The sequence below is a fragment of the Gopherus flavomarginatus genome, chromosome 8 (assembly GCF_025201925.1).
Source record: "Gopherus flavomarginatus isolate rGopFla2 chromosome 8, rGopFla2.mat.asm, whole genome shotgun sequence".
In the NCBI taxonomy this organism is placed as follows: domain Eukaryota; kingdom Metazoa; phylum Chordata; order Testudines; family Testudinidae; genus Gopherus; species Gopherus flavomarginatus.
This window is the reverse complement of record NC_066624.1, coordinates 106,670,782-106,738,311: the sequence shown is the minus strand read 5'-3', so window position 1 is coordinate 106,738,311 and position 67,530 is coordinate 106,670,782. Positions and strand designations below refer to the sequence as shown.

The 67,530-nt window shown below is 60.4% G+C and overlaps 3 protein-coding genes across 4 annotated transcripts; 2 read left to right on the top strand and 1 right to left on the bottom strand.

The window, feature by feature from the left end:
• Nucleotides 1-25,307: 25,307 nt before the first annotated feature.
• THPO (thrombopoietin) lies at nucleotides 25,308-33,768 on the top strand. 2 transcript variants are annotated; one of them, XM_050964311.1, is made up of 5 exons: nucleotides 25,308-25,476; nucleotides 30,882-31,009; nucleotides 31,896-31,982; nucleotides 32,377-32,541; nucleotides 32,757-33,768. In XM_050964311.1, the coding sequence occupies exons 1-5, from the start codon at nucleotides 25,398-25,400 to the stop codon at nucleotides 32,976-32,978; spliced, it is 681 nt and encodes a 226-aa protein (XP_050820268.1). In that variant the 5' UTR covers nucleotides 25,308-25,397; the 3' UTR covers nucleotides 32,979-33,768. The 2 variants fall into 2 exon arrangements, with proteins under 2 accessions (XP_050820268.1, XP_050820269.1); XM_050964312.1 differs by lacking the exon at nucleotides 25,308-25,476 and adding an exon at nucleotides 29,447-29,588.
• A 732-nt stretch (nucleotides 33,769-34,500) lies between these two features.
• Nucleotides 34,501-38,923, bottom strand: POLR2H (RNA polymerase II, I and III subunit H). The gene is made up of 5 exons (XM_050964313.1): nucleotides 38,743-38,923; nucleotides 37,356-37,439; nucleotides 36,648-36,741; nucleotides 35,770-35,853; nucleotides 34,501-35,391 (listed from the first exon to the last, which is right to left on the bottom strand). The coding sequence occupies exons 1-5, from the start codon at nucleotides 38,813-38,815 to the stop codon at nucleotides 35,274-35,276; spliced, it is 453 nt and encodes a 150-aa protein (XP_050820270.1). The 5' UTR covers nucleotides 38,816-38,923; the 3' UTR covers nucleotides 34,501-35,273.
• A 914-nt stretch (nucleotides 38,924-39,837) lies between these two features.
• LOC127056444 (major facilitator superfamily domain-containing protein 8-like) lies at nucleotides 39,838-59,395 on the top strand. Its single transcript, XM_050964288.1, has 12 exons — nucleotides 39,838-40,197; nucleotides 46,775-46,960; nucleotides 47,802-47,864; nucleotides 48,649-48,768; nucleotides 49,345-49,424; nucleotides 49,547-49,862; nucleotides 52,111-52,184; nucleotides 52,749-52,832; nucleotides 54,029-54,158; nucleotides 54,763-54,885; nucleotides 58,532-58,662; nucleotides 58,764-59,395. Exons 1-12 carry the CDS (start codon nucleotides 40,122-40,124, stop codon nucleotides 58,848-58,850), a joined length of 1,470 nt encoding a protein of 489 aa, XP_050820245.1. The 5' UTR covers nucleotides 39,838-40,121; the 3' UTR covers nucleotides 58,851-59,395.
• Nucleotides 59,396-67,530: the final 8,135 nt, after the last annotated feature.

Sequence of the window (67,530 nt, the reverse complement as noted above, 5' to 3'; positions counted from 1 at the left end):
ACCCCCTGCACTCCCACCCCACTGCACAGCCTGTACCCCCTGCAACCTCTACCCTGCCCATACCCCCTGACCTGCCTGGACCCCCACAGCCCCACCTCAAAGCATGTATCCCAATACACCCTGCCTGTATCCCCCTGCAACCCCTACCCCACCCGGACCCCCTGCCCCTCCTCATAGCCTCTGCACTCCCCGCCGCACCTCATGGCCCATACCCCCTGTACCCCCTGCCCTGACCCCCATCACCCCACCTCATAGCCTGTATCCCAATACACCCTGCCCGTATTCCCCTGCACCCTCTACCTCACCTGGATCCCCTGCCCCACCTCATAGCCCATACCCCCTGTATCCCCCACCCTGCCCAGACCCTCACTGCCCTACCTCATAGCTTGTATCCCAATACACCCCACTGTACCCCCTGCACTCCCTGCCCCACTGTACCCCCTGCACTCCCACCCCACTGCACAGCCTGTACCCCCTGCAACCTCTACCCTGCCCATACCCCCTGACCTGCCTGGACCCCCACAGCCCCACCTCAAAGCATGTATCCCAATACACCCTGCCTGTATCCCCCTGCAACCCCTACCTCACCCGGACCCCCTGCCCCTCCTCATAGCCTCTGCACCCCCCCGCCCCACCTCACGGCCCATATCCCTTGTACCCCCTGCCCTGACCCCCATCACCCCACCTCATAGCCTGTATCCCAATACACCCTGCCCGTATTCCCCTGCACCCTCTACCTCACCTGGATCCCCTGCCCCGCCTCATAGCCCATACCCCCTGTATCCCCCACCCTGCCCAGACCCTCACTGCCCTACCTCATAGCTTGTATCCCAATACACCCCACTGTACCCCCTGCACTCCCTGCCCCACTGTACCCCCTGCACTCCCACCCCACTGCACAGCCTGTACCCCCTGCAACCTCTACCCTGCCCATACCCCCTGACCTGCCTGGACCCCCACAGCCCCACCTCAAAGCATGTATCCCAATACACCCTGCCTGTATCCCCCTGCAACCCCTACCTCACCCGGACCCCCTGCCCCTCCTCATAGCCTCTGCACCCCCCCGCCCCACCTCACGGCCCATATCCCTTGTACCCCCTGCCCTGACCCCCATCACCCCACCTCATAGCCTGTATCCCAATACACCCTGCCCGTATTCCCCTGCACCCTCTACCTCACCTGGATCCCCTGCCCCACCTCATAGCCCATACCCCCTGTATCCCCCACCCTGCCCAGACCCTCACTGCCCTACCTCATAGCTTGTATCCCAATACACCCCACTGTACCCCCTGCACTCCCTGCCCCACTGTACCCCCTGCACTCCCACCCCACTGCACAGCCTGTACCCCCTGCAACCTCTACCCTGCCCATACCCCCTGACCTGCCTGGACCCCCACAGCCCCACCTCAAAGCATGTATCCCAATACACCCTGCCTGTATCCCCCTGCAACCCCTACCTCACCTGGACCCCCTGCCCCTCCTCATAGCCTCTGCACCCCCCCGCCCCACCTCACGGCCCATACTCCCTGTACCCCCTGCCCTGACCCCCATCACCCCACCTCATAGCCTGTATCCCAATACACTCCACCCATACCCCCTGCCCCTCCTCATAGCCTCTGCACCCCCCGCCCCACCTCATGGCCCATATCCCTTGTACCCCCTGCCCTGCCCTGACCCCCATCACCCCACCTCATAGCCTGTATCCCAATACATTCCACCCATACCCCCTGCCCCGCCTGTAACCCCTGCACCCCCACCACACTGCACAGCCTGTACCCCCTGCACCTCCCCGGCCCACCTGTACCCCCTGCATTTCCACTCCACTGCACAGCCTGTACCCCCTGCACCCCTGCACCCCCTTCCCCACCTGTACCCCCTGCACCCTCCACCCCCAGCACTACCCTTACCTCGCACACTGCCTCAGCCCACTGCACAGCCCATAACCCCTGCACCTCCCACCCCACCACCTGCACCCCCAATCCACTGCCTGTGCCTCTCATACCCCCTAACCTACTGCCTGTACTCCCTGCATCCCCCTTCCCTCCGCACCGCCCGTACCCCCTGCCCCTGCACACACCCCAGCTCCCTGCTTCCTAGCACTCTCCTTCCTGAAACCCTCCACCTTTAGCTCCTGTAACCCTGCACCCCTGTAGCCCTGAACCTGCTCCCACTGTGCCCCCCAACACTGCCCCCTCCCCCTTGTATCCCCCACCTGGAACTCCTCCCTCCCTCTCTCCCTCCTCCATAGTTCCTGCCTGCTCTAGCATCTCCCCCCTGCTGTCCCTCCCAGGCTTTAAGGTTTAAGGCCCACGGGGAGTGCGCAGTCCCTGGGCAGCACTAGGGGCCAGGGCCTTGGCGTGAGACTCCCTGGCCCAGAGACAGGTGCTGCTACTCACCCCTTGGCTCTGCACAGGGGCAGCCCTAGATTTTTTGCCTCCCCAAGCACAGCAGTCAGGCTGCCTTCGGCGGCGCACCTGCGGGAGGTCCGCAGTCCTGCAGATTCGGCTGCTTGCCTGTGGGAGGTCGGCTGGTCCTGCAGCTTTGGCGTCCCTGCCGCTGAATTGCTGCCGAGGCCGTGGGACTGGCAGACCTCCTGCAGGCGTGCTGCCAAAGGCTGCCTGACTGCCACTCTCATGGCAACCGGCAGGGTGCCCCCGCGGCTTGCCACCCCAGGCATACGCTTGCTGCGCTGGTACCTGGAGCCACTGCTGGCTCTGCAGCAGGGTCAGCTGCCACAGAGAGCCTCCCCGAGCCAGGGGCGGGTGGCTGGGTTGCGGCCTGGGGGCTGGCGGGACCCCTGCACAGCACTGCCCCACAGGGCTGGTGGCAGAAGCAAGGGTGGCAAAGAGCCCAGCAAGAAGAGCTAAGTGCCTGGAGCGCTCCAGGGGTGGGGGTGCAGAGAAGGGGTGGGCTGGGGCAGAGGCCCAGGCCCTCAAGGGTATTTAGGTGCCTCACTGTCATGGAAATCCATGGGAGTTAGGTGCCTAAATCCCTCGGAGGATCTGGGCCAGAGGAGAAGGGCAGATCCGGGGGGAGGGAGAGAAGGTCTTTGGGTTCTAGTCCTGGCCTGGCCTGGGTTCTTCTCAGCTGCCCTGGGTTCTAGTCCTGGCTCTGCCGCCAGCTCTGGGGGACCTTGCTAGCCAGGGAAGCCACAGGAGGGGCAAGGACTGCACCAGCCAGGTGTGGGGACCAGGAACTACCCCAGCCTGAATTACCCCTGCCCTGAGGGCTCAGATGCTAACCCCAGGCAGGAGCCCCTCCCAAGACAGCTCCTTCCTCAGCTAGGATGGGGCCTTGTCTACATTAGGGAAATTTGCACCCGTGAGGCGGCCTTGCTGTTGAAAGACTGGTGCACCCCCCTAATGCAAACCCAGCGCTCAGTCTGGAATAAGCAGCCAGACCTGCAGCAAGGCACAAGCAGCGGGACCGTGCAAGGATCCCATGACACAACCAGCTGAGCATTTCCCCAGGTGTGGAACACACAGGTGCTGGGAGGAGGGGTGCTGGGAGTGCTGCCGCACCCCCAGGCTGGAAGTGGTTTCCATTATATACAGGGTTGACTGTTTGGTTCAATGGCTCCCAGCACCCCCACTACACAAATTGTTCCAGCGCCCCCGGAGAATGCATCAAGGGCCGACCAGCTGCGTCCCGTGAGGCTGGGAATTATGCTGAGCAGGGGCTGTATGTGGGCACCTGAGGCTAACAACCATCACTGCTGGCTCTCTTGCTGCGGCAGTAGGGATGAATTTCGTTTCAGAGCCGTGGTTTTAGAAATGCGGAGTTAAAGTAAGGAAGTTTCTGGGAGTGAACAGAGAGCGCTGATGCAGTGTTAAACGTTAGCTATCCTAATGCCTAGCCCCTATCTAGCACAGTTCATCAGTCAGTCTCAAAGTGCTCTGCAGAGGAGGTCAGCACCATTATCTTGGTTTTATAGATGGGGAAACTGAGGCACGAGGAAGGGACGTTACTTGCTCAAGTAGTAGCAGACCACTGGCAGAGCAGGGAACAGCAACCAGCCCGGTGCTCTATCCACTAGGCAGCACTGCCCCTCTGAGCAGCCGTTGCTCCTAAATACCAGCGCTGTCTCTGTTGGCAGTGGCTTTATCCTTAGGAAGCAGGCGTGCCCAGCTTCTCAGCAAGACGTCAGCCGGAGTTAAGGTGAGGGGCTTTTGGAGGGGTGATTTATTGCTGGTAGAATACAGTACACTTTACACAGAGATAACATGCCAAAAGAAACGCTCAGACACACAAACATGCCGGCCAGCTGCATCGAGTAGCTAGGGAAACGGAGCGCAGCTGAAGGAAAAAGGGCTCTCGATAGCACAGGGCTTTGAAATGCATGTTCTGTGGGTGCCAGATTTCTCTCCCCAGGCTCACCGAGGGGTGGAATGTGGTGGGAATGCACAGAAGGTTACTGGAGAGCATGGAGCGGTCCCGGAGCAGTGCCGGCCCTGTGCCCTGGTGTTACCAGAGAGCACGGAGCAGTCCTGTGGCAGTGCCGGCCCCTTGCCCTGGTGTTACCGGCGAGCATGGAGCGGTCCCGTAGCAGTGCCAGCCCCGTGCCCTGGTGTTACCGGTAAGCATGGAGTGGTCCCGTGGCAGTGCCGGCCCCGTGCCTTGGTCTTACCAGTAAGCACAGAGTGGTCCTGTGGCAGTGCCGGCCCTGTGCCCCGGTGTTACTGGCGAACACAGAGTGGTCCTGTAGCAGTGCTGGCCCTGTGCCCTGGTGGTACCGGAGAGCACGGCGTGGCCCCATGCCCTGGGATTACCGGAGAGCATGGAGTGGTCCCATGCCCTGGGGTTACCAGAGAGCACAGAGCGGTCCCGTGGCAGTGCCAGCCTTGTGCTTGGGGTTACCGGAGAACATGGAGTGGTCCCGTAGCAGCGCCAGTCCCATGACCTGGTGTTACTGGTGAGCACGGAGTGGTCCCATAGCACCATAGCAGTGCCAGCCCCGTGCCCTGGTGTTACCAGAGAGCACGAAGTGGTCCTGGAGCAGTGCTGCTCCTGTGTGATTGGGATTTGCAGTAGCCCCTGGTTCCTCCATTGTGTGTGAAATAATCCCACCGAAGGGCTTTATCTTCCTTCTGCTCATAATGCCTCTTGCTTTGTGCGTCCTCCTCCAGGCCAGGTCCCTCCTCTTCATGGTCCAACCCGGGTCTTTCCTGATGGTCCTGATCCAGGCCCTCAGGCCCATCAAGCCTTTGAGCCCTCCCGATGCTGTGCACCTGCTCTGGGTGCCTCCTGTTGTGCTGGTCACTGCACGGAGCTGTGGCACGAATACAAGACGTGCTGCTGGCTTCATGCTCCCCTGGCCCAGCGGGACCCCAGTGCAGCGGCCAGGCCAGGCCAGGCCAGCTCCAAACGCCGGTGTCAGTTCAGGAGCCATGGTCAGGGCACGAAGCAGCCCTGTTCTCGCCAAGAGCCTGCTCCAAACGCAGTGGAAGGAAGGTGGACTCTTTCCCCTGGCTTGGCTGGGCTTTAGACCCGGCCATCCCAGGATTATGCTGTGGGGCTGGCGGGGAGGCAGGTGGGGTTTGCTGCCACTCTTATTAGATTGATACAAACAACGGAAAGGGCCCGAGTCCAGGCTCCCGAGGCCCTGCAGAAAATGACAGAAACCAAATGAGATCGGTGGGAGAACGCCCCTCCCTCTCCCCACATGGCTCGTCTAGGCCAGGCTTCGTTGGCTAGTTGCGCAGCATCTCAGCGCCTTCCAGTCCTCCGTGAAGCAACCCAGCTAACGCCTGTCACGTGTCGTCCTCTCCCTGGGAGGAGAGCTGTGTGTGCTGTGGAGTATCGAGGGCGGGGGGGGGGGGAGTGGATTTGGTTTTTAATAGCCACAGCTAGGCACGTTGTTCTGGGTGTATGTTAGAGGAGGCAGGTCATAGAAATGCACCTTGCTCTTGGAGGTGTGGGATGGTCCTTAGCTCTGGGAGTGTTCATAGCGCCATCTCAGCAGCCCCGAGAAGGCTCTGGCTCCCGTACAGATGAGCTTCACCCCAGTGGCAGAGAGTTCCACTGGGCCGGAGGGGGGCAGCGGTTGGCCTCGGTCTCTCAGCTCTTGTAGGTATCCCATGGAGTGCTGTGAAGATAAGGACCATGGCCTGGAACTTGACTCTGTTCTGTGGGAAGTTGGCGCGGAGGACAGGTGGGATGGGCTCGCGGGTGATGTGCTGCCGGGTTCTGTATAATTGGTGTTCCTTCATGCAGATGGCTTCCCGCCTGGGTATACAGCAGTGCTGGGAGCTAGCCAAGAAGTGACAATGGTGTGGACAACTGAGGTCAGGTCATCAGCTGGCAGGATGGGACGGAGTCTCCTAGCCAGCTGGAACGCAGGAAGTGTGACTTACAAACCAGCTTGTCTCTCACACCCAGAGACACCTGTAAAGCGATGTGTCTTGCAGGATGTTCTGAAGGTCAATAGACCTGGGTTATTTACTCCTCACCAGGAAAGCTCTGCTACTCCCCCATCTCTTTGGGGTGAGGGGGAAGCCAGCTCATATGCCCCCGAAGATCACAACTGCAGAAGTGTGGCGTGGGGAAAGCGACAGGCTCTCAAGCGGCAAGAACCCAACTCACAGAGCACTTCAGAGCTCAAACCAACACCTTCCATTCAATCTGAGAACCAGGGCCGTCCCTGGCTATTCTGGGGCCCTAGGCAACCCCCCGCGGTGTGTGTGTGTGGAGTTCCAGGCCTCTGCGGGGGGGGAGGGAAGTGGGGGAGCTGTCCCCAGGCCTCCATGGGGGAGAGTGGGGTGGCTGTCTCCAGGCCTCTGTGGAGGGGGGGAGCGGTGCTGGCTTGGGGGGCAGGGAGCAGGGCCGCCCATGGGCTTCAGGAGGCCTGGGGTCTTCGGTGGAAGGACCTCCCACTGCGGGTCTTCGAGGCACTTCGGTGGCGGGTCCGGAGCAGAAGAACCCCCTGTCTCCGAACTGCCGCCAAAGACCCAGAGCAGAAGAAGCTCCGGGGGCTCGGGGCCCTGAGAGAGTTTACCAGGGCCCCAAAGCAAGTGAAGGACCCCACTCCAGGGGCCCCCAAAAATCGCATGGGGGCCCCTGTGGGGCCCAGGGCCTGGGGAGGCCCTGGCAGGGGAGAACCACCCCCCAGCACTCACTGCCGGTGCGGGGTCTGCAATCTGGCCATGCTGCAGGGCTCAGGGGAGTGGGGGCAGGGCGGGGGCGGAGCAGGGCGTGTGCCCTGGGGAAGAGGTGGAGAGGGGGCTGGAGCCACACACAGCTGCACTGTGAAATGTGGTGCCCCAAATGTCCTGGTGCCCTGCAGCTGCGTACTTTGCATATGGGTAAGGACGGCCCTGCTGGGAACAGCCAGGCAGCCGGCGCGGGGCCCGGAGCCCTGGTGCCAGGCTGCCAGTGAGAAGCATTGGTCAATAGACAGGTGGCTGCTTTCTGCCCCGGCTGATGTTTCTGGGTGACCTAAGGCACGAGAGCAGTGGAGGGCACCTTGCAATAGTCCAGGCTGAGAGGACCACAGCTGGGTGTGCAGCATGGCCGGGACACTCCTGGGCCCTCAGAAAAGCCAACCCTGGCCAGGGGAACACAGACCGGAGCCCAGACAAGCTAACCCAGCAGCGAGCGGTGCACTGGGGCTGGGAGGGGGGTGGTCTGCACCCCAGGGTGATTGGGCCTGTGAGTAGAGTGGAGTTAAGGGATGTCTCTCTGCTGTCTACCCACTGCCCTTGTGTCCTCAGCCTGCCGCTGAGCCCACGCCGCTAAGCTGCTCATGGCTGAGCCTGGGTCCATCCTTCTTGCCCATTGCTGCAGGGGGTGGGAAGCACGCCATGCTAGATGGGATCCAGTGGCCCCGCCCATTTCCCAGATGGCCACGCCCCCTGCTGCCCAGCACAGGAGATGGGGGCATTCTACTGTGCCCATTATTGCCAGTCATTTGGGATGGCTGGCGTCTGGGTTACAGGCAGCTAACCGGCACCGCGCCCGGGCAGCGTGACTGGGCCCAGGACTGCACGTTGCTGCCCCAGGCCACAGGAGTCCCTGCCTCGGAGAGCACTCCTCAGCCAATACAAGCCGGCTAGTAACGCTGCCACCACAGAGCCATGGCGGCCTCTGGACTCGGTGACAAAAGCTCCCCAGCTCAAAGCTGCATTGCTGGAGACTTCCATGGCCCTGAGGTCAGGGCATCCCGGAGCCAACTCCAGGGGCTCCAGTCCCTAGATTGTGTTTCCTGGGACCAAGGCTCCGTGTTTCCGGCCGCGTGCATTTCTCTGCTCTCCCTCCGTGGAGCTCTCCGCTCGGCTCTGCGCCGATCCCCAGCATCTGGGCTCCCTAGCTTCTGTCTGCGCCACGCTCTGAACCTGCAAAGGGCTCTGGGTGGCAGGAAGGAGCCACGCTGTGCAAAGGGAACAGCGCCCGGCCCGGCCGGTGCTCCCATTTCCTTGCTTTGCCCTAGGCTGCTTCCCCTCCGCCTCGTGGCCAGTCGGGGGCGATTTCCCGGCCGACGAAGAGGTGCCCAAAGCTGGGAGGACTTCGGAACTTCCAGCGTGGACTCCAGTGACTCACAGGGTGGGGGGAAGAAAGAGCCAAGCCTTCCCCAAAGTCTTGTGACGATCCGAGCACTTTCCCATGACTAATCCCCCAGCTCGGCATCTCCTCCAGCGAAGCTGCACTGGGCTGGCTGCTGGCACTTTGCTCTGGCTAAGGCCTGTAGGCCTGGGGAATTACTTTTCGTAATCTGTGGAAACATCTCATCATTCATGTTAGACACGGGGATTACGAATATTCCAGCAATATTTGCACAACTGGCTCTCGGCACTCGCCCAGCCAAGACTGAGAGGACGGGGGGACTCTCAGGTATGGGCTGGGGGAGGCGAGGGGGGAGCAGCTGTCTTTCATCTGCAACACATGGACTTTATTAGTTTTGCATGTTCGCTCTGGAGCTGCGCTCGCTTCTTGGCTGCTCTGCGTGGCACCGTTCTCCGGGGGAAGTCAGGCTGGGATGCCTGCATGGCTCCCTGGGCTGGGAAACAAGAGGCAGAGCCGGGCCAGAGGCGTGCCCGGGCACCGAGAACCGTGCTGCAGGCTTGCGTCAGGCCTGAGCAACAGGATGCGAGAGAGGCCAAGCATTACTGTGCCAGAAATCCGCTGCCTGTCAGTCTGTCTGTCCTGTGCTGGTGGTAACCATGGCACACAGGGCACACGCCGGCTGTCAGTCTGCCTGTCCTGTTCCAGTGCTAACCATGGCACACAGGGTACATGCTGGCTGTCAGTCTGCCTGTCCTGTGGCAGCACTAGCCCTGGGCACACGCTGGCTGTCAGTCTGCCTGTCCTGTGCTGGTGCTAACCATGGCACACAGGGCACACACTGGCTGTCAGTCAGTCTGTCCTGTGCTGGTGCTAACCATGGCACACAGGGCACACACTGGTTGTCAGTCTGCCTGTCCTGTTCCAGCGCTAACCATGGCACACAGGGTACATGCTGGCTGTCAGTCTGCCTGTCCTGTGCTGGTGCTAACCATGGCACACAGGGCACACGCTGGCTGTCAGTCTGTCTGTCCTGTGGCAGCACTAGCTCTGGGCACACGTTGGCTGTCAGTCAGATGCACATTATGGAGACAGACTCTGGCCAAAGGGCGAGTGGGGTCTGCACCCCAGAGGTGGGACTCAGGAGGCCCCATAAGCTGAGCAGAGTCTGTGGGCCAGAGGAGATTCTGGGCTGCAGAAGCTCGTCTCCTCCTACATCCCAAACAGGAGGAAGGGATTTCCCCAGGCTGCCAGGAACCAGAGCCGATGGCTCATCCACATGCAGAAAGGAAAAACTGGGCCGGGCCTGGGGGATGGGGAGAGACAGCAGCGAGGAGCCCACTCTATGCAGCGACCTGTCACTGGGTCAGGAAAGGAACCACAAACGGACCCTGGGGCTTGGGCCCCAAACACACCCTATGACCCTGTCCTGGGTGGGTTGTGCCTACCCACCCCGATAGACACTAGAGGGGCCTGTCTTTTCCCTTGGCAATGTTTTGTCAGCCTTGTGCCTGCAGTCTCTGAGTCATCTGGCCTGCTCCTACCAGACTCTTGGGCAGCTGGGGTGGAGGATGGTTCCTTGGTGCTCTCGATAGTGGGCATCGAGCTACAAATCTGGGGGACTAAATCCCAAGCAATGAGGCTTCCTGCTTGGGTGTGGGGCGCAGTGGGGCTGGAGCAGTGCCTGTGTGTGCTCCCGTGGGAGCCTGGCAGGGAGAGGGCATTGCACTGGTGGTGGGGTGGTGGGAGGACCACGTGGGAGGGGCAAGTTCTGAGGACTCCAGTTCCTGCTAACCTCGCTTGGAGGTTTCCCGGCGGGAAGCAGCAGCCACACGACGCGTGGGAGCACGGCCCCTTTGTCCCCGTTTGGGATGAAAAAGACTCAGAACTTGAAGGTGAGAGCTGCCAGGCTGGGCCAGCCCAGCGGCTCTGCTAGCCCACTCCCCGGGCTCCGACAGTGGCTGGGGCCAGCATACGTCCACCTAGAACCGCATTAATTAGTGAAAAGGCTGCAGAGCACTCCAGGCCTCTGAGGGTGGCCAGGCCTGTGATGTCCAGGCCGACAAGCCTGAAACACCTTTCGTCAGAAATTTCATTTCACGGGGTGTTTTGAAATGTCAGCTCTTCGTTCTGAGTTGGCGCGAAGGGACCTCTCAGTGACCGGCAGCTCTGCATCTCTCCTCACTCTCCTCCAAACGCACGGAGCTGGGATTTGCTCTGTCCTGTAACCCTCCAGCTGCCCCAAGCACAGGCCCCCAGGAGCCCTGGAACAACAGGAATCTACAGCATCAGCAGAGGGCTTCTCCTTCCCCTGCATAAATTGGTCCAGAACAGAGCCCCTGGGGGTGGGTCCAATAACACCTGAGCGTTAGGGAACATCTTTCATCCAAAGAGTCCCCAGGCGGTTAGCTACATCCGGGAACTGCTGCATCTGGCACTGAGGCTCAGCCACCTCTGGGGTAGGACGTGGCAGCTGTTTAACAGCTCACGGCAATGCTGGGACGTATTCTCCCCACCACGCTGTCTTCACTCAAATCCCTGCTTGGAAAGTCTGGCCCTGCGAATCCCCCAAAGGAAGGAGATTGCTGCAGAACGTACACAGCAGTAGAGCTTCGCGCCTAGCCCACTGTCCCAGGCCCTGCCATCGGAGCGGTTCTGGCTCCCTTGGGCAAGGGCTGCACCCCCTACCCCGGACTTGGCGCAGGGTGGAGCAGGTTCATGGCACTCAGAGAAAGAGAAGTGTTTGGAGAGGCAGCAGGCAACGGCAGAGCCGTGTCCAGTTGGGACACCAGGGTTACGGCTTGTGTTTTTGTGAAGAGTGTTGTGGGATCTTCACATCACATCATCTCCTAACACCACCCTGAGATCAGTCCTGGCAGGATGGAGAGCACCCTCCGCTGATCTTTCCCACCGCTCCCTGCAGCCCAGCACCCCTGTAGCACCTGCCTGGGGTCAATCCGGCTGGCTGGAGAGCACCCTCTGCTGATCTTTCCCACGGCTCCCTGCACCCCAGCACCCCTATAGCACCTGCCTGGGGTCAGTCCTGGCTGGGTGCAGAGCACTCCCAAGGGAGCGGCTCACACCGCTCCTTGAATTTTCCTCAGTGGTCTCCCACCCGCCTGCTGCCCTGGTGGCTCTCTGCTGAGCTAGCCAGGCTGGAGGGGATCAAAGCCTGCGGAGTCCGTTTCCTTTCCTGTGCCCAGCAAGGGGCATTCTCGCTGGAGGGGAGGGGCTCTTGTTTGGAGTCAGGATTAGCAGCATTAGAAAGGGAAGACTTAATGACACCAGTTGTGCCTGGGAATTGTGTTTGCCAGGGGATGGGCGGCGGTGGGTTCCCAGCCTCCCCCCCCAGGAGCCCTGCCACACAAGCAGAGCCAGGACGCACAGGCAAATATTTGTGCCCAGACTTCACAGGACAGTGAGAAGGAATTTCATTCCTGCCCCCACCTGCTCCTCCCACAGGACGGCATTAACCCTTCAAGGCCAGCTCACCCAGGGGCAGGCTCAGCTTAAGGCCCATGAGCTCAAGAAGGAGCTCCGGCCTTGCTCAGACTCACCGGAAGCCAGACCATGGCAGGGCAGAGACCTGGGGTGGGGTGGGGTGGGGCGGCTTGGGGTCCGACAGACCGTGGCAGGACAGAGAGCTGGGGGGGGGCGGCTCAAGGTCTGACAGACCGTGGCAGGACACAGAGTCCTGACATGGCTCATGGTCTGACATAACCGTGGCAGGACAGAGAGCCCCAGGGCAGCTTCTGACAGACCATGGAGAGACAGAGAGTCCCAGGGCGGCTCTTGGTCTGCCAGAACCGTGGCAGGATGGAGAGCCCTGGGGCGGCTCGGAGTCTGACAGAACCGTGGTGGGACGGAGAGCCCTGGGGCGGCTCGGGGTCCGACAGACCGTGGCAGGACAGAGAGCCCTGGGGTGGCACAGGGTCTGACAGACCGTGGCAGGACAGAGAGTCCCGGGGCGGCTCGTGGTCTGACAGAACCGTGGTGGGACGGAGAGCCCTGGGGCGGCTCGGGGTCCGACAGACCGTGGCAGGACAGAGAGCCCTGGGGTGGCACTGGGTCTGACAGACCGTGGCAGGACAGAGAGTCCCGGGGCGGCTCGTGGTCTGACAGAACCGTGGTGGGACGGAGAGCCCTGGGGTGGCTCGGGGTCTGACAGAACCGTGGCAGGACAGAGAGCCCTGGGGCGGCTCGGGGTCTGACAGAACCGTGGCAGGACAGAGAGTCCCAAGGTGGCTTATGGTCTAAAAGACCGTGGTGGGACGGAGAGCCCTGGGGCGGCTCGGGGTCTGACAGAACCATGGCAGGACAGAGAGTCCCGGGGCGGCTCGTGGTCTGACAGAACCATGGTGGGACGGAGAGCCCTGGGGCGGCTCAGGGTCTGACAGACTGTGGCAGGACAGAGAGTCCCGGGGCGGCTCGTGGTCTGACAGAACCGTGGCGGGACAGAGAGCCCTGGGGCGGCTCGGGGTCCAACAGACCGTGGCAGGACAGAGAGCCCTGGGGCAGCTCGGGGTCTGACAGACCGTGGCAGGACAGAGAGCCCTGGGGCGGCTCGTGGTCTGACAGAACCGTGGTGGGACGGAGAGCCCTGGGGCAGCTTGGGGTCTGACAGAACTGTGGCAGGATGGAGAGCCCTGGGGCGGCTCGGGGTCTGACAGACCGTGGTAGGACAGACAGTGTCCCAATCCCCCCCAAAAAACCCCTAGCCCAGGCCTCGGGCTGGGAACCTACTGAGATGGGTTGGGGGCTGCAGCCCCCCCAGCAGCATCAAATGAAGGATGCCCTTCCCCACATAGCAGTGAGCAGGCACTTGCTCTCCAGCTCTCCAGCTCTCTCGAATAGGCCGGGGAGTCCAGCTGCTCCAGTTTGGTTTCATCTGGAGCCCAGCTGGCTCAATGCTGGGCTAGGGGAGGGTACTACTGCCTAACCCCACTCCCTGGGCAGGGGCTAGGGTGCCAGCCCCACACTGGGGCCAGGAGTGCCCCATGTGCTTATTCCTCTCTATTCTTTACCCCTGTGCCATGCCGTTCCCCAGCCCTGGCAAACGATGGCACGTGGACCAGCAGTGGCCACTTCCCTGGGCTCCCAATGATCCATGTCAGACCTGGGGACAGACCTGGGTGCTGCTGGGGGCAGTCCAAAGTACTATGGGCCCTGTGGTGCCTGCCCAGCGCTTCCCCCACTTGCTAGCGGCCTGGGGCTACACCTGCAGCAGCATTCACATGGCCAAGGGGCCCCCTAGCATCTCAACCCCTCATGTTGCATGGGCCTGGCCTGCCCTGCACAGAGCGGGCAGCCCAGTGGTCAAACCCCTGAGCACCAGGCCTGGCTCCGGGGAAGCTGCATCACCCTGGGGCAGCAGGTTCTCTCTCTGTGGGGACGTTGCTTTCAAAGTGCCCCCCACATCCCCGGTCCTGAAAGAAAGGGGGCAGAGTGTGTGGGGGGTGCTGGGGGAGGTTGGGAAGGGATTGGAGCTGGATCCTCAGGGAGCCTGAGAGGCGTAGGGCTGTGAATGAGGTGCCTGCGGCTGTGTTTGTCCTTCAAAGGAATGTTTATTATCAATTTGCAAATGTAAAATCGGCGTGAGGAGGGGGTGGCAGCTCGTCAGGGCGAGAGCTCGCAGGGCCAATGAGGTGCTGATGGGCTCCATGGCTGTGACCCGAGAGAGGGGCCCAGCTGAGCTCCCTGCCCACCCGGGTTCCCCTGGGATGATCGACCCTCCAGCAGCCCCGGCTGCATGGTGCAAAGACTCCAGGGCAGAACAGTGTGATGTGGAAGCCGGTCAGCCTGCGAGTGGAGGGCGTGCATAGATTGGCTCTGTCTGCACCCCCCCACATGCTGAACACCCCCCCAACACACACACACACACACACACACACACACACAGAGGCCCTGTTTGCCCCAGGGGCAGAATCCTGAGAGCTGCACCCCCATTTGAACGGCCCCATTGGCAGGTCCCATGGGGCCAGAAAGGAGAAAGCCAGAGGGGTGCACCCTGCCTCCAGCCTGTTGCCTGCGCTGGGCTCCAGATTCGTGCAATGGCATTCTGCACTCCCTGCCCATCTCTTGGTGCTGATCTCCCCCACAGCAGGGAGCCCCAACCCCTCTGTGAGCCCCCTTTGCCCAGCTCCCCGCCCTGCCCTGAGCGCAGCTGGCCCATGAGCAAACAGAGCTGTTTGCTTTGCTGCCAGATTAGCAGCCCCCAGTCAATCCCCTTTGTCCCCTCGACTTTCTCTTTTATGATGGGATCTTTATGGCAGCAGGGGCTTCAAAGGGCCTGGGGGCTTCCCCTCAGCTCCCCACACCCCAGGCACCTGGAAGTGGCCTGTAGCTTCCCAGCTCTCCCTGCAGCTAGTGCTAACATCCTGGCCTGAATGCCAGTGTGGGAACGCACCAGGGCAGCAGCTGTGGGTGGCCTTCCAGCTGCCTCTGCGAGGGGGAAGGCAGGCGTCTCTGTGGGGCGTAGGACAGGGAAGGGCTCAGTGGACATGGCACCTGACTGCACCGGAAAAGACATGAGTGAAGTTGCAGAAGGAATCCCCCAGAGCCAGCTCCCCCTTCCTGGCCCCTGGCACGGCCTTCACACCCGTGCAAACTGCGTGCAAATGGCTCCCACCGTGGGGGAAGAGGAGAATCCTGGCCTGGGAGCAACTGTCACCCACTCTGCCCAGGTGTAAATGACGATGCCAGGTGCCAGAGGGTGGCGCCCACTCCTCTGTCACCAGTGCAGCAGCCATGCAATGGGCCCCTGCCGCCCACCTGCACCAAGACCCCCTCTGCCCCTCGCCCAGGCCTTGGTTTGAGCGCTTCTCTAACCTGGAGCAATTGGTCCTCATATTCCAGCAGCTGTGACCGGGCAAGCGCTGGCAGGGCAGGGCCTTGGAACAAGGCGACACCCCTGAGCCCAGTCTCCACAGCCGCTGGAAGATGGGCACTCATGTTCTGAACACAGAGGCACTCGACCAGCCCGGGGGCACTCGGTCCCTGGGGCCCATTCGCTCCTTGGGCTCTGCTAAAGCTTCCGGTACCAAGCAGGGACATATGCCACTCGTCAGCCCAGCAACTGGACAGAGCCACACCTAGCTTATTCACACAGGGACACCAAAGGGAAAAGCCCTGCTGGGATTCATGCCAGAGATCTATAGGTGAAGGCCCTATATCCAGGGCCGCCCAGAGGATTCAGGGGGCCTGGGGCAAAGCAATTTAGGGGGCCCCTTCCATAAAAAATAGCTGCAATTCTATAGAATACTATATTCTTGTGGAGGCCCCTGCAGGACCCGGGGCCTGGGGCAAATTGCCCCACATGCACCCCCCCCGGGCAGCCCTGCCCATATCCCATTCCCTGACCCCCACCCAGCCCCCAGCCATTCCCCCAAACCAGAACAGATTGCAGCACTGGCACCACATGGGTTACACCTAGCAAGGAACAAAAGCCAACAAGAAGAGTTCTTTAAATACATTAGGAGCAAGAGAAAGAGAAAGGAAAGTGCAGGTCCTCTACTTAGCGGGGGAGGAAAACTAACAACTGCTGACGTTAAGAAGGCTGAGGGGTTTAATGGCTATTTTGCTTCAGTCTTCATTCAAAAGGTCAATGGTGACCAGATACTCAACAATGAATGATACCAACGAGGGGGAAGAAACGCCAGGGATGGAACAGGTTCGAGAATATGTAGCGAAGTTAGATGCATTCAAGTCGGCAGGGCGGCCTGATGAAATTCATCCTAGGGCAAGGAAGGAACTAGCGGGAGCAATCTCAGCTCCGTTAGCAATGATCTTGGAGAACTCCTGGAGGACGGGTGGGGAGCCAGAGGCCTGGAGACGGGCAAACGTAGGACTTGTCATTAAAAAGGAGGACAAAGAGGACTGAGGGAATTCCAGATAGCCCAGCCTACCTTCAAGACCTGGACAGATACTGGACCCAGTGATGACACACTCAATTTGTAAGCCCCTAGAGGGTGTCAGGGTGGTAAGCAATAGCAAACAGGGACGTGTCAAGAACAAGCCATGGCAAACCAACCTCATTTCCTTCTGCTGGCCCAGCGCTGGTGAGAGATCTTGATTTGAGTAAGGCTTTTCACACCGTCCCACATGGGACATTCTCATAAGCAAACGAGGCAGCCTGGGAGGCAAGCAGGGCAGAGAGGAAGGTCTGGGAGCCCCAGGTGTAGAGACGGCAGCAGATGAGGTCACCCACTTAAAAATCTAGAGCAGCAGGGGACCAAGACCAGCACCCTGAGGGGCAGCAGCTGAGCAGGGGAGAGATGATGCTGAAGGGGGGGCCTAGCAAGAGCATGGGTCTTGAGAGCTCCAGGAGGGAGGGGCGGGGGAGTACGGAGCAAAGGGCCTGAGACATAGCCAGGAGGAGGAAGTCACTCAAAGCAGGGTGACAAACATTGGTCCCCAGTACATACCCCTCTGTTGGGCCCATGTGATCTGCCCACCCATGGTGGCTCAGATCTCTATAGCCGATGCCCCCAAAAGTACCCAGAGCAGCCAAGACACTTTGCAAACCATCCTTCTAGACCAGCACTTCACCCACCACGGACCTGCAGCCCCTTCTGAGGGACACCCCAGCAGCGGTTTAATAGCAACCCCGGGCATTGCTTTGGGATAGAAAGGGAGGAACATTCCCTCTGAAAGGCCGGGGCGATTCCTGGGATCAGCACGATCTCCCAGAGCTGGAGTTTAGCCAGGACAGGGCAGGTTAAGCCCCCTGATTCTCAGAAAAGGGTCCCAGAATCATATGAGGAGCTGCATGAAGCACCATCTGGGAGTATGGGACAGCTGTAACTCAGCCTGTCCTGCAAACAGCCCTTGCCCCTAGTGGCAAGATTAATGCAGCTCTGGGTGTGGTCTTTTATGTAAATTCCATACACTAATTTGCGTACCTTGATTGACTTCCGCTTATGGTCAATACACCCTGCCCCAAGCAGTGGCAGGGGCAGGACATGGAGCTGCAAACATGGAGCTGGCAGCTGTAGCTGGGGAGGAGAGCATCTAGAATGAGTGGGGGCTGGGGAGCCAGGCTCCATGGGGGGTCTGAAGGGTGGGGGGTGCTCTCAGGGAGAAGTGGGCGCTTGCTGGGATCTATCCCCACCACTACAGGATCAGGGGGGAGCAGCAAGAGGGGAGAGCCAGAACAGCTGATCCCAGCAGCCAGGTGGAGCAATTCTAGCTCTGCTGGAGGTGTGCCCATCCAGCTGATACACAGGTGGAGCTGGTCAGCCTGCCTCCACCAGGCCTGCAGCCTACACCACAGCTGGGGTTGGGGTAGAAATAGCAGGCTTTATAGGGGCATCTTATTTCCCATCAGGCCTAGCTTCCTTAAAGAAACAGGCACACTCAGTGAGAACCCCTGCTCTGAGTCCTCAGCTCATGGTCTCTGAAAGCCCCTGCTTTTAGGAGTCCGTCCACGCAAGCGCAAACTCTTCTGGTCACCCCTGCATATGAGAGAGTAATGGCACCTGGCACCTCCATAAACCTGGGAGACTAGGAAGAAAGAGAAGGCAGGAGACAAGGCCTGCAAGGAAGGGGAGAGACAGCACAAGCCTTCATTCATACCAGGTAGCCCCCCTTCTCCTAATACCAAGGCCACCCAAAGCCCTATGGTATCATAGCGTCCCAGCCCCCTCTCCTGTAGCAGCTCTGTTCACCCCGTGCAGGAAGAATCAGCTTCCAGCTAACTGTGGCCTAGATTAAATTACTGTAAGGTGGGTGCATAACTGGTTGAAACACCATCCTCAGACAGTAGTTATCAGTGGTTTGCTGTTAAACTGGGAGGATGTATCTAGTGAGTGCCCAAAAGGGTCTGTCCATTCAATGTTGTCATTAATAACTTGGATCATGGAGTGGAGAGTTTGCTTATAAAATTTGCTGATGACACCAAGCTGGGAGGGGTTGTGAGCACTTTGGAGGACAAATTTAGAATTCAGAATGACCTCAACAAAATCGATCTGAAGTCAAGAAGATGAAATTCAATGAAGACAAGTGCAAAGCACTTTACTTAGGAAGGAATAATCAAACGCACAGCTACAGAGTGGGGAATAACTGGTTAGGCGGTCGTACGGCTGGAAAGGATCAGGGGTTAAGCAGATCACAAACTGAATATGAGTCATCAGCGTGACACATTTGCAAACAAGGCTAAGATCCTTCTGGGGCATATGTAAGACAGGAGTGTCATATGTAAGACACTGAGGAGTGCTCTGCTCGGCACTGGGGACACCTCGGCTGGAGTACTCCGTTCCGGCCACTGCTTTAGGAAAGAGGTGGATAAATTGGAGAGAGTCCAGAAGACAGAAACAAAAATGATAAAAGGTTTAGATAAACTGGGCCTGTCTGGGGACCTGACAACAATCTTCAAATATGTTAGGGGCTGTTATAATGAGGACTGTGGGATCAACTGTTCTCCTTGTCTGCTGGAGGTGCGACAAGCAAGAATGGGCTTAATCTGCAGCAAGGGAGATTTAAGTTAGACTTTAGGAAAAACTTTCTACCTCCAGGTAGTTAAGCTCTGGAACTTCCAAGGGAAATTGTAGAATCCTTGACACTGGAGGGTATAAAAACAGGTTGGATAAATACCTCTCCGGGGTGGTCTTCAGGGTTTACTTGGTCCTGCCTCAGTGCAGGGGACTGGACTTGATGACCTCTTGAGGGCCGGTCCAGCCCTGCATTGCTCTGATTCTGTGACGGTTCAGGACACGGGTTTCACATCTCATTCAAAAGGCAACACCTGCAGCCTCACAGCGCCCCCACGTGCTGTGCTGGGGCATTGGGGTCAGCGCCAACTGCTAGGAGAGAACCCCTGCCTGCTGGCTCCCCCACCTGGCTCCCTGCAGCACAGTGTGCTCCCACGTGCCACACTGGGGCATTGGACTGGAGAGGGGAACACCCCCTACCCAACTCCCTGCAGCTGGATCCTTTCTCCAGCCCCAAGGAGGCAGTGCCTGGAACGTGTGTTCTCCACTCTCACAGGGCCCAGCACCCAGTCGCTCTACCCCGGCTCAGAGATGGGGCAGGCTGGGGCTGGTAGATCCGGTGAGGAGATTTTCCCTGTAAGAGCCCAGCGTGAGCTGTCCCCATCCAGCTGAGGCTGCAGCAGGACACCATGACCTCTGGCCGCCAGTCCCTGTGTCAGGGATACGGGGAGCCAGAGGGACACGCGTCGCTGGACTCTGATCGGGCTGGCAGACAGGCCAAGGGGATGCCTAGGACCAGGACTGCAAGGCAAAGGTGACCCCCCAACTCCCATGATTTCAGATGAAGCTACCTGCTGCCGCCTAGTGGCAAGCTAGTGACACTGTTGGCATCGTTTGCCCCTTCTCGGCATGGGACGGATTGGGATTTCATCCACTTCCCCCCGACGCTGTCCCCAAGGATGATCCCCTTTGGGATCTGGGCTGCTTTTATTCTGAATGCCCCTGTGTCACCCAACACCTCCCCCCTGCTAGCCACGGCCTCATGCACAGTCCTGCGGAGGGGTCTCTGTTGGGCACATGCTGATCCAGCCCCACAATGCTGCATGCAAGGGTTTGGCCCAGACACCCTCCACTGCACACTACGTGGATCTGATATCCCGAGAGCCGGCAATGCTCAGTCTAGGCCCTGGGGAAAGGCCTGCAATCGGAGCCGGAGGGTGGCGTCAGCCTTAGAGTTGAGACACTCCGCGGAGTGCAGTTCGCCCCCAATTAAGCTGCTTATGGTGGGTGGGCGACACCAAGTGCTCCTGACAATGCAGCTTTTTGCACTATACAGACGTCCCATTCTGCAGGGATGGCCCTGGAAGCCAGAGAGCTTAGGGACCGTTACTACTGAAGAGCTGCGAAACACCGGGCTTCCCAAAGCAGATCAACGTGCCAATTGCCCAGGCAGGATCCAGCAACAAACCTCTCTCAGCCCACGCACTCCCCGGCACTAACCCCACCTGCAGCAGCCTGGAGTTCTTGCTTCTGGGCCTGGATGCGAGAAGGGTCGCAGATTGGAGACTCCGCATGGTACGTCCCCGTTAGCCTCGCTGCTGAGGCTGTTAAATCAGTCTGGATCTGGTTAGGAGCCCTGTCGCTTGGATCTGGCTCTTGCTGTTGGGATCATGGCCTTTGGGATCCTGCCTCGAGGGGTGTTCCCAGTGTCAGCCAGAACTGTACAGCAACCCCGTGCTCCCGGCACTTCACTTTGTCCTTTCAAAGCTCAGTTTCTTCTGAGATACCTCAGCCACGAGTCCCACTGGGAACCTGAGACGGGCACCCCCAAAGACAGCTACTGTTCAGAAATAACTCCCCTGCTCCACCAGGCCGTCCGTAAATCGCCCAGTGACCCTGTCTCCCCTCTGGCAGTCACTGGGTGGCCACCTGTCTGCTCTTTAACTGACCGTATGGGCAGGTAGATCTTGGAGAAATGCTTCCTGTCAGCGGGGGAGCAGTTCATTTTCGACTCACCACTAATGCCTGGTTGTTACAAGGGCCCAGCCACACAGATCCCATTGCAAGACTGGGGCCTCCCCCATTCCAAGGTATTGAAATGTCCTCGCCCCAAGCTGCTTCTGTCACGGTCTGGAAGGAGGTTGTGAGCTCTTTGCTTCTGGGGCCGGATGCGAGAAGGGTCGCAGGCTGGAGACTCTGCATGGTGCGTCCCCATTAGTCTCACTGCTGAGCCCAAGGCTTGGGCTGTTAAGTCAGTCTGGGTCTGGGTAGGAACCCTGGTGCTCGGATCTGTATAGGGGGCCGCTTGGCACACCTTGGGGTGCTGTGTTAGTTATTACTGTTGTTGCTGCTGTTCTGGGGCTGGTTCTAACCATATCCAAATTAATGTAGTTTCCCTAATTACAAAGGAAAATGTCGCCCCATTTAAAGCATCCGCACTCTGCCCCCTCGGCTGCTCAGTGGATTTGGTCCCAGCAGCAGATTGGCAGCTGCCTCTTCGGTCCATGCTCTTTGCTGTGAGGTTATTCCCTGCTGGCAGCCCACGGTCAGAGCAGAGGAATCCCCCATGGGCACGGGCACCGGCGGCAGTGCCGTACAGGTCCATGACGGGGTGTGGGAGGGCAGAGGGCAGATTTATGACCCGCTGCTAAATTCCATTTTTAAAGGGACTCCCCTTTTGGGTTCAAGCAAGAGGACGAGGAAGCCAGTTCAGTGTGGAGGCCATGGCCTCCTCGTGGCAGCTGGGTGCCCTTGGAGGCGGGGTCCAAGGCTCCGTGCCCACTCGCTGTTGGCACTATGGAGATACAGAACACAGCCTGTTGCGGACTGGGGTGGTACTGCTGTGCCCTGCACAGACCTGGAGCTACTGCCCCTGGCTCAGACTCCCTGATGCCAGGGTGCCTGCAGCCCGTCACGTCCGCAGCAGGCAAGGAGGCCGGGTAAAGACGCCCACCGCAGCTCGGCTAATGTTTGCATTGGGCAAGGCCAGGTGTGTGGGAAGCCAGGAGTGTTTGACCCCAGTGTGCTTCACTTGCCTGCCGGCCCACTGCTGCGTCTGCTCAGAACCAGGCCGGAGCTCCTGCTGGCGCATTCTCTGCCCTCCAGATCCCAGGCTGCCTGCCTAGCTCCTCTGCGACTCTCCAGGTGGGCACGGCACGCCCTGGGGAGGGAGGGAGGGAGGTCATGGGAGAGGAGCGGTGTTTGTTTTTGCCTGGTCTGTCTCACATCCAACTGCCCAGGGAGGCTGCACCTCTGCTGGGAACAATGGCCCACGTGGCTGGCGTGTGAGCATGTGCAGGTGTGTGTTTTGTGTGTGTGCATGTGTGTGCCTGAGCGTGGGCTGGACTAGTCTGAGAGGAAAGGAAGGAGACACCAGCGAACCCAGCCCTGGGCTTCCCAGACGCAGGGCAGCTGGGGGACAAGAGACGTGAGTCAGTGGTTGGTTGCCAGGATCTTTGCCTGGTAACGCCGGGTCCCTGCCCCTAGGCGCTTGCCCTGCAAACAGCTTCCTCCTGCAGCCTTGGGCGGAGGAGCCGACATGTGGCTGGGGTGGGTTCTGACGCTGGTCAGAGGGCCATACCCCGAGAAGATGCATGCTAGGAACCCAGAGTCCCCAACCCACAAACGGCCTCCCTCCGCCCAGCTCCCAGGAGCAGCTGGCGCTCTGAGCTGCAGGGAGATTTGTGCACGCGGGCAGAGATTTGCAGATCTGTTCCGACTGAGCCCCTCAGGCCCCGGAGTGTGTTGTGCTCTCTGTGGGACGGGCACCCAGCACAATGGTCTCTGACCCCACTTGGGCACCCCCGGTGCCAGCATGAGAGGTGGCCCTGGGGATCTCCGGCAGCATGCCCCATGTGCAGGGAGCTCCAGAGCAGAGGAAGGCTGGGTGCCTGCTCCGAGGGGTGGGGGCAGCATACAGCCGAGGGGGTCAGGGCTATTGGCACAGCTGCGGGCGCTCGTTTTCCTCCCCGGACGGGTCATTACCCGGCAGACAGCTCCCCTGGGGAAGGGGCTGGGGTGCATAGGCATCAGGGCAGCACCCGACTAGACATCCCAGTGTGGAAGCAGGCCCTACCATGCTGTGAAGAAGGAGCCTCACCCCATCCCAAGAGGCACCTGCAACCCTGAGGATGCTGTGGGGCACAGATAGGGCCCTCCTGGGGGACACTGGGGTGTATCCAGCTTCTGCCCATGCAGGAGCAGCTCTTCACTGGGGGCGAATGTGCTGGGGGGGGTGTGTGTCTGCCCCTCCCCATTCCGCGCTGGCATCCTGGCACTCACCAGACAGAACTTCATGGGGTGGAGGGGGGATTTACAGGCCCCCCACCTGGGCAGGGGAGCTGAGGGGTCGGAGCTCCAGGCTGGCTGTGTTTCACCCCTTCTCTTACCGAGCAGGGGGCAGTCTGGGCTTTCCACAGTTAAACCAACCCCGGGGGACTTTCATTAACAATTAACATTGAGCAAATAGCTCCAAAGTCACTTCCCTGCAGAACCCCTGCCTGGCTCCTGCAGGCCACTCGGCCTGGGCCCCGCCTGCTGGTCCCCTGCCTGGCTCCTGCAGGTCATCCAGGCTGGGCCCTGCCTGGCTCCTGCATACCATTGGGGCTGGGCCCCTGCCTGCTGGGTCCTGCCTGGCTCCTGCAGGTCATGTCTTCCCTGGGCTGGGCCCTGCCTGCTGGGCTCCTGAAGGCCACCACTTCCCGGGACTGGGCCCCTGCGGGCTGCCCCTTCCCTGGGCTGGGCCCCTACTTGGTTCCCACGGCCACCCCTTTCCTGGGCTCTGCCCGGTTCCCACGGCCACCCCTTCCCTGGGCTCTGCCCAGTCCCCAGGCTGCCCCTTCCCTGGGCCTGGGCCCCTGCCTGGCTCTGGCAGCTGGGCCCCTGCCTGGTTCCCACGACCAACCTTCCCCAGCCTGGGCCCTGTCTGGCTCCTGTAGCTGCCCTGTTCCCGGGACTGGGCTCATGCCCGTCTTCCGCGGCTGCCCCTTCCCTAGGCCTGAGCCCCTGCCCCACAGTTGCCCCTTCCCCAGGCCCTAAGGATTCCACCAGCTGCCCCCTGGGCCTGGGGGCTCTGTGCCTGCTCCAGATTCCTCCCCTGCCCCTTCCTGACCTGCATTCTGCTCTGGGCTCCCAGCCCCAGCAGGTCCTGCACCCAAGGCTCACACCTCCCAGCCCCACCCTAGAGCTGTGTGCCCCCTCCCCACTGCACAGACTACTTGGCTGTTTGTGCCTGGTCTGGACTCAGCATGGGATTTTCCAGCAGCCGCTCGTGGCATGGAGTCCAGACGGACTGGCTAGTTTGGCTGGGACGTGTCGGTCACATGGTATCAGCTAGGTTCCCTGGCTGGCTGAGCACAGAGCTCTGGCGCCTAGAATCCGATTCCTTCCTGCAAATCTTCTCAGCTCTGCCCTGCGCTCCCACTGGGGCAGACGACTGAGTCCAAGGGTGACCCCAGAGATGCCCAGGGGCCCAGTGCAGAGGACAACACCTGGATGCACTTTGAGGGCGCTTGGGTGCAGGGCTACGGGCAGCAGGAGCCGGGTAGGTGATAAAGCCCAGGGATGGGGATGGGGGTAGCTCTGGGGAGGCTGGATATGGGGCTGCCCATTCTTTGCATTAGTGTGAACCCGGCAGGGCTAGATTGGCTCACACGGACATGAGGGTAACGGGCCCCTTAGAGCTCCCAGGGCAGGATGGTGGATGCCGGGGGTCTGCGGCAGGATCATCAGCATCTCTGTGTGTCACTTAAGGGCCTTGCAGGGGTGGGGATGGAGTCTGCAGCCCTGAACCCACAGGCAGGACTCCGGTGCCAGGGGTAGTGAAGGGGGTGCTGGGAGCCCTGCTCACTGACTGCACCGTCTCCATTCCAGGTGTCCCGAGAGCAGCCCTTGACCCCTGACCTCCTGGCTGGATTGCTGGGGCTTTCTGGGGGAACCAGCCAGCTGTGCAGCCCAAAGCAGACACCTTCCGGGCCGCCAGCCATGGGGAGCCAGCGCCGGGCCCCCAGCTTGCATGCCGTTCACGCTTTGCGGCGCTAAGCTTCCCACAGTCCGTGCTGCGAGAGCCGGTGGGCAGGAGACGCAGACCCAGCGGGAAGTGAGGCTCGCCCGGCTCCTCACCCGGCTCGTGCAGAGGGAGAGCTGGTGGGGCCAATTCATGGCACGAGCCGTATCGTGCGCCAGCGGGTGAGCGCAGCGAGGTGCCTGCCTCCGAGCTCCCAGCCCGTGTGCAGGACTCCAGCGCTGCGAGCCAAGGAGGAAGCCGGGGGAAGCAGGAAGCCTTCCCAAGGGCTCACGCTCTGTGACCCAGTGCCTTTCCTCGGAGGTCAGGCAGCACAACAGGAAGCCTTGCTGTGGTCACTCGGCAGCGGGAGCCGTGTGGCGTCACTCGGGGGCTCTCCAGCCCCTGCCCCGCGGTCCGGTCCTTTTGCCCCGCCAAGAGCCTGGGCGAAAGCTGCCCTAAATGGAAGCCGGATGGGAGCTGGACAGCAGCCGCTGGCCCCGGGGAGGAAGATGCAGTGCAGAGACGGTCAGCTTAGCATGGAGTTGAACCGTGAGTGCTGGGCTGGGCCACCCCCCAGGTCTGGGCATGGGGAGCAGGGTGGAGTCTCACACCTGGGCAGGGAGAGACGAAGCTCCAGAGGGGGCAGAACTGGTCCCTGCAGCCCAGTGTCCAGGGCTGTGCCCGTGACTGTGGGGATGAGGCTGCAGCCCTTGCTGTCCTCTCCTGCATGGGGATGTAGGGCTCAGAGCTTTTGGCCGGGCCCCTCCCAGACCTGTAACATCAGTGACTGTGCTGGCCCGGGACATCCCAAGTCGCGGAGCACAACCCCCGGGGACAGGGCTTTAGAAGCATGCCCCGGGGTGCCACAGACTGCCCTCCAGCCCCCGGCTCACACAGAGCACCCCGTCCCCATCGGCAGATGGGATGGGGCATCTCTCACTGCTTCCCCCACTCCCAGTCCTTCAGGAAAGGGAATCCCCAACCTGCCCGCCCCTGCCTCAAACAGCCTCAGCACCGAGGGCCAACAGGGGGTAGGCCAGGCCCTGCTGGGCTCACAACCTTGTTCCCGTCACACGGACCAGATGTGGGATCAACCCGTTTGTGTGTGTCGGAGACTTTCACACTCCAGGGCACTGGGGATGGGCGGGTGGGACTGGGGGGGCTGACAGGGACAGGAGGGCAGGGCTGTGCTGATGGGGAGGGAGGGGCAGGGGCCAAGTGGGTCTGGTGGCAGTGAAGGGGCAGTGGCCAGGGAATGACGGGGATGGAGGGGCAGGGCAGGGCAGGGCTGGATGGGGGTGATGGGGATGAGGGGCAGGGCAGGGCTGGTGGGGGTGATGGGGATGGAGGGGCAGGGCAGGGCAGGGCTGGTGGCGTGATGGGGATGGAGGGGCAGGGCAGGGCTGGAGGGAGAGATGGGGACGGAGGGGCATGGCAGGGCTGGAGGGAGTGATGGGGACGGAGGGGCAGGGCAGGGCTGGTGGGGGTGTTGGGGAGGGAGGGGTAGGGCAGGGCTGGTGGGGTGTTGGGGACGGAGGGGCAGGGCAGGGCTGGATGGGGGTGATGGGGACGAGGGGCAGGGCTGGATGGGGGTGATGGGGATGAGGGGCAGGGCAGGGCTGGTGGGGGTGATGGGGATGGAGGGGCAGGGCAGGGCTGGTGGCATGATGGGGACGGAGGGGCAGGGCAGGGCTGGACCGGGGGTGATACGGATAGAGGGGGCAGGGCAGGACTGGTGGGGATGATGGGGACGGAGGGGGCAGGGCAGGGCTGGTGGGGATGATGGGGACGGAGGGGCAGGGCAGGGCTGGATGGGGGTGATGGGGACGGAGGGGCAGGGCTGGATGGGGGTGATGGGGACGGAGGGGCAGGGCAGGACTGGTGGGGGTGATGGGGACGGAGGGGCAGGGCAGGGCTGGAGGGGGTGATGGGGACGGAGGGGCAGGGCAGGGCTGGATGGGGGTGATGGGGACGGAGGGGCAGGGCAGGGCTGGATGAGGCTGATGGGGACGGAGGGGCAGGGCAGGGCTGGTGGGGTTGTCACGGAGTTTGGAGGAGACAAGGCACCGCATCCCCGGCTTCCTGTGATGCACCGTGTCTCTCGGCCAGCCAGTAGAACAGAAAGTTTATCAGACGACAAGAACACAGTCCCAAACAGACCTTGTAGGCATAAAGAGGACCCCTTAGTCAGGTCCTTCTGGGGATCCAGGTTTCTCTGGCCTCCCCTCCATTTTCCCAGCAGCTCCAAACTGAAACTCTCCAGCCCCTCCTCTCTGGCCTTTGTCTCTTTCTGGGGCTGGAGGTCACCTGATCTCCAAGCCCCCTCCTGGTTCTCATGTTACGTGCTCAGGTACCTTCCCTCAAGCCAAGTCTCCTATCCCCGGTGCAGACGGGCCCAGCCAAACTCCCCTGCAATCTTACCACTCCCTGCTGCATCACAGGCACCCACCCCGGGGGTGACGGGTGCTGACGGGCAGGGCAGGGCCACTAGAGCAAAGGCCTGGGATGCTGAAAGCAGCCGACTAGCAGGGAGCCTCTCCCAGGGGACTCAAGAGGAGGCACCAGGCTCCTGAGCTCCCAGACTCACTGGCCAAGCGGAGCGAACTCACCCACAGGCCAGAGAATCCCTGTACCGAGCCCAGGAATCCCGCTGGAACTAGTGTGTGTCTGTTAGAGACCCAGGACTCCGAGTGCGGGGAATCGGCCCCAGCACAGCGGTGTCGGAGCCGTCCCTGCAGGAAGGGTCACTGCCTCTGGTGGCTGCTGCGGCGGGGCGGGGGGTTCCCAGGACGCAGTGTACAGAGGACACTGGCATTCCCCGAAATGCTCTGAGCCGTGTGTGACGTAGAGCCCGGCCACGCCTGCGCCGAGGCCACCGAAGAGAAACCTGCATCCAGAGTCGCTCACGGTGCAAACACTCCTTATCAGTGGGGTGGGAGTGCGACGCACAGGCCAGCAAAGGAAGCCTTTTATCCTCCCCTGTCACTGCCCCACTTCCTGGGGATGGAGCCCAGCAGGAAACAAGGCCCCATTTCACTTTTGCGGTGGATACGTGCGGTTCTCCTGCCAAGGGGCACTGTCGAGTAGGTTGGGGCCAACATTTCAGGGTGTAGAACCCCTAATTCTAGGGGGAGCTGGTGGCCTATTGCTCATGGCCTCCCTTTGGGAGATCTTCTTTGCCACACTTTAACCACTCGTGATGAAATTTTCCATGCCCAGGGTCTGCCTCCGGCTGAATCTTTGGGGAAAGTTTCAGCTAAAATGATTCTGCTGTTAGATTAGAGGAAAGGATGTAATTCTGCCCATGTTAAGAAAAATGCCTGCAAGCGTTTGGCTGGGAAGCCTTTGCACCCCCAAGCTTCGGAGTAGGGCTTTGAGATTTTCCAGAGGGCTTGCCCTGGTGGGAATGATTTGCCTTTTGCTGACCCTGTGAAAACCAACCCCAATTCGGCCACATTATAAGCCTCTGAAAAATCTCTGTTTGCAAAAGAGATTTTGTTGGAGTTTGGCATCTAAATTCCCCAAAGATTCCATCTGCGCTGAGCATGCTCCAACCCGGGCAACTCCTACGCAGTGCCCAGGCTGCAGCCAGACGCCACCCCGAGAGGGCAAACGAGCATGGCCGCCCTCCGCTGGCCCTTCCCTGCAATTGCTGCTCTGCAATCAGTGGCCGCTAGGGTGACCAGATGTCCTGATTTTATAGGGACAATCCCAATACTTGGGGCTTTGTTTTATATAGGTGCCTATTACTCCCCACCCCATCCCGATTTTTCACATTTGCTGGCTGATCACCCTAGTGGCCGCTATGGCATCTAAGCCTGTGGCCTGCTAAACCCAGGGTTATGAGCTCAATCCTTGAGGGGGCCATTTAGGGATCTGGGGCAAAAATCTGTCTGGAGATTGGTCCTGCTTTGAGCAGGGGGTTGGACTAGAACCTCCTGAGGTCCCTTCCAGTCCTGATATTCTAAGGAGATGCTCTCGGTGTGGCACTGCTGGGGCCCAGGCGGCAGGGGAACTGGCCAGGAAACTGGACAGATGCAGAGGAGAGAGGATTGGGAGTGCAAGGAGGCTGGCTGTAGAAGGGGGCAGAGAAGCTGTTCGAGAGGGGACGGGCAAGGAGTGCGGGACAGAGAGTGGCTGTGTGTGTGGGGATATAGACAGATAGTGGCAGAGAGCCTGCAGCGGGTATATGCTGGGTGGACTGTTAAATAAGGGGTTGTAACCACTAGATCACACTCCCCTCTGGAATTGATCCCAGAAGTTTTGAGTCTCTCCATTCCTCTGTTGTCAGCAAGCAGCTGTGACGCCCGCAGTGCACAGGCACAAGGAGGCCAAGGGAAGGCCGCAGGGCTTGACTTTGCAACCGTAATGTCCTTCTAGGCTTTTACCATCGTTTTTTGGCTGTAATATTCACATTTGTTCCGCTATCGTCTCAGCTGGCCTCTGCCTTCCCCTGCTGCATTCCCACACCTGCTATCTGAGAAACCAAAAGTGAAACAGCGCAGGGAGACAAGCTGAAGCGGCTGCGAGTGGGCGGGAAATAAGCTGGGTACTCTCCAGGAGTTAGCAGTGCAGGGAAGGGCTTTTGTTTGGAAACAGGCTGACTTTCAGCCTGCACCGTCCTTCCAAAGCCCCTTAGCCAGTATCGGCCATGTGGCCTGGTGAGTAGGGCTCTGGGCTGGGAGACCTGGGTTCTGGTCCTGCCATGGACCTGCTGCAGGGCCTCGGGCCAGTCATCTCTCCTCTCTGCTCTGCTCTGCTCTGCTCCCAGTCCTTTGTCTGCTTGGATTGTGAGCTAATCAGGGCAGGGACCGTCTCAGTGTGGTTGTACAGCGCCGAGCACAGCAGGGCCTGATTTGGTAGAGGGCTGTAGGCTCCACTCTAGACTAGTTCAACACACCAGTCACCACCACCAAGGAGCTTTCTGCCTGGAGATGCCCCAGCCTGTGGTGCAACGCACATGTTAATCCATCTCAGCGGCCTGCCAGCCCCTTGCCTGGGTCAGACCTTAAAACCGTTTCCCTCTTGCTCGGTTTCTCCTCCTCGCCTTTCTGCCGCCCCTTTGCCTGGCAGATCCCCTCCCCAGACCCGAGTTCCTTTGGAAAGGAACAGCTTTCCCCAGGACCCAATTCTCCCTGCCTGGCACTGGGGGTCACTGACACCTGTGTAGGTGGGTGTATCGGAGAATTTGTGTTTGATGGCATTTTACAGCCACTGTCTGCAGCCGTGAATGGAGATGGGGGGGGCCCACACAGGGGCGGTCAGGCCCAGCCCCTCCTTCGCCCTGGTCTTGGCTAGACAGGGGTCAAAGCTATGTAGACGAGGTGGTGTGGGCTTTAACGTGAGCTAGGCTGGTGGAGTTAAGGTTTAGGCCCCAGTTTGAACGTGAGCTGTTTCACACGTGTTAAAGGCCGAGTGCATGGGCTGCATTAGCCTTTTCACACACATTAGAGACCATGCTCCAGCGCAGGGTAGGAGGGGCTGGGGATGGAGGAGGGGGTGGTCCCACGCCTCATGGGGCAGGGAGCTAGGCAGGTGCCCAGCAGTGGGCCAGGAGTGACTAGCTCAATTTTGGAGCTCAGCTTGGTTCGACTTAAAGCGCCAGCCTCAGGGCTGACAAGTGAATCAATGTCTTGCCAGCAGGTCGTGGGTGGGGTGATGGGGAGCCCACAGGCTGCAGGGAGGGGGCACGAAAAACAGGAGAGGGCAACTGAGGCAGGGCCAGCAAGTAGTCAGGTAAGAGCCCCAGGGGACTAGAGCCGTGACAATAGGCCTGTGCTAGCCCCGGAGAACAGCCCGCTGGGTGTGAGATGTGGGGACGGCTCTCCTTGGGCGGGATGGGGGTAGGGAGGAAGGCAAGCTCCAGGCTATTCTTGAGCTTTTCTCCCTGAAGCGCTGGGCTCTGCCCTCAGGGAAGTCTGGCCCATGCTGTCTTTCCCTTTGGCTGCTCTCAGGGCTGCTGCTCCTCACAGCCTTCCTCCTCCACATCAAGCTGTCCAGGCTGAGCCCGGCCCGGCTGGTCTGCGACAACCGGCTGATCCAGAAATACATCAGCGAAGCCAAGGACATGGAGAAGAGAGTGGTAAGGAGACACGCTCCAGCTCCAGCCTGGCTAACTAGGAGCTCCCCCACAGCCAGTTCCTGCCCTGCCCCCTGCAGCACCTCCTGCTGGGAGAGGCTGGGACGGGAATAGCTGGGAGCTCCCCCACAGCCAGTTCCTGCCCTGCCCCCTGCAGCACCTCCTGCTGGGAGAGGCTGGGACTGGAATAGCTGGGAGCTCCCCCACAGCCAGTTCCTGCCCTGCCCCCTGCAGCACCCCCTGCTGGGAGAGGCTGGGACTGGAATAGCTGAGAGCTCCCCCACAGCCAGTTCCTGCCCTGCCCCCTGCAGCGCCCCCTGCTGGGAGAGGCTGGGACTGGAATAGCTGGGAGCTCCCCCACAGCCAGCTCCTGCCCTGCCCCTTACAGCGCCCCCTGCTGGGAGAGGCTGGGACTGGAATAGCTGGGAGCTCCCCCACAGCCAGCTCCTGCCCTGCCCCTTACAGCACCCCCTGCTGGGAGAGGCTGGGACTGGAATAGCTGGGAGCTCCCCCACAGCCAGCTCCTGCCCTGCCCCTTATAGCACCCCCTGCTGGGAAAGGCTGGGACTGGAATAGCTGGGGGCTCCCCTACCAGTGCCTGCCCTGCCCCCTGCTGGGAGAGGCTGGGACTGGAGTAGCTGGGGGCTCCCCTACCAGTGCCTGCCCTGCCCCCTGCTGGGAGAGGCTGGGATCACACAAGCTGCAGAGGAAGGAAGGCAGGGAAATATCTTGCCTGGCCATCTGTGCGGCACAGCCCCAGCACTGCCTCCGCTTCTCCTAACAGAGCCTGTGCTAATTCCTTCTCTTGCCCCTAGAGCCGGCCTCACGGCTGGGCTCTCCTGGGCCTGTCGGCGGCTCACTCAGTGCTTTCCACCTCCTCTCCCCGTAGAGCCAGTGCCAGGAGCTCCCCTTGCTAACCCAGCCCCTTCCTCTGCCCATGGTGGACTTCAGCCTCCGGGAATGGAAAACGAAGCCAGTGAGTGAGGCCGGGGGCCCCTGAGGACAGGTGTGGAGGGGGGGAGCATCTCTAGCAGCTGCAGCCCTGGAGTTCCAGCTCTTCCCTGGCCACAAGGAGATGATCACTCAGCCCATCTTAGAGGGGGCAGCAGACACAGAGAGGAGTCCCTGAGGGGAGGGGGATATTTGTCCCTTCGTTGGCTGCTGCCCATGGGCTCAGCAGGGGGCAGTCCTGCTCCCTCGGGATCCCCCTTGCAGGCTCCCTCGCCCCATGCTGGTGGGGTGACGCCAGCATCCACGTTCCCATCATGCTGCCGGGTTAGGAGACGTGGGAAGGGCTGAGGGCTCTCACCCCATAGTCCCTGCAGCACTGGGATCAGGCACTCACCGCCCCCCTTCTCTGTCCCCGTCAGAATGAGACGAAAAGGCAGGAGATCCTCTGGGACCTGGCACTGCTGGTGGATGCGGTGACCACTGTGCAGGGCCACGTGAGGCAGGAGTGTGCAGCTGCCCTCCTGGGGCAGCTCTACAAGAAAGCCAATGCCTTCCTCCTGCTCCTGAAGACCTTCAGTTGGCAGGTGAGACCCCTTCTGCCCAGCCCAGCCTTGCCCCAGCCCCTCTATCCCCATCAGCCCTGCCCCAGCCCAGCAGGGTGAAGCGCTCACCCTGCTCCTCTCTAAGCCTGGAGGCCCAGCTGCAGATTTGGCCCCGGGTGGCGATGGTGACACCGGAGAGGATTGCTCAGGGCGGGTGAAGCACTGTGTTTGAGGGCCCATTCTCTGTCTTGGGACAGGTCAGTGCCTGGCAGCCGGACCGCGCCTCCCGGACAACCCTGCAGAGCCACCCCAGTGTGATATTTCTGGTCTACCGGCAGCTCGTGCAAGGCAAACTGCGCTTCCTCTTCCATGACCTGGCAAAGGATTTCTGCCAGGAAGGAAGCCGGGGGGTGCCAGAGCCCCCAAGCACCCCATGTCCCCGGCTGCCTCAAGGACACAGTGAAAGCCCTGCCTGCTGATGGGGGTGTCCACCAGACCACAGGTGGAGACCGAGTGGGAAGGAAGCAGATCCTGGCCCCTCACTCTCCAGATAGGTGGGGGGGGGCAAGAGCAGGGCAGAGAGGGCCCTGCTGGAGCAGAGGAGAGGTCACGCCCAAGGACATTAACAGCTGGCAGAGGACGAGAAAGGGGGCTCCTTCAGCCCTAGAGAGGCCCCCTACTGATGGGTCGGTGAATGTTGACCCACAGCAAAGACTTGAGAGCTGAGCAAAAAGGGGCTTGGCCCCGAGACTGGGCAGGGCCAGAGGATGCGGTTCTCAGCTCTGCACATGCCAGGAAAGGGAGAGGACTCTGCCCTCTGAGGAGGGGCTCCTGTGGGTGCACGGCGAGGCACAACTCATTGGCATAGGCCTCTGAATCCAGTCAGCACACATGCAACACACGCGGACTCCTCCCCACCCCAGGCTACGTGTGAGAGAACTCACTGCCCATCCACCAGCCCCGTCTCCAGCCGACCACTGCGTACTCCAGGGGTTGGGGGACTCGCTGTGCCAGGGGATCAGCTGGCAGAAAGCAGCTGTGGACTTACGCACTTGCGGGTACACGACCCTGCGGCCCCAAGGCTCATGCCCCCAGGTCTCCATGCATCATCCCAGCCCAGAGGGTAATGCTGCACTTGCAGTTTATCGCGACTGCAGAAGTGGAAAGGAGACGGATTCGGGCTGCTTGCTAGAGTTAAGGAGCAGGGAGGGGGTGGGTGTCTTTTACCGGGAAAACGTCTTATGATTAAAGAGCTTATTTTTCTAAAGAGCCCTGGGATCTCGCTTAGCAGGGGGCAAAGCTCAGATGAACAGAATAGGGATAGTGGGGGGACACAGGCCTGCTCGCTGGAGGCCCATGCACACGGGGGCGCCAGCCTTTTTATTCTGGGGACTTCAGTGAGAAACAGACTCTCTTCCACCCACCTCCCCATCCCTCTCAGGGGAGTGTGTGTGGGGGTGTTGGGGGCAGTGCTCCACCCTCCCCTGAGAATTAGGTATCGAGCGCCCTCCTGTGGCCGCTTCAGGAACAGCTGGCAGACAGGTGCCTGTCCCAGAAACAGAGCGAGCTCTGGCTCTCACCCCTTCTCCTAGCCTGGCCCCTTCCAAGGCTAGTGCATCTCGCAGGCATCTCCCCTCTCACCCCTCCCCTGCAGCAATTTCTAGGCTGAATTAAATGGAAGGAGGCAGCATTAAGGAGACTAAGGCCATGTCTACGCTAGTCGACAGGTCTCCTTGGGCACTGGTGTTTCAGGGCCCTTCACACCTTTGATCGTGGTGGAGTTTTCACTAAGGAAGCTCCAGGCGGCAGAGAGGAATCTAAGGGCCAGGATTCAGCCCCCAAATGAAACCAGCGAGCCTGAGTATGCTCAACAGAGCTGTGTTTGCTGACCCCGACTCTGCGTCTGGCTTTCAGGCCTTCCCTCCACCCGGAAGGACACAAGCTCCTGGGCTGGCGGAGCTTGTCCCAGTCCCCCATACAAAAAACTATTGGCAAAAGGCCGTTTTTGCCGGTGCCAAGGACCTTTATTGCCATAGCTGCATTGGCCAAACTCTACCTGTGGCTGGTCACTAAGACCCACCCCATGTGTTGGAAGACTTGGAGCACAAGTTCTCCAGCAGGGGGCGCTCTCTCCCCTTTTTAGTGCGGCTGGACAAGCAGCGGGCCCCAAAACTTTGCACAGTCGTAACCCAGGGTGACGGTCTGGATATAGCCAGCAATGACCGGCGTGGGTAATGGAGGACAGGAGCAGAGTCAACTCAGAGACAGAACCAAGTGTCTCTAGCTCTTAGAGTCACAAAGGAAACCTTCCAGTGTAACTAGTGCAGCGATGCCTGAAACAAGTGACCAACGCAGTCCTGTCTGCGCACCAACAAGCCACTGTGCGGAAAGGCGTGAACTCCTCGTCTTAAACACCAGTGGTTTTAGCTGCGTCACTACGTTACGGTCTCACACTTGCTAGCGTGATCTAAGCAGAGACAAATCCGAAGCACCCACTTCAGTAAAGAAGCAGGTGGGGCTGGCTCAGTAACGGCTCCCTGTCCTGCTCCCAGCCACCAGACAGGCCACAAAACACAAGGCCTGCTGGAAATGGTGCAGGCTTTTGCCATGCATCTCTCCAGAGGGTCCAGATGGGCCAATGGAGCTGAAATCCACTGGCCGTTGAATACAAGGGTCCCGGTCCCGGCCAGCAAGACCGTGTCTATTTGCAAAGCCTGTGTGTGAGGCAGGGTCCCAGGTGCAGCCGCGGTCCCCAGCTGCTCGGCCCCCTGCGGTTAGAAGGCCAGTTTCTTCATCAGGAGGTAAACTCTGGAATCCACTTCGAAGCCGTGCAGGTTGTTGGCATCTCCCTGGAGTCTCATGAGCAGCCCCCCATAGGACACGTAGGCAGAACTAGGGCAGGAGAGGGGCAGAGGTGAGAACAGGATCCCACGAATCAGGGAGGGGGCATCACCTCCAGGCTCCAGAAGCCTTAGTAGCCAAGAGGCAGCCATAGTTGCTCACCTCCCCGGTGTCAGAGGGCCCACTCGTGGCTAAAGGGAGCCCCTGGCTACCGCCTCCATCCATCACCTCTGGGAATTAGGAGCCTGCTAGGTGAGAGGGATGCGGTGGGCAGAGCTCAGTGTCCCAGTGGACTCTAGAACCATGCTGTCCCCTCCCTTGACTACTCCAAGCTCCGGGCACCGTGCTCTGGAGGGGCACAGAACTGCACCACCTCTCGTGGACAACAGGGAAGTGGCATGGGGGGGTAGGGGCAAGCAGGATACTTACAGGCGTGTGGCTGCCTCCGTGGATGTTTCATCTCCCTCAATCCTGTAAACCTTCCCATACATCACATACTCAAACTGGTCGGCCCTGCGTGCAACAAGACAGTGGGGGTGGAGAGAGGCGCACACCCACGGACTTGACCCTCCTGCCCAAAGCAAACATCCATCAGGGTAAAGCACCAGATGGCTCCTGGAAAGCCACCTGGCACCCTCTGCACTCCTGCAATGACCCTGAATGTAGCACAGTCTGGCCTCTGCCCCCACAGCACACACGTGCGATCCAGCCCTATGGAGCCACCAATGGCCACCGCCAGCCCAAGCAACAAGTAACCCCCTGGCAAATAGGGAAAGGGAGCTACAGAAGCAGGGCCGCCAAGAACAGGCAGGGGCTGCTCGGATACGACAGCAATGATGTAGAAATGGTCACGGACACGAGAATTTAGAAACCAAAAAATAAACAGAGGACGGATAAAAATGAAAGATGAGAAGGAAAACAGAGAGAGAAGGGGGAAAAGTGAACGGGGGCAGGACAAGAGAGTGGGCACCAAGCAAACACGCCAGGAGAGACAGCAGTGCCCAGCTGCCAACTGACCACAAGGGGACTCCACCAGACGAAGGCTGGGAACCCTTTAGTTCCTTCTCCCAGGTGTTTACAGGCCACAGTGTTCAGGCAGCGACACTGACCCAGGGCAGCTCCCCAACTCCACACATTCCCCACTGCTGGTACCCCTTTGTTCACTGTCCTCGGCCAGTTCGGATCCCCATGAGAATTAACCAGACCCAACCCAAGGGGAATTCATACTGGGGACTGCACGAGACACTATTGAATTCTTGGCTACTTCCTGCTGTGTTACAGCTCCGTGCAGCATCCGGCCCCATTACCTGGATGGCCTGTCGTCAGTGGGGTTATACTCCCCATCATCCAGGGTCCCATCTTCATACAAGGTGCTGGCGATAACTAGGCGGAATTTGTCACCTGGAACACACAAGAGGCAGGAGGTAAAAGGCAAGTCTCCAGTCACTGGCCACATGATCCCACGCACACAAGGGCAGGGGAAAGGAAGCAACATAGAAACTGGAGCACACCAGGAGTCCTAGCTGTACGGCAATTCAAAGGTGCTCAGTGGCAAAGATGAGCGAGTCACATGTGAACTGGCTCCTAGCCCGATCTGGCCAGTCACCAGGGCCCACAATATTCAGGGCTCCCAGTTCCAGAGATGGGTGGTCAGGGATACTCAGCAGCACACCCAGGTGATGCACTCTGAGTAGCACGGACTCCAGAGGTCATGGAGCTGTCAGGCAGGTGAAGAGCATCTCTCCTCACATCACAGCTGTTTGTGGCCACTGGACCTAGTTAATTAAATGCAGTGAAGGCCTCTTTCCTTCAGAATGGCAGCATGCACGTGAGGGCTTACTGCACTTTAAATCACACACTTCAGATGCACACCTTTCCTTAATCTGAATTCATATCCTGGGCAGACAAGCCCCCAGTGTTATGGGCACCTCTGCCAGCAGCTGGCTCTCACTCAGCAGGTGCTGCCTGTTACAGGGATTATCAGTTGCCAGCCTGCGAGCACTCTACATACGTACCCAGGTCCACGGGGTAGATCTGTATATTCACATCCAGGATTAGGTCCATCTTGAAAGACTCACTTTCACAATGCAGGCGGGAAACTGGAAGAGAGGGAGCCGAACCAGCGACACATGAGATGATGATACAGCCCAGATACAGTCCAGATACAGCCCCAGATCCTGGGGGGAGGGCATGTCCTCTCAAGAGCCTCAATCCCAATTTAGCCTCCAATCTGGGGTCAGGGGGGTTATGGAACCTGTCCCCGACTCGGTCCCAATCCAGCCCTCAAACTGTGTGTGTGTGTGTGTGTGTGTGTGTGTGTGTGGGGAGGGATTAAGGGGCCTGCCCCCCACAGGACCTGGGTCCTGATCCAGCCCCAGATCTGGGGTGTGTGTGAAGGGGGGGGTTATGTGGCTGTTCCTCCCTATGGCCTGGGTCCCGATCCAGCCCCAGATTCGGCTGGGGGGGGGTAATGGGGCTGCCCCCCCAGGGCTGGGTTCCGATCCAGCCCCAGACCCGGTGGGGGGGGGCATATGGGGCTGCCCCCCCCAGGGCTGGGTTCAATCCAGCCCCAGACCTGGCGGGGGGGAGGGTATGGGGTTGCCCCCCCCAGGGCTGGGTCCCGATCCAGCCCCAGATGGGGGTGGGGTGGGGAGGGGCTGCCCCCACTAGGGCTGAGTCCCAATCCAGGCTCAGATCCGGCAGGGGGAAAGGGCTGCCCCCCCTAGGGCTGGGTCCCGATCCAGCCCCAGATCCGGCGGGGGGGGGGGGTAATGGGGCTGCCCCCCCCCAGGGCTGGGTCCCGATCCAGCCCCAGATCCAGCGGGGGGGAGGTATGGGGCTGCCCCCCGTAGGGCTGGGTCCCGATCCAGCCCCAGATCCGGCGGGGGGGGTACGGGGCTGCCCCCCCAGGGCTGGGTCCCGATCCAGCCTCAGATCCGGCGGGGCGGGAGGGGGGGTATGGGGCTGCCCCCCGCAGGGCTGGGTCCCGATCCAGCCCCAGATCCGGCGGGGGGGGAGAAGTATGAGGCTGCCCCCTCTAGGGCTGGGTCCCGATCCAGCCCCAGATCCGGCGGGGGGGGGGGGAAGGAGTATGAGGCTGCCCCCTCCAGGGCTGGGTCCCGATCCAGCCCAAGATCCGGCGGGGGGGAGGGGTATGGGGCTGCCCCTCTCAGGGCTGGGTCCCGATCCAGCCCAAGATCCGGCGGGGGGGAGGGGTATGGGGCTGCCCCTCTCAGGGCTGAGTCCCGATCCAGCCCAAGATCCGGGGGGGTAGTAAGGGGATGCCCCCCCCGGGCTGGGTCCCGATCCTGCCCCAGATCCTTGGGGGGTGGTTTATGGGGCTGTTCCCTCCGCGCCCTGGCGGGAGGTGCCCCGGAGGAGGGAGGCCCCGGCCCGGCTCACCCCGGTCGAATTTCTTGCCCTCGGGGTCGATGTCCTTCACGTCGAAGATGTCCTCGAAGAGGATCCCGGCCATGGCGAGCGGGGGGCAGCGAGCGCGCACCCAGCGCAGGGGCTCGGAGCCTCACTTCCGGCCAACCCGCGGCCGCTCGAGCCCACGCGGAGCCGCCATGCCAGTGCGGGGCGGAAGCACTTCCCCCGGGAGCGCGCTGCGCAGGCGTACAGGGTTCCTCGTGGCTTGCCTCAGGGCGGAGACAGGGCTCGTTCACCTCCCCTGCCGCCTGTGGCGCCACGGACGCCTGGGTTGTGTCCGTGTCCGCCCCACCTGCGGGCGGCGCCAGTAGGGGCGTTAGAGACCCAGAGACCAGCCTCCCCCAAATCACTCCCACCCCCCCCTTGTCCCGTGAGGCGCGAGACCCAGACAGCGCCGGGCACCGCGACCCTACACAAACACCCAGGGCAGCAGCAGCGACCCCCGCTCCGCACAACCCCCGGGGGCGGAAAACCACCTGGCTGCGGGGGTGGGAGCCTCACCCGATCTCACGCGGGGGGGGGGGTCTCCTGATCGCTCAGGCCCAGGGGTGTGTCTGGGGGCGGGGCCGCCCTTTAAACTCCCGGCTGCACGCGGACATCGTTTCAAAATGCCCTGCGGTTCCCACGCAGGTGTGGTGTTTGCTGAGCTGCCGGTCCCTGACCGGTTCCTGCCTGACCCGCGCCTCCCGTGTGTCAGCCCCTGCTAGGTGGGGCGGGGGCTTGGGAGCCCGACTTGCAGCGGAGCAGATGCTGTCCAAGTGCCTGGGCTTCTCATTAACAAATTGCAATTAAATCTGTACACAGATTTCTCTGCCCTGCTGTCCCTGAGACTCCCCTGCCCCCCAGATCTCCCTCCCTCCCCTGCACTAGGGCCAACAAAAGCCCCCTGCGCGGGGAGCCGCTAGCCCCCAGCCTGCTGGCGAGGAGCCCAGCCCCGGGGATCGCAGGAGGCGGTGCTGAGCCGCCCGCATTCCCGGGGGGGGCAGAGCTGCTGCTTCTCCTTCAGAGGCGCCTGCCCACAAGCGCTGCACACCTGGTAGCCGGGGCGAGGAGGAGGAGGAGCCGGAGCTGGAGCTTTGCCCTGTTAGCTGCGGGCTTGCTCGGTTCCGCCCGGGGCTTGGTGGATCCTGGTGGAGGCCGCGTAGGGGAGCTGGGGCGAGCCGGGGCCTCCAGCGATGTGCACCTAGGAAGGGCTGGCGAGGGGCCAGGGCTGCCCGGCTAGGCACCGAGGCTGTGCAGCAGCAGCAGCAGCAGCGATGGCCCCTGGCAGCAGAGACGTCGCAGGCGGGTTCTGAGTCCTGCAGGGAACCGGCACCTCCACAGCCACGGGCAGGAAAGCAGCAGGATCTATGGAGTATCAGAGGAAGAAGAAATTGACCAACTTCACCATTGGGCTCCTCTTCCTCTCGGGAGGGATTGAATACGGTGAGCACTGGGGGTAGGGGGCAGGGGGTGATGCCCTGCCAGCCAGGGCCGGGCACTCAGTGGCAGACCGTAACCCAGAGGGTGACTCCAAACACCTCCACTCTCTTTGCCCCCCCCCCTTGGCCTCTGCAGAGCTGCTGCGCCAATAGGGGGCACCCACTCGCCTAGTCCGGCTTTGTCCATGAATGACAAACCCGCTGGTTTAGGTCCTATAGGTGGAAGCCCTGTCCCTGAGGGTGGGTTTGCGAGTCTGGTCCCATCACTGTAGTGACTGAGCCTTGTGGATGTTAGTGGACCTGGTGGACAGGGTGAGTCTCTGTCTCGACATGTCACAAATGGGGAAACTGAGGCACGGGAGGGGAATGACTTGCCTGAAGTCAGGCAGCTAGTTGGTGGCAGAGTTGGGCTCTGATTCTGGCCTGCATTCTGGACCCTTTGTGCTGCAGTGGGGTCCCCCGCACCAGTCAGGTATCCCCCTGGCCCAGTAGGATTCTGTGGATAGGGCTGGCACAATGGGCCCAGCTCTTGTTGCAGGGGTACGGCTGCCCCACTCTGCACTCCAGCTATTCTAGACGGTCACAGGTTGGGTTAATAGATGTGAAGGCCGGAAGGGGCCATAGTGCATGATGCAGGCCATTGGATTTCACCCAGTTAGAGTAAGCCCTGAGCTGAGCCTGGACAGAGGACTGGAGGGGTAGGGGGAGAGGTGCAGGCTACGGGGATTGTCATCATTCTACTAGAGAACAGAGCAGATTGCCTTTGGAGTCATGCTGGTCCCCTCCCCCCAATAGTCCCCCTTGTGCATCTGCTGTGTGACCCTGCAGTGGGTCTGGTCCTGTCTCTTGCCAGCACATCGGATCAGCCTGTGCCCTGCCTCTGGCATGCAACCCTGTTCCGCCTTGTTTTTCTGGCTGGGTCAAGCAGCGAGCCCTTGTCTGAAACCCCAGGATTAGAGACTGTTTTAATGGCAATGCCTTCGGCCACGTGCTTGGGCCCCTCCTCCCCTCACAAGCTGGTGGAGTAGCAAAGGGATTGGTACATTGCAGTAGCTGTTTAGAAGGAGATATCGGCATCTTAGATCAGTTGTGGGGAGTATCCTGCAACTCTCCTGGCTGTTATTGGGACAGGAATGATGGTGGACGAGAGCCATGGAGGGGTTTGGGGAGCCCAGCAGGCCCTGCAATGGGGCTGGCTGGGTATGTGCGTTTGTTTCTATATGGATTTTTAGATACATTGTTCTTTTCTCACTGGGACATTTACCCCTTGGTGAGATGTTCCCCAGTGCTCCCCAAAGTGCTGGGAATTGCTAGGCCTGGAGTGGGTCTTGCAGGCCCCCCAGCTCCTCCACACAGCCTGGTGGTGAGGGGCGTCTGGAGGGCCCCTGCTGAAGCTGAGCTGGCCTCCCAGTTTCCTCTGTTAATATTTCACAAGCTGCAATCTGAGTCTGTAACTCATCCTCCACGGTCAGCTAAAGGGTGGGACTGGAGGGGGCACTGCTGCTGGGTGCCAGCCTGCCAGGCTTCGGCACCCCTAGCTGACTGACATCAGCTGACTGCTGCTGCTAACAGTGGGGTCACACAGGCCTTGTCCTCGGCCTGCTCTGCTTCTCCCTTCACACCCCTAGCTGACTGACATCTGCCAACAGTCTGTCAAATGTGATGAGAATTCCTACCCCACCAGGGGGCACTAAGGCAGCAGGGCAGGGGCACAGGTTATAGGTGCGCTCGCAGCTACTCCCTTCTTCCCCTTCTTTCTGTAGAGGGGCTGTGTGGGCTGCAGACGGTCTCCAGGACTGCTTGGCGTTTTCTGAATCCTTGGGCCCGTCAGCTCCAGTTTCCCCTCCCCCTCTCGGTACCGTTGTTTGGTTTTCCCTTTCCGAGAGCCCCTAAGCGGTCAGTGGTTTTAATGCAGGAAGGGGCCAAGGATGGCTCCAGACCCTGTGGAGCTGGGTTTTGTTACTCTACCTTTCCCAGCTGCTATTTCACTACCTAGGATAAGATTGCAAGCGCTATCGCTCCTCCTGCTTCAGGGGATAAACCGATCCCCATGACGAAGCAAAGCGTCTCCTACTCCTTCCATGAGCTGATACTACATAATCAGAGCCCTGGGGTGGCCACCGTTGCAGGGAGGATGCCAGACTGGATGAGGCATTGGTCTGTTGTGATGAAGAAGGCTGCTGGACTACAGGCGACGGGGCTCTGCTGTGGTGGCCAGTGGATTATATTACTGACCTGTCGAGCAGGTTTCCTGGATATCCTCATGCTTGAAGCTGGGATGCACAATGCAAGGGCCTGAGTCGCTGGCATCCCGAGAAGTGTCTGTAATTAAGTGTTTGTGTTGAAACAGTGAAGGTTTGATTGAGGCACATTTGCCACTGTGCACATCCCAGGCTCTTGGGCACACAGCCTGTGGCCTGTCCCATGAGGGGTCTTGACTGAGACTGACAGGCAGCTCTCTGCGTTCCCTGACGCAGCACAGGGAGCTTCCCCCTTTCCTTGTGCCCCGCATCTTAGCGGGCTGAGCAATCACCAGGCCTTCCCGTGGCTGGGTGTTGAGATCTGCAGCCGAGATCAAGGAGATGGCCCCTGCTCTGGAGAGCTCACAGTCTGTGTAGCCAAGACAGACAGAAGGGGCAAGGAGAAAGGGGCGGGGAAAAAGAGCATTTGCCTAAAGTCAGTGGCAGAGCCAAGGCTAGAGCCTAGGTCTCTGGGCTCCTTATGTGCCCTGGGCCATGGTGCTTCTCTTCAGGGTGTGGCCACAGGTGCCCCAGGTCATTCTGGCCCCAGCTGAGCTCTGGATCCACAAACGTCGCTCAGACACACACCGTTCTGCAGTTCGTGCGGGACCTCATGAAAGGGACGAGCTGAAACTGTCCTGCCTGAAGGGTCATTCCTGTCCGTCCCCCCTCCTGTTTGAATCCAAAGGTCTCTCTCCCCACCCCCTTGTTTTTATTAAGTATTTAGTCTCCTCTTTTGTCAGCTTCCAGCAGAAACTGGGGTTCTTGTTCCCTCCCCGCCGGTCCTGATTTGTGGCTTGCTAGAGGCAAGTCATGCCCTCCGTCTCTCCTTGTCATCCCATCTCTCCTGGCAGCTCAGACAGCAATCCAGAGCCACCTCGATGCCCTTATCTGCCTGGCTCTCTGTCGCCCATCCGCAGAGGGGCACGAGACTTCGGCCTGGAGTACAAGCCTCATCCCTGTGCACAGAACTGACATTCCAGGTGAACACTGCAGACCAGGGGAGGGAAGAGGGGCCTGTCTCCACAGCAGCCACTTTGTTTCCAGCCCCCTTGTCGGTGACTTTCCATCCATGCCCAGCACAGGGAATGTGACGTATTGCTGAGTACATCTCCTCTGCCTTTGAGAGACCCAGTCTCCTAGTACTTGCAGATTCACCCAGATCTCTGGCCTCTTCCCTTATCCCACAAAAAACCATGCGTGGGTTGCCCAGCTGGAGGCCACCGCCCGGGCAAGGTGCTGCCCTGCTGTTGGGATGGCTGTTGTGCCGTTAGCTCACCGTAGAGCACCGCGTATGGGAAGAGGAAGGGAGAAGTGAGCCCGCCAGGGGCTGATTTGCTGCTCCCCTTGGTCGAGCCAATGTTCCTCCAGTTCTGGTGATAACTGAGTGATGGCGCTGGCTGAGGTTCACTGTCCCTGTGGGAACATGACCTGCGATGATGGCGCTGACCACACTGTATGCTCAAGAGCTGGTTAGTGCCTGGAATTTAAGCAAGAAGGAAAAGGCCCCAGGTACACAGAGATGATCTGCAACCCAGTTACAGATGGGGAAAATACACGAGTTAAACAATTCCCCATTCTCCAAGCTCTCCCTGAACCTAGCTTTCCTCTCCAGCTCCCCCCTGCTCACTGCTCCCCTTCATCTGTGCCAGTTACCTCGACTGCTCTGAGCTCCCCGCTGGATTCAACCTGCCTGCTGCCCTCCACTGAAACCATCTCACCAGACCTCGGGGCCTCCATGCCGTCCTCCTTGATCTCTGCTGCTGCTAACACTGGGGTCACACAGGCCCTGTCCTCGGCCTGCTCCGCTTCTCCCTTCACAGCCTCTCTGGGGCTCTGCGCACGCTCGCCTTGACCATCTAGGCCAGGGGTCAGCAACCTTTCAGAAGCAGTGTGCCGAGTCTTCATTTATTCACTCTGATTTAAGGTTTCGTGTGCCAGTAATACATCGTAACATTTTTAGACGATCTCTTTCTATAAGTCTATATTATATAACTAAACTATTGTTGTATGTAAATTAAATAAGGTTTTTAAAATTAAATTAAAATTCATTTAAAATTATATTAAAATGCAGATCCCCCCGGACTGGTGGCGAGGACCCGGGCAGTGTGAGTGCCACTGAAAATCAGCTTGTGTGCCGCATGTTGCCTACCCCTGGTCTAGGCTGATGACTCGTGGAGCTCCCTGTTCCCTCTGTAAACCCCACCTGTCAGCCCCTCTCTCCAGCGTGTCCTGCTGGCTTACTGCCATTCCAAACCCAAGCGGAGCGCCTTGCTGTCCTGCCCCCGGTTCCGGCGCTGCCCACCACACCACCCTTGGCCCTGTCACTCAGGGTTTGGCTGCGCAGGAGCTGCTCTATTCAGCACGCTGGCTCCAGCAGAGTATAAACGGGGGTGGGTGGTGTTCATCTCCAACCTCTCCCTCTCCTGGCCAGCATGTCTCAGTCCTGCCTCTCTTCCTTCATTACCCAAGGTCTCATCTTTCCTTTTCCCAGGGAAAACTCTCCGCTCTGGGGCCTTCCTGGTCTCCTCCTCCTTCCCCTCCAGACCTGGGGACAATGGCTGAGCAATGTTCCCTGGCTGGCGGAGGTGGGGGATTGAATCCCACCGAAGGGCAGCAGGGTGGGCGCTCTGAGTACGTGGGATGCTACAAGCATTGGCTCCCGAAGGGGAGACGTCAGTGAGGTCTCAAAAGGGTGGCAGCAGAGCCTTGAGGCTGGTTCTCATTTCCTGGGGCAGCCGGTGGAAATCATTAACTAGGAGGCTGTGAAGCAGGAGGGAGCAGGGCGGATTGGCCTGGGTGTGTCTGCATGGGGGATGGGAGAGCAGGGGTGACTTTAGGTGAGGGACGGTACCTGGGCCAGGAAGGGGGTTGGAGCGAGTCAACACCTTTGCCAGGGAAACTGGACAAAGTGTGGGGGGGAGAGATGGAGGGGGGAGAGCCTGCTGAAGGGGTTTTTGGTTTCAGTTTTGGGCTGGCTGGAAAAAGGCAGGGAACCCCAAGTCTGGGCTCTAAGATCCTTGTCCCCCAGAGGGACCTGGCTGAGGGGTCCTGGTTGTCCTTAGAAGCCCTGCTTGGGACCGTGTTCTTGTCATCTAATAAACCTTCTGTTTTACTGGCTGGCTGAGAGTCACAGTGAATCACAGGGTGTGGGGGGCGCAGGGCCCTGACTCCCCCACACTCTGTGACAGGAGGGACGGTGAGAGCGGGGAGATGCTGGCGAGTTGTGGGGGCAGCGGCGCTGTGGCTCTCTGGTGTGGGCCACAGGGTAGTGAGGAGTGCCCGTAAGCAAAGCGGGGGATGTCTTCTCATTGGCCATCCTACTGTGGCTGCCCAGCGAGGGCTAACAGTGAGACCTGCCTCCTGGCCGTGTCCTGGGGCACGGAGGGCATTGGGCAGCCTGGCACTGGTGGCCTGGTATTTCTCATTCTGGCAGCACTCAGACACTGGTGGTGGGTGCGTGTTAGATGCCTACACAGACCAACGGGCAGAGACAACCGACGTGGTAGAAGCTGTGACAGGCAGGTAGCTATGGGAAAGGGACCTGGGCTTCTTGCCGCAGATAGAGCAACTAAGCTCTGCTTAAAGAAGGTGATAACGGGGCAGGTGGTGCAGGGAAAGTGTGTGAGGACTTCGGTTCTGGACCCTGTTGAGCTTCATGGAGTTTCTGTGTCTCCCTCCTGCAATACCTGTTAAGTACAACGTAAGACGGCAATGACTGGGTGAGGTGCATGGTGCACTCGCCCAGCTGAGGGGCTTGGCTGCTGCATAAATACCTTGCAATAAGGCCTCACAGGAGCTCTAGGGTAGCGGGTGAGGACCCCTGACTGAGGGAAGGACAGGCTTGGGTGTGCCCTCTTAGCAAGGAGAGCAGGGGGCAGAGGCCATGGGGTGCTGCTGGGATCCACCTGTGTCTGGGTCTGAAGAGCTGCTGCAGTCTCCAGCATCCACCCAAGGGAGGGTGACATGCCCGGCAGTCACTGGGGAGCTCCCAGGGCCCGGGGGGCGGTGGGGTTCGAGCCATTGGGTGATTGGCATCTCCCTCTTCCTGAGCAATGCAGCAGTACTGGTGATCTGGCTGCATAGCCGGCAGTCGCCACGGGCATGGGTCAGAGGCCCGGCTGGCAGGCCTAGGGGACCCCAAGACCTCTGCCCTCTTAGTCCAAGGCCAGCCAGGGAGGGTCTCATGCTGCGCCGGGGCTGTCCATTTGCTCCAGGGAGGCAGGAGCCTGGATTCAGGGCAGGGCCGAGCACCCATTTGAGGTAGTCTGGCAGGACCTATTCTTGCGCTGTGGTGTGGGACCCCTGCCTGACTGTCTGTCTGTCTCTGCTCCCCATTAGCGGTGATTCTGCCTACGATCTGGGCCTACCTGCAGACGCTCCATGCTGAGCCATACTTCCTGGGCTTGGGCATCTCTGCCTTCAGCCTCACTGGCCTGCTCACGGGGCCCCTCTTCGGGCACTGGTCTGATCGGAGCCAGCGCACCAAAGCCATCATCCTCTTTGCCAACGTGTTTGAGATAGTGGGTGAGTGAGCAAGCGAAGGCTGGCTGGGGGCCGCCGGCTGGGCTGCTTTGCTGGCGGGAGCAGTCCAGAGTGAGTCTGTGTCCCGGGCATTGGCCCCCCGGGAAGGGTGGGAGGGCAGGATTAGCCCCACTTATCACAAGAGTGTAAACGTGCAACTCCAAACTCTAAATGCAGGCACCTGAGGCCCTGATTTACAGAGATCCCGAGCACCTGCTTCTACCAGGAGCCCTGCAGAGCCAGCCCAGCTATAGCAGGGAGCTGGGTTCTAGTCTGGCTCAAACATCAGATGAATTCATTGTTAACCAAGGTCCAGCTGCAGGGCCTAGTTGTGCCCTCAGTTATGAGGCGCTGGGGGATCCCTGTGGGGCAGAATCCAGCCTGGAGAACCTCTGTTGCTGGTGCTGACCCATCAGCTGGGCAGAGCTCAGCTCTGAACATGCCGCCGTGGCAGCTAACGAAGTGGCCGTTTACGTCAGCCCCGTGCTCTACTGCCCAGGTGGGTGGTGGTGCAGGATGGCGAGCGTGGCGCCTGCGATGCCATTTTAACACAGGGGCTCTTTTCAGAGCAGGATCGCAGATAATCTTCCTGCCCACAACACTAGGGTGCAGAAGCCAGGAGTTCTGAAGGACCCTATCCCTGCTCCAGCCCCATGGGATGAGATCCCCACAGGTGTATGTGGGGTTGATTATAGCCAGCAGGGGACAGCAGTGCCTACCCCCCTTCCCCCAAGAGGCTTGCTCTTGGGTAGCCTCGCTGGCTCCAGGGATGCACCTGCACCCCGTTCCTGGCGTGCGTGTTCCTCTCTGTGTTACCTGTTGCTTTTTGTTCCCCCAATTGCAGGGAATTTCATGTACTTTATGGGCGTCTCCAAGTGGCTCCTCCTGGGCAGCCGACTGGTGGCAGGTAAGAGCTGCTGTGGAGGAAGCCGGGGGCCATGTGGATCTAGGCTGAGGGTGTCACGAAGTCACCGGGCGATGCTCTGGAACAGCTCCCCACAAAGCCAGTCAGGACTTTGGGGAGCCTCCTCTCCCTTGGAGCAGACTTGTTCAGGGCAAGAAGCTCACACGTCTTCACCTCCTGGGTCTCTCCTTGGAGCATTCAGCATCCTCTGCCCCTCCGTGCGCTTCCCACAGCGAGCCCACCCAGGCGGGGTCCTGGGGAAGCCACAGGGCCCTGCAGTCAGACGTGACTCTCAGCCAGCCAGTAAAACAGAGGTTTATTCGATGACAGGAACAGGGTCTAAAACAGAGCTTGTAGGTACAGCGAACCGGACCCCTTGGCCGGGTCCATTCTGGGGGGCAGTGAGCCAGACCCCCATGTCTGCCCTCAGCCAGCTCCAGACTAACAACCCCTTCCAGCCCCTCCTCTCTGCTCAGCCCCTTTCCCGGGCCAGGAGGTCACCTGATCCCTTTGTCTCCAACACCTTCAGCTGGCACCTTTGCAGAGGAGGGTTCCAGGCCATCAGTTGCTAGGAGACAGAGTGTCAGGCATTTAGGTGCACTGGCCCTTTGCTCTGCCAGATACTTAAGAACTGCCATGGGGACACTGAGGCACCAACACAGTATTCAGAGAAAACATTAAGAACTTTCCCAGTTCGTCACAGAGGGTCTCTAGATCCAGGTGCTTGTGCCAGGGGCTTTTGGCGCCTGCCCCGTCTGTTGCCCCTGATTGTCCTTGTTTCTGGCAGGTATTGGGACGGGAGCGGGTGCCTCCATCTTTGGCTATCTCACCCGCTCCACCACCTCTCAGGAGCGTGCCACGGTGTTTGCTGCAGTGATGGCATGCCGGCAGGTCGGGCTGCTGATCGGTAAGGTACCCTTGGACCCCCGCCACGCCCTGTCCGCAGCAGGCCCTCAGCATGGGGGGAGTGGTGGGCCTGAGCCATGAGCTGGGATTCTGCTGTCCAGACACCGTCTGTGTTCAGGAGGCGCCTGCCTCACGCACCGGACTCTTGCCCCAATGTTGCCTGCTTGGCTGTGGAGAGGGGCCACTCCAGGGAGCTGGCTCAGCTCTGGCTACCCTGTGCCCGTGAAAGCCTGCTGTGGTAACTAAGGGTGGGTGCCACGGAGGCTGGTGTTTCTCAGGTTGGGAAGGATGCGGGGCCAGGCCATGGCAGTGCAGTGCCAGACCATGCTGGCGTTGCCTCTCGGGGTCTGGGGGGGCATGTGACAAAGGATCTCAAGTTCCCGGGGCTGTTGCCAGAAGCAGTGAGTGGAGGTGGCTTTCAGAGCCTGGCGAGGGTGTGAGAGGCCCATCATCTCCTTGATGGTGCCCGTTCTTGCCCCTCTTGCCGCAGAGGGAGGTGGTTGGTGGCAGTGAGGGGCATGCCAGTCCCACCGTCCTCCCAGTGCCCACGTCTGACCCACCATCTCTTTGTGCTCAGGACCCGCCTGTAACCTCTTCCTGCGGCTCTGCAACTTCCGGCTGGGGCCCTTTGAGGTCAACAAGTTCACCTCCCCAGGGGTGAGTACTCCCCGGACATTACTCGCAGCCGGCTAGAGCTGGCCGTGTCAGTCAGCCCTGAGTTCCCTGGGTGTGGGGTGGGCTGCGGTTCCAGGCTCTCAGGTGTCTGTCTGTCTGTGCAGCTCTTCATGTGCCTGCTCTGGATCCTGCTCCAGTTTGTGGTGGTGGCGATGTACTACGACCTGCAGCCCGTGCCCCACCCGCAGCGAGCGGCCCTGGCAGCGCAGCAGGAGGAGGAGGAGCGGGAGCCCTTAGTGCAGCACGACAATGGCCAGGAGGAGCCCGCTGAGCACCGGAGCTATGGCGGCACCATCCAGGGGGTGCCCGCTGAGCCCCCCATGGGGGACGAGTCCCGCTACGTGCCCAACGGGCACCTGGCCGAGGAGGAGGGCGGAGTAAAGGAGAAGAGCCCGTTTCAGAACTTCAGTGCCATGCGAGGTGAGCGCCCCTGCAGCCCAGCGTTTTGGGCGGGATCCAGCTTCGGGCCCTAGAGGCAGGCAGCCTGGCATGCCCCCATTTTGATTAGTACCGTGCTGGGCAGTACGTGGGGAGGGGGGGATTTGTCACAGGCTTCAGTCCAACCAGGATCCTACCCTCGCGGGAGTCTGGCAGGGCTGGAGTCGAACTCATGCCGCCTACGACCTAGTCCCAAGGCCAGCCGTGTGCTCCGTAATCAGGGGCTCTGAGCTTCTAGGGCAGTGGTCCCCAACCTTTCTCATCTGGCGGGCGCGGACGATAAGCCACCGAGGACCGTGCCTGGCGGACGAGCATCCGCTGACATGCTGCCGAGAAGCATCAACGTCAATAGGCATTGCCGCCGACAAGCAGCATCATTCAGAGGCGTCACTGCCGAAAATCAGCAGCATTTGGGCAGTGACGCCTCTGGATGATGCTGCTTCTTGGCGGCATTTTGGCGGATGCTCGTCCGCCGGACAGTACGTGGGCGCACCTAGGTGCCCGGTGGGCGCCATGGCACCTGCGGGCACTGTGCTGGGAACCACTGTTGTGGGGGAAAGGACAAACCCTCCGTGTCCCATTGCACCAGCCTGGCAGCTGCATAAGCCCACAAGCTGTGCACAAAGGATCGTGACGCTGTGGGGCTGTCTCCCGCTGCTCTGGACAGCTACGTGGGAATGGACGGTGAGCTGCTTGGGTGCTGAGTGGCGAGAGGGCCTGTGGGCACCGTGGGGCCTTCATGCTTGTCCCCAGGGTCCCATGCCCTGCGCCAGAGCAAGCAGATGGGTCAGCCCCAAGTGTCACTGACTTGTCAACCTGGACCCAGCGTCCCGCAGGCACCCTGGAGGGCAGGGAGCAGTCCTGGGCACAGAGCGGGGAGTGCAGGCCCAGCTGTAGGAGACCCTGATGGTCCCTTCCCTTCTCTGGGCACTGAGCCTTAGCCCCCTCCTCCAGGGCTGTTATCCCTGGGTTGCAGTAGGGGAAACTGAGGCCCAGAGAGGGGAAAGAAGTGGCCCAAGGTCAGCCAGCAAGCCATGGTGTGAGCCGGAAGGACGGGGCTATGGAAGGGTTGGCATGAGAGGGAGTTGGGTGCTGTGCCAGCCTGGTGGGAAAAGAGACCTGGACTCTCCAGCTGGTGCTCCAGAAAGGCTGGGCTCTGGGGGCCGGTGGACAGTGGAGGAGGGCAGCGCCCCTGTCACAGAGTCCCTGGGCGATGCTCTGGAACTGCTCCACATAAAGCCAGGCAGGACTTTAGGGAGCCTCCTCTCCCTTGGAGCAGACTGTGTCTTCAGGGCAAGAAGCTCATACGGCTTCACCTCCTGGATCTGACCTTGGAGCATTCAGCATCCTCTGCCCCTCCGTGCGCTTCCCACAGCGAGTCCACCCGGGCGGGGTCCTGGGGAAGCCAGAGGGGCCTGCACCCCCACTTTGCAGTCAGACGTGACTCTCAGCCAGCCAGTAACACAGAGGTTTATTAGATAACAAGAACATGGTCTAAAACAGAGCTTGTAGGTACAGAAAATGGAGCTCCTCAGCTGGGTCCATTCCGTGGCCCAGTGAGGCAGACAACCTCATCTGCCCTCAATTCCCGTCCCCAGCCAGCCCCGAACTGCAACCCCCTCCAGACCCCTCCTTTCTGGCCTTTGTCTCTTTCCCAGGCCAGGAGGTCACCTGATCTCTTTGTTCACCTTTAGCCATCCCCTTGCAGGGGGGAAGGGCCCCAGACATTTGTTGCCAGGAGACAGAGTGTCAGCCCTTTATGCAGGCTGGAGACTTAAAAATGCATAGGGGAAACTGAGGCTCCCACACAGTATTCAGAGGAAACATTAAGAACAGTCCCACTTTGTCACAGCCCCCTCTTGGTCACGCCCGTGTCCATTGGGAGCCAATGAGTGAAGAAACTGGCATGCAGGAGAGTGCGGGTCTGCTGCGGATGGAGTTCAGGGCCCGAAAAGGATCAGACTCTCCCGGCTGGCTCCCTTGCCCAGCGTGTCTGGTTACAGCAGCATCGTGTTCCCCACCCTGAGGAGTGTCCAGCTCTTTGCTTGTGTCACGCCCCCCACCTTCCCTGTTGCCTGGTTGGCCCACTGACCTGTTCCACTGGGCAATGCCTCTCCCATCTCCACCCCCTGTGGGAGACAGGGCGGGCTGGCCGCTCTCCTTCCCTGCAGGCCTGGCCACTCTCCCTCCAGTGCTGCAGCCCCGTGACATCCCCGTGGTGTCGTTGCAGAGTACCTGCGGGAGGAAGTGGTGGTTCTGCTCACTGCCCAGTTCATCACCCTCTTCAACCAAACAGCCCTGGAGGTGAGTGCCTGGGGGCTTGATGGGCAGGTCACTTTGTTCCACTCCCAGTGAGATTGGGGGGCGGGGGTTCTGCTCCAGGTCGGCAGTCGGGGCTACAGCTCCTCTCACAACCAGACTAGGTCCAGGGAACGTCTCCTGTCCAGCCCTTCCCAGGTTCTGGATATGTGTATGGGGGTGAGGGGGACAGGGGATCTCCTCTCCCCTCCATGTGGTGCTCTGGCCTCTCCCGGATCCCTGGTGGGGTTCACCTTTCACCTGTGCCTGGCGCCCAGAGAGTGGACATCTCTCCCCGGGCCAAGGTCTCCTTGCGAAGCCCAGAATTTGGGTGAGCGTTGGGCATGACCCAGGCCTACCTCCATCTCAGGGAAGACAAGTGGGGACAGAGACCCAACACACTGGTCAGGAGAACCCTCCCACTGGGGCAGAGCAGGGGAGGGGCACCTTGTGAGCGAGGGTCTGTACCTGCCCATCCCACGCAGAGGGGGCTCCTCACAGCCGTGAATGGAGCGTGGGCAAACGTGTGACTCTAGGTTGCTTTCTCTGCCTGTCTGTATCTGTCTCCAGACCATGGTGACTCCCATCACCCAGCGCTACCTAAGCTTCGGGGAGCTCGAGAACAGCATCATGTACTTCCTGTGCGGCATCGAGGTAGGTGAGACCCCAGCCCTGGGGGTCTGTAAAGATGGGGGTCCTGGCAGACATGGTCTGGGGCAGGTGACCAGCCCCCATCCCACGGTGTGTGTGCACATGTACGATCCGGCCCTGCTGAGAGCGCTCACGCTCTATGAATGTCTGACCCTCTTCCCTCTTTCTCAGCACTCGCTCCGGCCTTCCTGGTGACCTCCCCCACCCCTTTGGGATCCTTCAGATATTTGCAGGTGCTTCTTGTTCTCTACCCCATGCTTTAGGTGTGTGTACAGTCAGATTGGGGATGGGGTGGCAGGAGGTCTAGGGCAGGCCTAGAGCCACATTTGGTGCCCCTCTGTCCTCTGAGTCGTCCCTCCAGCTCCGATCTCCTCTGTCCAGTCCAGGCAGTGAGGGAGGCCTAGTGATGCTGGGGTCCCGTCCAGCCAGGCCTCTCCTGCATAGCCCATAGCGCAGCCCTGTTCCAGCCCCTCTGGGAGCGTTGGTGCAGATAGGTCTCATACTCCTCCACCAGTGTGGACGGGGCTGAAATGCCTTTGCCCTGGCCACACCGGCACACTCGCTGTTCCCACGGGTGGGGCTGGCTGTGTGAGTGCGGGGAGGGGAGAGTGCCTGTGTAGACGCGCCCAGACAGAACTGGTGTGGGACGTCTCCTCTGCCCTTGCTCCAGCAACGTGCGGAGCGGGGCATCCTTGCCAGGGGTCTCCGTTTGCAGCTAGGGCAGGGTGGGCTGCAGGCTGGGGAAACCTTGTGCTCTGCTGGCAGAGAGCCTGTGGCCTGGCCCTGCCAACCTGCACCAGTCTGCATGGCACAGGCCGTTTCCTGGAGCCTGGCTGTGCTGGCTGGCACCTGTGCCCAGGCATGGCCTGCCTGTTAGCCAGGGGAAGGGCGAGTGGTGGTGCTGAGGCTGTGAGGGGGGAGGGCAGACTGCAGAGCCCTGGCGAGCAGTGACTCCTGATGAGGGAATACAGGACATGTGCTCGTGTGCCTGGTGCTGGCTGGCTCTTGGGCACTGCTAGCCCACAAGAGGCTCTGTGCGGGGCTTGCTCTGCCCTCCTGCCCTTCAGGCCCCCACCCTCGGTCACCCCTCCCCCCCGACTCTGATTGGCTCCCCTAGCAGCAGTAAACTCCCACTTCTGACTAGTCTTTGCACTCAGCCCGGGGGCTGTGGAATAACTCACCTCCCTCCCCACCTACAGGTGATCTGCGGCTTCTTCCTGGTACGCTGCCTCAGCAGCCGCCTCCCCGACCGCGTGATCCTGGTGCTTGGGCTGGTCATCTGCAACGTGGCTTGTATCTGGTGCCTGCTCTTCCTGGCACGGCCTCAAGGTAACTGACTGCCCCTTCCCCTCCCGGCTAACCATCCTGCTGGGATCTCCAGTTCCTCTCCTCCTGGGCACTCCCACTTGAGGGGGATCGCTTGGCAAGGGGTTGGGTTCACTGGCTAGGGATGATTGGGGGCAGGAGCCTGGCATGGCTCTGGAGTGCTCCCCTGGGCTGCGTGGCACCTTGCATGGCTCAGGCTGGCCCAGCAGTGCCCTGAGGTGGCCCAGCAGGGGCTGTGTCATGGAGAGGAGACCCATTGCCCAGAGTGGTGGCGATGTGCAGCAGCTGTGGGCAGCATGGGCACCATGATGGGCCCAGTGCCTTGCTGGTGCTGCAATTCCCCAGCCCCTCTACCTGCTCAGTGCCTGGTGAAGGGAGCAGTGGGTGCTCTCATGGGCGCCCAGATTCATGCAAGTCTGGTCCTTTGCTGATTAGGAAAGCTAGCAACTGAGCATGGAGCATACTGGGGCCGGGCAGAGCATGCCAGGGGCTTGCCCCTCTACCGGGCAGGAACGAGCATAGGCCCTGATTCGAGTCTGCCAGTGTCTGGGGCTCTTTGCACACCGGTCCCATCCACCCCCTGCCATGTCTGCTTTGCTGCCCACAGGAAGCTTTCCCGTCCTGTTGTCCGAGCTGGTGGTCGGCGTGTTCCTGCAGGTGCTGGGGCTGCCTTTCGTGGCTGTCTCCCAGGTCTCGCTTTTCTCCAAGGTCACAGCAGAGAGAACACAAGGTGAGCCTCAGGGAGGGGTCGGTGCCCGGGCTGGGGCACGGCGCCCACTTCCTACCTGCCCTGAGAGAGATCAGCGGCACTCAGACTCCCCTTCAGAGCACAGTCTGCTCTGGGACCAGCTGAGCCGTGTCCAGAATGCAGATGCCTGCCTGCCCCTTCTCACTCCAAGCCCAGATGCCACAATGAAGGGCGCCCTAGAGATGGGTGTCACAAAACACATGTGACCTCTGTGCAGTTGGCCTCTCCCACCCCTCCCGCCTTGTAGGGATACCGGGCAGCAGCGTGGGGCAGCTGGGATCTTGGATGGTGCTGTTAAGAGCACGGAGCCGTTCGCTTCACCTGCACAAGCTGGGCCAGACTCCTCCCTGGCCCTGGCGGAGCTGAGTTCCCCCGGGGCTGAGTCTGGCCCGTCTGTCAGGATCTTGGTGTCAGAGCAGGTAGCTCTGTCCCAGGGGGATGCTGTTAAACCGTGGCACCAGGCCCCCTTTCCAGCACAGGGGTTTCCATTTCACATGGCTGTGTTGGGTTTCTGATCAAACGCTGATTCCCAGGGTCCAATTTCTATCCCACTTTAGCCTTGCCCACTCCAGCCGCCGAGTTCTGCATCTGCTTCACATTGGCGGAGCTGGCTGGGTCCGTCTCAGCTCAGTGACTGGTTTGCTGGGGTGATCTGAGCCACTCCTGCACCCGCTGAATGGGTTTCAGAGCGGTAGCCGTGTTAGTCTGGATCAGCAAAAACAAGGAGGAGTCCTTGTGGCACCTTAGAGACTAACACATTTATTTGGATTAATCTTTTGTGGGCTATAACCCATTTCTTCAGATGCATGGAGTGGAAAATACAGTAGCAGGTATAAATATACAGCACGTGAAACGATGGGAGTTGTCTTACCAAGTGGGGGCTCAGTGCTAACGAGACAAATGAATTAACAGTAGGATACTAATGGAGGAAAAATCACTTTTGTAGTGGTAATGAGGGTGGCCCATTTCAAACAGTTGAATGGGGACACTCTTCTCCTTGGCAGGCCTCCCTGAATGACTCCTGGAGATCAAAGCTTGTTGGGATCCTTTGTGAGGCCTCGCTGCTGCCTGCCACCTAAAGGCTGAATGAATTTACAGGGGTGGGTGGAAGAGCTGGGGTGGCACAGGTGGGCAGGTAAAGCGCAGTATGGAGAAAGAGCAGCCAGGGAACCCCGCATGGCTCTGCCCATTGCTGTGACCGGGGGCCACCGACCCTCCCGGCCTGGCAGAAATGTAGGGCAGGACGGGCCCTCGAGAGCTCATCGAGTTCAAGCCTCCGGTGCTGAGGCAGGGCCAGATATACCTAGACCATCAGTTAAAACATGGTGGGGACCCCACAGCCTCTCTTGTTCGCCTGGCTCAGAGCTTAACTACCCTTCGAGTCAGAAACAGCTGCCTGCTCCCTTTCCTGATATCTAACCTTGCTGCCGATCGCCCGCATTACTACTTGTCCGACCTCCAGTGGGCATGGGCAACGGTTGGTCTTTGTCCTCTTTGCTCCAGCCCTGAACACATTTGATGTATGTTATCAGGTCCCCCCTTTTTCCCTATGTCATGGAGTCCCCGGGCGATGCTCTGGAACTGCTCCCCACAAAGCCAGCCAGGACTTTGGGGAGCCTCCTCTCCCTTGGAGCAGACTGTCTGCAGGGCAAGAAGCTCACACGGCTTCACCTCCTGGGTCTGACCTTGGAGCATTAAGCATATGCCCCTCCATGCGCTTCCCACAGCGAGTCCCTGCACCCCCTCTTCGCAGTCAGACGTGACTCTCAGCCAGCCAGAAAGACAGAGGATTTTTCGATGACAGGAACACGATCTAAAACAGAGCTTGCAGGTACAGAGAACAGGACCCCTCAGCCGGATCCATTCTGGAGCCCAGCGAGCCAGATAACCCCCATCTGCTCTCACTTCCCGTCCCCAGCCAGCTCCAAACTGAAACCCCCTCCAGCCCCCTCCTTTCTGGCCTTTGTGTCTTTCCCGGGCCAGGAGGTCACCTGATCTTTGTTCACCTTTAGCCATCCCCTTGCAGGGGGGGTAGGGCCCTGGCCATTTGTTGCCAGGAGATAGTGCATCAGCCATTTATGCACACTGGAGACTTAGGAAATGCATTGGGGAAACTGAGGCACCCACACAGTATTCAGAGGAAACATTAAGAACAGCCCCACTTCGTCACACTCTAGACTAAACATGCCCAGTTTTATAACCTTCCCTCATCAGTCATGATCTCTAAGCTGTTTCTCTCTGGCCCCACCTCGACTTGGATTTGACCCAGAACCGCGGCCTCCGACTCCCAGGGCTGTCTGTGAGTCTTTGATGGAGTATATTCCGCCCCCCGGTGGTGTGAGCAGTGGGGAGGAGGGGGACTGGGTGGAGCTTGGGGACGGACGCTCTTCAAAGCAGCTGGTACTGTTGGCAGACCGGCGCTCTGATCCAGTGGGACAGGGAGGCAAGGACGCACTACAGAGACCACTGCTCTGCTTCTTGGGCCAGTGCAGAAAAGTGTGTGGCCCCAAGTCCTGTGGGACTTTCTTTTGGGGGGGTATGGGGGCTGCGTCTTTCTCTCTGTTGCCGACCTCTCCTCTCCCATTCTGTCTTTCTCTGCAGTCGTGCTGGGCTGGCCCACCAGTCCCGCGACCTCGCTCCTTTGGTTGAGGAGGTGGGGGAGATATGGCCCAACACCCAGGCAATCTCATTGGCTCCCAGATGGCCATTATCTGCTTGTGTAGTGCCACATGATCGTTCAGGCTTCCCCACCAAGAGAAAGGCAAGGTCCCCACCTGTGGAGAGGCTGCCAGCGGGAGTGGAGCATGCTACCTCTGGTCACACCCCAGGCAGGCCAGTGCCCTCGGTGGCTTGGTGCCCTCGTGTGACGAACTGGGAATGTTCTTAATGCTTTCTCTGAATACTGTGTTGGTGCCTCAGTGTCTCCTATGCAGTTCTTAAGTATCTAGGTGGTGGAATAAGGGTGTGTGATTGCTGCAGAGCAAGGGGCCAGTGCACCTAAATGCCTGGCACTCTGTCTCCTAGCAGTGGATGGCCTGGGCCCCTTTTCTGCGAAGGTGCCAACTGAAGGTGTTGGAGACAGAGATCAAGTGACCTCCTGGCCCGGGAAAGGAACTGAGCAGAGAGGAGGGGCTGAAGGGGTTGGCAGTCTGGGGCTGGCTGGGGATGAGGAGTGAAGTGCAGACGTGGGGGGTCTGGCTCACTGCCCCCCAGAATGGACCCGGCCGAGGGGTCCAGCTCACGGAACCTACAAGCTCTGTTTTAGACCTTGTTCCTGTCATCTAATAAACCTCTGTTTTACTGGCTGGCTGAGAGTCACGTCTGACTGCGAAGTGGGGGTGCAGGACCCTCTGGCTTCCCCAGGACCCCGCGGGGGCGGACTCGCTGTGGGAAGTGCACGGAGGGGCAGAGGATGCTGAATGCTCCAAGGTCAGACCCAGGAAGGTGAAGCGAGTGAGCTTCTTGCCCTGCAGACAGTCTGCTCCAAGGGAGAGGAGGCTCCCCAAAGTCCTGGCTGGCTTTGTGGGGAGCAGTTCCAGAGCATCGCCCAGGGACTCTGTGACACCCTGGTGTTAGGAGCTGGGGACGGCAGGCAGCGTTAACCCTTTGAGTTCTTCCCGTGCTGTAGGTTTCAGCCAGGGCCTGCGACGGTCAGTGGGAGGAATCGCCACCATTCTGGGGCCTCTGTGGGCTGGAGGCTTGACCGAAAACCTCTACATCATGCTGGGGGTGATGATGGGGCTGCTGAGCCTGCTGATGGTGAGCACCCCGGGGACGCCTACTCCTTGCCATCCTGCCCCTGGGGGAGCCAGGGCTCCAGCCCCACAGGCCGCATGCTGATGGCTCTTCTGCTCCCATAGGTCATGGTCGGGCTCTCGTACTCTTATCTGGTGGAGGTACCCAGGAGCTACGTGCCAGGACCGTCCCCGGAGGAGCGGTGCTCGTGACCTCCCACCCATCCACCGCACACCTAAGAGGCACTGCACGGGTTAAAGCCACCAAGGTGAGAGCGTTGGGTGCCTCCTCTGCCCTGGTGGCCAAACAGTCCTGGGTCAAGTGCACCAACACGCCTGGAAGAGCCTGGGTGAGGCCAGCAGCTCCTGCCTGAGGGCCTGTGTGGTCCTGCTGCTTGGTGCTGGGGGGCATGCTGAGCTGTTCATCTGCTGGGGAATCTGCACAAGCTGTTTTATGGGGGAAGACGTTTTACAGAGAATAGTTTGACCCTCAGAGGTCTGCAGAGCCACAGCAAGGTACCGGGGAACCCACAGAAGAGCATTTGACCCTCCCGGCCTGGGCTGTTGTCAGTCTGTACAGTAGCAAACGATCACCTTCCCAGGGTTTCACATGTCATGTAAAAAATCTCTTGGTGGCAAAAATATGGGGGAAAATGAAGGAAATTCCCCAATAAAAGTCAGTGTGATGGTTTGAGGAGCTGGTTCCTTTTAGTAAACACCTTCATGCAATGTAGATGCACTTGCCCCAAGCACCCTTAACTCTGCCCTCCACCGTCCGTCCTGTGCCTCTGTCCCTGATACCCATCCTCTACACCTTGTCCCCACATCCACTAGGACCTCTGTAGTTAACCTGCAAGCCACCCAGCCACTGCTCCAGCTCCCCTTCCCTTTCCAAGCCCCTTCGCATCCTGTAACCACACTGGTGCATATATCCACCGTCGCTGAAAGAGGTCTGAGAAGAAGCTGCTAGCTGAAACCTGCCTGCTCATTAAAACCAGCTGCCGTTACAGAGGGCTGGAGGGCAGCGTATATTGTTCCTATATTTAGAAAAGGCTGTAGAGGTGGTCTGAGGAATTATGGCCTCTGGGAACGTGGTTGCAACAATAATTTAAAGGTAGAATAATAAATCAGCTGGAAGATTGTGATCTGAGAGAATCTAGCCAGCACCGATCCTGCGGAGGAAAAGGTTGGCTCAGTCATCCACTAGAATTCTGTGTGTGTGTGTGTCAGTAAAACAGCGGCTAACATGCTATATCTATAGACTTCCAAAAGGCCTTTCACGAGGCCTCTCACGCAAGGCTGTGTAAAAGCTAAGTCTCAGAAGGTGCGTGACCAGGTACTATCGTGGATCAAAAACAGGCTAAGTGAGAGAGCTCAAAGAACAGGAATAAACGGCATTTTCATCATGGCAGAAGGGCCCAGGTCCTCAAAGGCGCTTAGGCGTCGCTTGAAACCAGTGGGAGTTAGGAGCCTAAATCGTGTGAGAATCTAGGTCGAGATGCAGGGTGCCTCAGTGCTCTGTACTAGTGCCGCAAAGGGGCGGCGTGGGAGGTGGCAAAACTTGCAGTGGCCACACATGTATTTAGGTTAGTCATGGCCAGCGGGGAGTGTGCAGAACTTCAGAGAGTCCTAACCCAGCCCAATGAAAGGGCCCCCTGAGGGCCTGAATGATCAATACAAAGGACTGTGCGCTGGAGGGGAAAAACTCAGCTACCCACCGGCTTCTCACTTAACTGCATTGACTCAGCTACAGGTCCTGGGCATTGCTTTGGCCAGCTCGGTGGCGAGCGCTGCTCAACGTGCAGCTGTAGCGAAAAAAGCCAACCAGATGCTAGGCTGTGGAAAGAACAGGCTAGTGAATAACCTAGAGAATATTGTGGTGTACAGATTAGGGGTCTGGCTTCAGCTGGCTCCTGGCTGCAGTGCTGGGCACCCCATCCCAGAAAGGAGAGTGAGAGGTGGTGGGGCGGAGAATGGAAAAAATGGGGATTGTTACCTTTGAAAAGGGGCCGTGCCGAAAGGCTATAAAGTGGCTGGATGAGCCTGTGGAATGCCCTGCCACAGGAAGTTGGTGAGACCCAGCGTTTAGCATGATGCAAAGAGGGATTGGATGCTTGTAAGGACCCCAGGAATCTGGCTATACTGCTTGATGCTAACAAAGAGTATTAGAGGGGGGGATGAATTCAGTCACTGTGTGGGGCAGGTTATCCTGTATCTGCTACTGCAGCACTCTTCTACCTACCAGACAGGGCGCTGCACCTTGGGTCTGTTCCAGCCTTTATTCTCCATCTACAGACCACAGGCCCCCTCCCCGGGAGCTGGGAGAGACCAGCTTCCCTTCTGCACACCGCTCCCCTCCAAGCCTGCACAGCGTCACTAGTAAATGCCCCTCAGGCCTGGGCCAGCCTGGTGTGTCTGCCTCGTGCTGGGAGGCATTCCACAGGGCCCCCCCAGAGCACTCAGGATCTCCGAGTGTGTGGGAGGGCGCAGCCCCCCCGACACTCTCCCCACTTCTCTCCCATGCAGGTATTGCCCTGGCTGGCACCATCTGGCTGCCCCCCTTCTGGGCAGGGCGATGAGGAGTGAGACCTGAGCTCACAGCCTTGCACAGGACAATGTTCAGAACAGCGGGACTGTCAGTAGGTGAGCCCACACCCCCGCCCTGCTGGATTGGCCTCCTTCCACATCCATCCTTCCTTCCCCTCCTGGACTGGCACTCCCCACCACCCTGGGCTGGCCCTTCCTGCCCCTCCCTTCCTGTGCTGCTGGCCTGCTGCCCCCAGATTGACCAGGCCCCGGGCCCTGCCCCAGGCGGCTGCTGCCTCTCTGGACAGAGGGGAGAGGTGAAGTCCCGGGGGGTGGAGATGCTCCTGGCCTGCTGAGGGTGCGGGAGGCTGGATCTCCCCTAGACACAAAGTGGTGTTGGTACCACCTTGCCATAGGCAGGGGGCTGAGCTGTGGGCCTGGCATTGGGGGTTGGGGTGTGGCTAGGTGCTCCTTGCTGGAGCCGCGACTGAGGTGCACCCTGGAGAAGGAAGCCTAGGGGGTAGAGCCTGGCCCATGGCATCAAAGGGAAAACAAGGGCCATAAAACTGCTGGCCTCTGCCCCCACCCCTGCTCTTCCCTCAGGCTCAGGGCAAGGGCGGCCCGGCCCCCCTCACTCCAGGCCTGCTGGGCGTGGGGGCTGGGCAGGGCTCTCCCTGTCTCTGTAACGTGTTTGTGGAAGAAAGACTAAACCTAGGTGGGGGGCAGAGGCTGATGTGCAGGTTCATCCTGCCAGGCAGGGGCCTCAGGGCACTGCTGCACTGGGGGAGAGTCTGAGAGACCTGTGCCATCCCAGGGGCACCACATGGGCACAGGCACTGCCAGGCTGGCCCAGAGGGGGCCATCAGCAGCACTAGTAATATCTTCCCCCTCCTGCCCCTTCCTCTGCCAGCGACCTGGCCGGGAGCGGCCAAGCCCCACCAGCTGGCAGATTGCTCAGAGCTAGGTAGCGGGACTGATGCAGTGCCTGCTGCAGTACTGCCTGTCACCACAGGGGGCTCCCCTCTCTGGAAGCTGCAGTGCCTGGCTGCCACTTAGGTTGCCAACCCTCCAGGATGGGCCTGGAGTCTCCAGGAATTAAAGATTGTTGTGTGGTTAAATCTCCAGGAATACAGCCAACCAAAAGTGGCAACTCTAGCTGTCACTAGGGGACTTCTAGCCCAGGAGGCAGTGGGGGGAAGGGAGTTGCAGTTGGGCCAGCCCCATGGAGGCAGAAAGTAGGGTTGTGTGTGAACTCCCTGCTGCGCAGCACCCAGGGGTGGCTCTAGCCATTTCGTTGCCCCAAGCATGGTGGCACGCCCCGGGGGGTGCTCTGCCGCTCGCCGGTCCCACGCCTCCAGTGGATCTCCCGCAGATGTGGCTGCGAAGGGTCCGCTGGTCCTGCGGCTCCGGTGGATCTCCCTTAGGCACGCCTGTGGGAGGTCCACCGGAGCTGCGTGCCGCCCTCCCGGCAAGCAGCAGAGCGCCCCCCGCGGCGTGCCGCCCCAAGCACGCGCTTGGCGTGCTGGGGCCTGGAGCCGGCCCTGGCAGCACCTGCCTTCCCAGACCCAGGAGCAGGGAGGTGCCCAGCTGGCGTTTCTGAGTGTGGGGCTGGGTTGGCTGTGGCTAGCAGGCATGGGGTGCATACTACGGGCAGGGCGGGGTGTTCAGAGCTGGAGGATGGGGATATTTTGGGGGGGAGGTGTGAGCTGGGAGGGGGCTGTGTCGGGTTGAGGGCAGGGGGATGGAGTCTGTTGGTGAAGGAGGGGGATGCTGGGAGGGCCGGGGGCTAGGTTAGTGCTGCTCTGTGTGGCTGGGCCTGGCCTGTGGGACAGACTCAGGCAGCAGCGACCCAGACCGGTGTGAGAGGAGCACCTGCCCTGGTGCTGGGAGGGGCCCGGGCAGCGTGGCACTGGAGGAAGGACCAGCTCCAGGACACAGCTGACTCTGCCAGGGGGCGGCGTCCCTGTGCTCCGCACTGGCAGGTGGGCATGGGGCACTAAGAGTTGCCAACAGTCCCATGTTATAAGGGACATCCCTGATTTAAATTAAAAATGGCCTGGCCTGTATTAAATCAGCGCAAGATGCCTTCACTCCTGTATTTCAACCAGGCCAGGGAGTGGCGCTCTGGCACTTTGCTTTGCATAGAGCCACTGCCTGATTCCCAAGCTGAGCTGGCCACGGGAGCTGAATGCTGTTCAGACTGGGCCAGCTGCCCCTGCGTCCTTCCAGGCAGAGGGGTGGCCGGGCTGCATTTGAGTGGCTCTGGAACCAGGCAGCTGGAGCTGTGCGTGCGCGACTCCGATGTGACAATCTTCACGACTGGTGGAACCCAAATGCCCTCTATGAGCATCAGCAGTGGTTCCCGGGGCAGTGCTGGGGGCAGAAGGGACAAGGGTGTGCACTGGTCCATTTTCATTCACTGGGGCGCTGTGGCCAGTCCCCCCTCCCGCCCCGCCTGCCACAGGGTCTGTCTGTCCCTGGGGCACTGTGACCAGCCCCCCACCCCCCGCTAGGTCTGTGTGTCCCTGAGGTGCTGTGGTCAGTCCCCCCCCGGCTGGGTCTGTCTGTCCCTGGGGTGCTATGGTCAGCGCTCCCCCTCCCCCCCACTGGGTCTGCCTGTCACTGGGGCGCTATGGTCAGTTCCCCCCCCCCCCCCCGCTAGGTCTCTCTGTCCCTGGGGCACTGTGGCCAGTCCCCCCACACACACACACTGGGTCTGCCTGTCACTGGGGCACTGTGGCCAGTCCCCCCCGGCTGGGGCTGCTTCTGGGTTGGGGTCTCTCCTCCCCAGTATGTGTCATGGCTATGGTCCCCACACTTGGTGCCTGGGGCTGGTGGGAGCCCAGACCCCCCACCTGTTTATTGATGTAGCTCAGAGGGAGGTGTTTCCTGCTCAGTCCAGAGGCGTGGGAAGGGTTAAGCAGCCCAGGCTGGTACTGTCCCCCTGGGGCAACCCTGCTGTGAGTCCCTCTGCTGTGAGCTCACAGGCTCAGCCCCCCCCCCACCCCCCCTGCTCAGCTCTTGTGCACTATGGGCATTTACTGCCACCACCAGACTGAAACTTGTATTTTAGACACAAGTGATGTGAGTTTATGGGTCTCAGCTGGGTCTGGGCCCCATAAGTGTCTCGCATTTCTGTAGCCCCGGATCCTGGGGCCTGCCACGCCTCGGTGTGGGCATGGGGCAGAGGCAGCTGCTAACAGGTGGATGGAATAGCAGGGGGGCTGCAGGAGAGCTGGGAGCCCAGGGCTGGGATAACAGGGGGCTGTGGGGCAGGATTGAGGGGTATCAGCAGAGCTGTGGGTGGGGAGCCCAGGCCTGGGATAGCAGGGCAGGAGTGGGGGTAATGAGGAAGCTTGACAGGGCTCTTTGAAGATTCCCCTCCAGCCCCACATTTGTGGGTGCAGAGCACATGAACAAGTGACTCTCTCTCCTCCCCCCATGCACAGTGTGTTGTGGGGTGGGCTGCTCCATCCTCTCCCCACAGCGCTGCCCCCTGAGGAGGGGCTGCCTGGCAGCAGGGGGGAGGGGAATTTGACTGCAACTCCAGCCGCAAACCCAGCCCCTGCTCCCCTCCCGCCTTCCCCGTGATCTTCACCCACAACCTCTTGCTCCATGCATCTTCCACAACAATCTGGCCCTAGGGCTGGCCAGCTCCCCCAGCAGCTGCTGCTTCCCGCGCCAGGCCTGGGGCAGCCCCGGCTGGAGCTTCCAGGGCTCCTGGCCAGGCGGTGTCCCTTGGAGGCCCCTGCTCCCAGGAGGACGTTGGCCGGGAGCTGACCTTCCCCCTTGCCCCTGGATGCTGGGGACCCGAGCAGGCCAGCTAGGCACTCATGGGCCCTTCCTGTGACTCACCAAAGGAGTGTGGCTGTCTCTGGGGCCAGATATCATGGGGATGGGCCCCTCGCTAGGGAGCAGGGCAGCTGTCAGGCTGCCCTGCCCAGCCCACGGCAGCACAGAGCGGGTGCTTTGCTGATGTACGTGCCACTGCCCAAGAGGCGAATCTCCTGCCCATGCCTGCAGCCCCCGTCCTGGACAGTGGGGGTGGGGGGAGCTGGGAAAGTGGGCCCAGGTGCACTGTGGTGGTGGGGGGTACAGGAGGAGCAGGGAGACTGAGGGGGAGGGGCAGGCGAAGCAGCCAGCTGCACAGGGGCACAAAGGTTAACCTTTCCCATCTGGCGTGCCCCTCCCCGTGCCCTGCTGCTCACACTCGACTGAGACTCTGACCTGGCATCCAACCCGAGCCGTTGCTAAAAATAGCCCTGATTGCGGGCCGGGGGCGTGAAGCAAGTGCCATGTCGACTCACCCGATGGCCAGGCAGTGAACCGGAAGGGTGGCTGAGCGGGCGGTGGGTGGAGGCTGACTGGAAGTTACGTGAACCGATCGGGGTCTGGTGGCAGCGCTGCAGGCGCCCAAGCACTTGGCATCTGGTCGGGGTGTGTGTGTCAAAAGTTCAGCTGTGGCACTTGCTCCCCCCCTTTAATTCCCAAAAGGAGCGTGAGCTGGTTTAACCCGTTCTTCCCCGGCTGGCACAGCGGAGCCTCCGCACCCAGCAGCCCTGGACCCTGCCAGCCCTGGCCTGCAGGGCTGAGAGCGAGATCCCCACAGCTGCACCTGGAGGGATCCGAGAAGGAGCCGGAGATTCTCCTGACCCAGCCAAGGAACCGGGTCCCTTGTGAGGGTGGGGAAGTGCAGTGCTGCCTGCTGGGATAGGGGCGCTGTGTGGCTAGCCCCTCGGCTCATGGCCCCAGGGCAGGAAGGGGCTGGGCTCCCTCCTGAGCCTCATACAGTTGGCTTGGTGCCTCCATGGCAGGCAACCTTGGTGACTGCTGGGGGCCAGTGGGTCAGGGATCTGAGGTCTGCCTGGGCACAGTGGCCCCAGTGCGGTGATGGGGGCACAGAGGGCAGAGCCAGAGGTGCAGGGGCGGGAGCAGCCTGGATTCCAGGGCAAACCGGGCCTCGCTCCCCCGTGCTGGTGCATCTGAGCTGGAGATGCCAATGTGGGAATTCAGAGACTCGCCAATGGCCATGGCTGATGTGGCTCCCGAGGGGCAGAGATGAGCGGGAACATCTGCTGAGAGCGCAGTGATGTAGGTGAGTCAGGGCCACGCCTGGTGCAGGACTCCTCTTGGTAAATGGATGGTGCATCCAAGGCACCTCTGCAGCCTGTCTTCCTCTGAGAGCCGGAGCTTCCCACGTGGGCAGATCGGTGTCAGGTGCCGAAAGCCGGGACATCCCACGCGGTGGGATCAGTGTCGGGCACCGAGAGCTGGGGATTCCCACGCAGGCGGATCGGTGGCGGGCGCTGAGAGCCAGGACATCCCATGTGGGCAGATCAGAGTCGGGCACCGAGAGCTGGGGATTCCCACACAGGCAGATCGGTGTCTGGCGCCGAGAGCCAGGATGTCCCATGTGGGGGGTGGATCTGTGTCAGGTGCTGGGAGCTGGGGTGTCTCACGTGGGCAGATCGGTGTCGGGTGCTGGAAACCGGGGCATTCCACGCAGGCGGCGGATCAGTGTCTGGCGCCAGGAGCCGGCACGTCCCATGTGGGTGGATCGGTGTTCGGTGCCGAGAGCCGGGGTGTCCCACTTGGGCGGATCGGTGTCGGGCGCTGGATGCCGGAGCGTCCCACGTGGGCGGCAGATCAGTGTCTGGCACTGGAAGCTGGGGCATCCCACGCGGGCTGCGGATCAGTGTCTGGCGCTGGAAGCTGGGGTGTCCCATGCAGGTGGATTGGTGTTCAGTGCCGAGAGCCAGGGCGTCCCATGCGGAGGGCAGATCTGTGTCTGTTGCTGAAAGCTGGGGCATCCCACGTGGAGAGCAGATCGGTGTCTGGCGCCGAGAGCCGGGCGTCACAGGCAGAGGGTGGATCAGTTTCAGGCGCTGGAAGCCGTGGTGTCCCATGTGGGCGGCGGATCGGTGTCTGGCACTGGAAGCTGGGGCATCCCACGCGGGCGGATTGGTGTTCGGTGCCGAGAGCCAGGGCATCCCACGCGGGCAGATCGGTGTCGGGTGCTGGAAGTCGGGGCGTCCCACATGGGTGGCAGATTAGTGTCTGGCGCTGGAAGCCAGGGCATCTCACGTGGGCAGCGGATCGGTGTCTGGCACTGGAAGCCAGGGTGTCCCATGTGGGCGGATCGGTGTTCAGTGCCGAGAGCTGGAGCATCCCACGCGGAGGGCGGATCGGTATCTGGCGCTGAGAGCTGGGGCGTCCCACGCGGAGGGCGGATCTGTGTTGGGTGCTGGAAGCCGGGGCGTCCCACACGGAGGGCAGATCGGTGTTTGGTGCCAGGAGCCATGGTGTCCCACGCGGGCGGCGGATTGGTGTTGGGCGCTGGAAGCCAGGGCATCCCACGTGGGCGGAT

Coding starts and splice junctions, on each gene's coding strand:
- THPO (XM_050964311.1), top strand. CDS start 25,398: ATGGGAGCTGGACAGCAGCCGCTGGCCCCGGGGAGGAAGATGCAGTGC. Junction 31,983..32,376: donor GGGAATGGAAAACGAAGCCA/GTGAGTGAGGCC, acceptor TGTCCCCGTCAG/AATGAGACGAAAAGGCAGGA. Junction 32,542..32,756: donor TGAAGACCTTCAGTTGGCAG/GTGAGACCCCTT, acceptor GTCTTGGGACAG/GTCAGTGCCTGGCAGCCGGA.
- POLR2H (XM_050964313.1), bottom strand. CDS start 38,815: ATGGCCGGGATCCTCTTCGAGGACATCTTCGACGTGAAGGACATCGAC. Junction 37,440..38,742: donor GGGCAAGAAATTCGACCGGG/GTGAGCCGGGCC, acceptor CCTCTCTTCCAG/TTTCCCGCCTGCATTGTGAA. Junction 35,854..36,647: donor ACTGACGACAGGCCATCCAG/GTAATGGGGCCG, acceptor TGTTGCACGCAG/GGCCGACCAGTTTGAGTATG.
- LOC127056444 (XM_050964288.1), top strand. CDS start 40,122: ATGGAGTATCAGAGGAAGAAGAAATTGACCAACTTCACCATTGGGCTC. Junction 54,159..54,762: donor CTTCCTGGCACGGCCTCAAG/GTAACTGACTGC, acceptor TGCTGCCCACAG/GAAGCTTTCCCGTCCTGTTG. Junction 58,663..58,763: donor GGCTGCTGAGCCTGCTGATG/GTGAGCACCCCG, acceptor CTGCTCCCATAG/GTCATGGTCGGGCTCTCGTA.